The 71,458-nt window shown below is 45.6% G+C and overlaps 2 protein-coding genes and 2 pseudogenes across 9 annotated transcripts; 3 read left to right on the forward strand and 1 right to left on the reverse strand.

The window, feature by feature from the left end:
• Positions 1-239: 239 nt before the first annotated feature.
• LOC135232680 (cytoplasmic tRNA 2-thiolation protein 1-like) lies at positions 240-7,365 on the forward strand (annotated as a pseudogene).
• Positions 7,366-11,716: 4,351 nt separating this feature from the next.
• Positions 11,717-27,280, reverse strand: LOC100668897 (sialic acid-binding Ig-like lectin 5). 8 transcript variants are annotated; one of them, XR_010323380.1, is made up of 10 exons: positions 27,151-27,280; positions 26,692-27,075; positions 26,201-26,509; positions 25,761-25,832; positions 24,833-25,090; positions 24,464-24,748; positions 24,178-24,277; positions 23,221-23,302; positions 13,104-13,339; positions 12,021-12,131 (listed from the first exon to the last, which is right to left on the reverse strand). XR_010323380.1 is itself a non-coding variant. In XM_023543340.2 (9 exons), the coding sequence occupies exons 1-9, from the start codon at positions 27,188-27,190 to the stop codon at positions 11,952-11,954; spliced, it is 1,710 nt and encodes a 569-aa protein (XP_023399108.1). In that variant the 5' UTR covers positions 27,191-27,280; the 3' UTR covers positions 11,717-11,951. The 8 variants fall into 8 exon arrangements, 7 of the variants coding, with proteins under 7 accessions (XP_023399108.1, XP_010584858.1, XP_023399112.1 ...); XM_023543340.2 differs by lacking the exon at positions 13,104-13,339 and having other exon boundaries at positions 11,717-12,131; XM_010586556.3 differs by lacking the exon at positions 13,104-13,339 and having other exon boundaries at positions 11,717-12,131; positions 25,761-25,808; positions 26,201-26,479; positions 27,151-27,279.
• Positions 27,281-32,723: 5,443 nt separating this feature from the next.
• Positions 32,724-37,892, forward strand: LOC100667191 (sialic acid-binding Ig-like lectin 14; annotated as a pseudogene).
• A 25,827-nt stretch (positions 37,893-63,719) lies between these two features.
• On the forward strand, positions 63,720-68,737 carry LOC100669173 (sialic acid-binding Ig-like lectin 14). The gene is given in 9 exon segments (XM_023543348.2): positions 63,720-63,801; positions 63,877-64,260; positions 64,473-64,599; positions 64,601-64,749; positions 65,142-65,189; positions 65,901-66,158; positions 66,247-66,531; positions 67,977-68,112; positions 68,249-68,737. Coding segments are annotated over 9 exon segments (1,461 nt in total). The 5' UTR covers positions 63,720-63,761; the 3' UTR covers positions 68,283-68,737.
• The last annotated feature ends 2,721 nt before the right edge of the window (positions 68,738-71,458 follow it).

Here is a 71,458-nt window from a genome sequence, read left to right on the forward strand (position 1 = left end):
ATCCTTCCAGATGTTCTGGCCAAAACCTGAAGTTGTCCTGCATCTTCTGTTTTGCTCATCCACATCCCTCCCCCAAGTCTTTGTGAGCCTCATCGGCTCTACATGCAGAATATATCCAAATCCCACCACTTCTCACCACCTCCACTCTGGTTCACAAAAAAATCTTTGCCCTGGAGTTGATTTCGACTCACAGCAACCCTATAAGACAGTGCCACCAGGGCTCCCCACTCTAGTCCAAGCCACCATTTATTGTTCACCTGGTTCATTCCAAGGTCCCTGGCTGGCACAGACAGGAGCTCTGGTGGCATAGTGGTTAAGAGCTGGTCTGCTAACCAGAAGGTTGGCAGTTCGAATCGACCAGCTGCTCCTTGGAAACCCTATGGGGCAGTTCTGTTCTGCCCTATAGAGTCGCTATGAATTGGAATCGACTTGAAGGCACTGGGTATGTATAAACAAAATGTTTTTAAGTGGTTCTGTGGTGCAGCGGATAGCACATTGGACTTCTAGTGATGAAAAGAGCAATTCAAAGGTCATGGGTTGGAATCCCACCAGAGTGAGTTTTATTGGAGCCCTGGTGGCATAGTGGTTAAGAGCTCGGCTGCTAACCAAAGCTCGGCAGTTCAAATCCACCAGTGGCTCCTTGGAAACCCTATGGGGCAGTTCTACTTTGTCCTGTAGAGTCGCTATGAGTCGGAAGCGACTCAAGGGCACCTAACAACAGCTAACCTAAAGGTTGGCCATTTGAGCCCACTCAGCGGGGCTGCAGAAGAAAGCCCTGGCGATCTGTTTCCTTAAAGATTACAGCCAAGAAAAGCCTATGGGGCAGTTCTACTTTGTACCACATAAGGGCACCATGAGTTGGAATTGATTCAATAGCAACAGGTTTGATTTTGATTTACATCATTACAGCAGCTCCTCCCTGGTCTTTGAGGACTTCAAAGAGGTTATTTTTAGTTTGATCCCCTGCTGGGATTTGCTTTTGCACCCCAGATGTACTGAATCAGAATCTACATTTTAACAAGGTCTTGTTAAAATTTAAGATCCCCAGGTGATTATGTGAAGTGCAAATTCTCAGCAGGGAGTCAAACCAAAATATAACCAGTTCCAAGCCCTACAGTTTCTCTACCTTTGTGACCCCATGTGACAGTAGAACTGCCCCATAGAGTTTTCTAGCGTGTAAGTTTTAACAGGAGCAGATAGCCAGGTCTTTCTCCCATGGGGAGCCCCTTGGTGGGTTAGAACCACCAGTGTACCCGTTAGCAGCTGAGCGCTTATTTGTTGAGCCGCCAGTCATGTCACCTGGGATAATTCCTTCATATTATTCCTCATATTTGGAAACAATCTTGGTTATTTACTTATCATGGTTTCGCTCCTCCACTAGAATATTAGTGCCCTGAGGGCTGCAACCTTTCCTGTCTAGCTCACTGCTATGTCCACAGTGCCTAGAGAGGAGGTGTCTCAGTGGATTATTTGCTGAATGAATCAAGAGTCTAAGCTGAGACTTGAAGGTTAATAAGAGTCAGGCTTGCCCAATGTGGGGAGCAGTGTTCCAGGCAATGGCAACAGCTGGGCAAAGCTGTGAAGTGCTGGAAGACCTGCTGGAAGTCTACCCAAATGGTCTGGGTGGGGCCAGACCATGCAGGGCCTCAAACGCCCAAGGTCTTAGAGAGGGGAGCCAAGCTGGTTTTCTAGCAGGGGTGGCACTTGATCTGATGACCTCAAGAGGTGGACCCCAGTACTGGTTGGCTTTAGATCCAGGGAGTAGAGAGACGAGTCCAAAGTCACTATTTCTAGTCCTGTGGAGAAGCTGGGTATAAGGTGGACGTATAACCCTTCCTATCTCCAGAAGTCTGCTCCTCCCACACCCACCTCTCCAGGGTCTACTTAAGCCAGGGGCGCTATCTGGGCAGACTCTCCGGAGATGGCGAACCCAAAATCCGGAATCCAAGTGTTACTTGCCTCTCCTCTCCCTGTCCAGGAGAAGCGGAACCCTCCCAGTCCTTGGGGACCCCGGCGATGCCAGCTCCGCCGTGTGCCACTTGCCACCCACCGCCACCCGCATTCCACACAAGCGCTGTGTGGCGCCTGCTTCTGCGCCGCCTTTGAGGCCGAGGTGCTGCACACGGTGTTGGCAGGCCGCCTGCTGACCCCGGGGCCGTGGTGGCCGTGGGCGCCTCGGGCGGCAAGGACTCCACGGTGCTGGCACACGTGCTGTGGGAGCTCGCGCCGCGCCTGGACGTATCGCTGCGCCTCGTGGCGGTGGACTAGGGCATTGGCGGCTACCGGGACGCGGCCCTGGCGGCCGTACGGCGCCAAGCGGAGCGGTGGGAGCTCCTCGGGGGCTGGCCCATGGACGCGTTGCGCGCAGTACGGCAGGGTCGAGCCGAAGCCGCGCCTGTTGCACCTTCTGCGGGGTGCTAAAGCGCCGGGCACTGGAGGAAGGCGCGCGTTTCCTGGGAGCCACGCGCATCGTGACAGGTGAGCGCATGCGCAAGCAGGAGGGCGGGGTGGGGTGGGGGGAAATAGGATTCATATATGGGGAGGGGCCTGGCACAGTAAGGGGGTTGGGATGCATACGGGGTTGGCTTATTGGAGGGGAGTTGAGTGCATGCCCAACAAGTGGTAAAAGAAACCCTGGGCATCCTAAGGGGAGGAGCCCAATAAGAAGCCAGGGTTATACATCTGGGCCAGTATGGGGTTGGAACCCCCTAAATGTTTATGGGCGTAGGGTGTGCCCATCCCTGCGATGGGGTGGGGCAGGCGTTGCAAGCTTTTGAATGTCACTATCCTCATCTTGGTACACGCATACTGATAGAAAGGCTGCTCTCTAGGGACTGGGGATGTGGTTCTCTGCATCCTGCAAAAGATGTTCTTTGTGTCTCCTTTCATAAAGGGAGGGGTGTGAGGGCTGCCTCCCTTCAGAAGCCATTTCCAGTCAGAAATGCAACTGTGTCTCTTAACTCTTTTTTTTTTTTGATCAGCTTTTTCTCTGTGCTCTTTCTTATTTCGACGCTAATATACTCTCATATAAGGAGCCCGGGCGGCAGTGGTTAAAGTGCTTGGCTGCTAAGCAAAAGGCAGGCGGTTTGAGCCCACCAGCTGCTCCATGGGAGGAAGATGTGGCAGTGTGCTTCAGTAAAGACTACAGCCTTGGAAGCCCTGTGAGACAGTTCTCCTCTGTCCTATAGGGTCTCTAAGAGTCAGAATCTACTTGATGGCAACCGGTTTTGGTTTTATACCCTGATATACCAGTAGTTGATCAGGAACCGATGGTACTGAAGGAAGAAGTCCAAGCTGCTCTGAAGGCATTGGTGAAAAACAAGGATCCAGGAATTGATGGAATATTAATTGAGATGTTTCAACAAACAGATGCAGCGCTGGAGGTGCTCACTCGTATATGCCAAGAAATATGGAAGACAGCTTCCTGGTCAACTGATTGGAAGAGATCCATATTTATGCCTATTCCCAAGAAAGGTGATCCACCCGAATGTGGGAATTATAGAACAATATCATTAATATCACACGCAAGCAAAATTCTGCTGAAGATCATTCAAAAATGGCTACAGCAGTATATCGACAGGGAACTGACAGAAACTCAGGCCGGTTTCAGAAGAGGACGTGGAACCAGGGATATCATTGCTGATGTCAGATGGATCCTAGCTGAAAGCAGAGAATACCAGAAGGATGTTTACCTGTGTTTTATTGACTATGCAAAGGCATTTGACTGTGTGGTTCATAACAAACTATGGATAACACTGGGAAGAATGGGATTTCCAGAACACTTAATTGTGCTCATGAGGAACCTTTACATAAATCAAGAGGCAGTTGTTTGGACAGAACAGGGGGATGCTGATTGGTTTAAAGTCAGGAAAAGTGTGCATCAGGGTTGTATTCTTTCACCATACCTATTCAATCTGTATGCTGAGAAAATACAAGAAGCTGGACTATATGAAGAAGAACAAGGCATCAAGATTGGAGGAAGACTCATTAACAACCTGTGTTATGCAGATGACACAACCCTGCTTGCTGAAAGTGAAGAGGACTTGAGGCACTTACTAATGAAGATCAAAGACCACAGCCTTCAGTGTGGATTGCACCTCACAACATAAGGAAAACAAAAATCCTCACAACTGGACCAATGAGCGACATCATGATAAACGGAGAAAAGATTGAAGTTGTCAAGGATTTCATTTTACTTGGATCCACAATCAACAGCCATGGAAATAGCAGTTAAGAAATCAAAAGATGCATTGCATTTGGGTAGATTTGCAGCAAAGGACCTCTTTAAAGTGTTGAAGAGCAAAGATGTCACCTTGAAGACTAAGTTGCGCCTGACCCAAGCCATGGTATTTTTAATCACATTATCTGCATGTGAAAGCTGGACAATGAATAAGGAAGACTGAAGAAGAATTGACGCCTTTGAATTGTGGTGTTGGCAAAGAATATTGAATACACCATGGACTGCCAAAAGAACGGACAAATTTGTCTTAGAGGAAGTACAACCAGAATTCTCCTTAGAAGCAAGGATGGCAAGGCTGTGTCTTGCAAACTTTGGACATGTTGTCAGGAGGGATCAGTCCCTGGACAAGGACATGATGCTTGGCAGAGTACAGGGTCAGTGGAAAAGAGGAAGACCCTCAATGAGGTGGATTGACACAGTGGCTGCAACAATGAGCTCAAGCATAACAACGATTGTAAGGATGGCGCAGGACCAGGCAGTGTTTCGTTCTGTTGTGCATAGGGTTGCTATGAGTCGGAACTGACTCGACGGCACCTAACAACAACAACATACCAGTAGTGCTCTGGTGTGCACCCACCCACTGGTTCCAGAGGAGAAAATATCTGGCGATCTGCTCCCATAAAGATTGTTATTTGCCATTAAGTCAATTCCAACTCATTGGAAACCCTATGAGGCAATTCAGCTCTGTCCTATAGGGTCACTATGAATTGGAAGCGACTCAAGGGCACACAGTAGCAACACTTCGTACCACATACAAGCTGTGAGGCTTAGAGCAAATTACCTAAGCTCTCTGTGCCTCAGTTACCTTTTCTTTAAAATGGGGATATTAATCTCGAGCTCCTAGATTGTTGAGAGGTCGGTGGATTATCATGTATAAAGCACTTAGAGTCTGAAGAACAAGAAACACTACAGGCAGTCCCCAGATTACGAACAAATTTGTAGGTAAGTTGGAATGGGTACATAAGGTTCTGTATGTAGTATGTATTTTACTTTTCTATGCCTATAAAATACTTGAGAAACACTTTCAAACCACACAGTGTTTTCATGAGCATCACAATCACAACTATTGTATTTAACTCAAAATTTTAATATAATAGGCCTTATGGCAGCCCATTCTTAAGTACAAGTTGCTAGTTGTCTGCAAGTCAGACATTCGGAACCCAGGGATTGCCTGTATATAAATGTTCTTATAATGGTGCACAAGACAGATGCAATCTCTGCTCTTGCTCAGTTCTCACATACATTCAACTACTAGCCAAAAGGTTGGTGATTCGAACACACCCAGAGGCTCCTCAAAAGATAGACCTGTCAGTCTGCTTCTGAAAGGTCACAGCCATTGAAAACTCTATGGAGCACAGCTCTACTCTGCACACATAGGATCGCCATGAGTTGGAATCAACTTGATGACAATAAGTGCCACGAAGGGAAATGACACAGACTTTGTGAGCTTACAGCAGAAGCATACAGTGAAGGGAGAAAGGTGGAGATTAAAGACACCTTTCCTCAGTGTTGGAGCTCACACTTGAAGGCTGAGTGGGTAACTACATGAAGAATGAATAGGAGGTTGGGGGAGAGGGCATCCTGGGCAGAGGCAACAGCTGTGCCAAGGCCCCAAAGAGAGGGTGGATGGCCAATTTGAGAAGCTGTAAGAAGACCAGTGTCTTACTACGTAGGCTCAAGTACAAAATGAGAAAATTCAGAGTAACTGTCGATTTAGCTTAAATTTATGGTGATTGGTGTGTAAATACGGAGCCCTGGTGGCGCAGTGGTTAAGTGCTCGGCTGCTAACTGAAAGGTCAGTAGTTTGAAACCACTAGCTGCTCCGCAGGAGAGAAATGTGGCAGTCTGCTTCGGTGAAGATTAAAAAAATTTTTTTTTACCGCCTTGAAAACCCATGGGCAGTTCTACTCTGTCCTATAGGGGCGCTACAAGTCGGCATCGACTTGAGGGCAATGAGTTTTCGTTTGGGTTTGTAGGTATTCACTAATTTTCTCCCTGGTCTTTTAAAACACCGTGATCCACATTCTCACGGCACTTAGAACCTTCTTGAGACTCTCCATTAAAGACCATTGTGCCTTCTGCATAGTTGGAACTATAGTTTGAACTGAGCCTGAAATGATATTTGCAGCATAAAGCACCTCTACTCCCTACACCAAAGGGCATCTAGCACAGGGCAGCAGGATGAGGGCACCCGCAAGTTGGCTGTGTGTGTGCCCGCCTCTCATTTCTAGCCGAGCCCACATTCAGCCTCCACTTGGCTGCCCCACAGTGCTAGGGGGGTCTCCATGGGCTGCTCTCCCCCTCTGTGCCTCTCACCTGTTCCCTATCTCTGTCCTGGTTGTCCCACGGTGTCCACGGATCTCCCTGACCGGTGCCCCCCACCGCCACCTGCTCCCCATCTCTGTGTCTGGCCTCCTCATGGTGCCGGGGGGTCTCTCTTTGACCAGCAGCCGCCTCCTCCCGCACCCACCTCACGCGCTCCGGTCTCTCCCCGTAGGCCACAACGCCGACGACATGGCAGAGACCGTGCTCATGAACTTCCTGCGGGGCGACACTGGGCGGCTGGGGGGCGGCGGCACCTGGGCTCGCCCGGCGAGGGGGCCGCGCTACCCCGCTGCAGCCCTCTGCAGCTCGCCTCGGAGAAGGAGGTGGTGCTGTACGCGCACTTCCACCGCCTGAACTACTACTCCGAGGAGTGTGTGAACGCGCCCGAGGCCTTCCGCGGCCACGCTCGAGACCTGCCCAAGCCCCTGGAGGTGGTGTGGTCGTCAGTGGTGCTGGACCTCGTGCACTCGGCTGAGCACTTGACGCTGGCACCCACCGCGCAACCCGCACCGCCCGGTGCCTGCCCCCGCTGCGGGGGGCTGGCCAGCCGCCAGCTCTGCCAGGCCTGCGCGCTGCTTGACGGGCTGGACCGCGGCCGGCTGCGCCTGGCCATCTGCAAAGGCCGCAGGGGTTGCCACGGGCCGGACCCCGGCCCCCTCCCTCCGCGGTCCTCCCTGCCTTCTAGTGCCTGGTGTGCTCTGGCAGGGATCCCCACGCTTAGGAAGGCGAGGGCCGCCTGTGAACACTGCAAACTCGAGTTTCCTTTGCCAGATTTCCGTGTTGATAGTGTAACTCTATAGGAGCTGGGGACCCAGACGCCTGGTTGTCCGGGGAAACCCAAACCAAACCCAATGCCACCTAGTTGATTCCGATTCATAGCGACGCCATAGGACAGGGTAGAACTACCCCATAGGGTTTCCAAGGAGCAGCCGGTGGAATAGAATTGCTGAGCTTTTGGTTAGCAGCTGAGCTCTTAACCACTGTGCCACCAGGCTCTGGGTCTGAGAGAGGAGGGGGTTAAACATCCTTGGATTCCTGGGTGAGTGGGGACTAGGGAGCTGCTTGCCTAGTGCCTCTGCTGGGTTCCAGGTGCTCACAATGGTTCTCATTCTTCTTGAGCACTTCCGTGTGCCTGGTGTGTCTTATTTGCATGAAGTGGGATTAGCAAAATCACCTGAGTTAGTGGCCACCCCCCCCCCCCCCATGTACAGTAATCACCCTGAGGCGGCTTCTCAAAAGCTTCTCAGCCAGCAGGTGCTGAGTTGAGCTCTTCCCACACACCATCACTTTTCATCCTTATTGGCTGCAGCTGCAGTGAGTAAAATATGGCATAGACAGGTGCAGTAACCGGCCCAAGGTCACTCAGCTGGAGAGAGGCCAGTTAGAGTCTGCCTGACTCTAGAGCTCTGAGACTGGCATTACCCCCACTCCATCCCTGCTCTCTCCCACACCCCCCTGGCTCTCCTGGTGTCTCTTGTGAGGTGGGGAGCAGCTGGCTCCCCTGACCTTGGGCTCTGGAGACTGAACTGGTGAGCCTGGGTCAGTGACCTCTCTGATCTTCCATTTCCTCTTCTAGAAATAGACAAAACCTCCCAACAAAGTATCAAACAACTGGTAATAAAGTGTTCAATAAATTTTTTTTTTTACCTTGCTTGGTAAAGGGCCAGCAAAAAAGAGGAAGACCTTTAATGAGATAGACTGACACAGTGGCTGTAACAATGGGCTCAAACATACCAACAATTGTGAGGATGGCAAAGGACCGGGTAACATTTCATTCTGTTACAGGTAGGGTCCCTATGAGTGGGATGACACCTAACAAGCCTTGGTTGGTCATGTTAAAGTTTGGCCGCCAGGGGGCTCTGGGTTTCAGGGTTGCTGCTCTGTTGTTCCAGGAAGCTGTGAGGCCCAGAAGCTTCCCCTTTGACCCTTTGGGAGACTTGGTTTTCTCAATCCCACCTCCAAGCTCTTGCTCGGCTGCTTCCTTGTCAGTGACGCCCTCCCTCTCCCATCCTGCTCAAATCCTCCAAGGTCTTCCTAGAAGCCTTCCCTGGCTTTCCTGGCACCACCCCCACCACCCCCACCCCAGACCAGGCAGCCCTCTTGCCCTTACACACTCACAGAAGGGGCAGCAGCAGTATCTTGGGTTGGGAGGGGCTGGTCTGTGACCCCTTGGCATCATCAGCGTCTTGAGATCAGGGTGGCCTGGGGAGGAGCAGACAGACTCATTCTGCCTTGAGCTGCCCCAAACTCTTCTATTAGGAGCTTCGATTCTGTCTTAGTTTCCTAGTGCTGCTATAACAGAAATACCACAAGTGAGTGGCTTTAACACACAGAAATTTATTTCCTGACAGTTTATGAGGCTAGAATTCCAAATTCAGGGCACCAGCTCCAGGGGAAAGATTTCTTTCTCTGTGAGCTCTGGGGAAAGGTCCCTGTCTCTTTTCAGCTTCTGTTCCTTGGTTCCTTAGCAAGTTTTGTGTAGCCTGTATCTTCCTCCCCACCCACCGTTCCCCCCCCCATTTGCCTTTCCTTCTCTGTGGATGAGCTGCTCCTTCTATCTCAAAAGTGACTGACTTAAGACACACCCTCTACTGATACAACCTCATTAACATAACACAAACCTTATTCTCAGATGGAATTATTATCCACATGTATAAACCAAGCCCATTGCTGTTGAGTCAATTCTGACTCATAGTGACCCTACAGGACAGAGTAGAACTTGTCCCATAGGGCTTCCAAGGAGCGGCTGCTGGATTTGAACTGCCAACCTTTTGGTTAGCAGCTGAGCTCTTGACCATTGCACCACCAGGGCCCCCTGTCCACATGATTAGGGGTTAGGATTTATAACATGTTTTGAGGGGGACACAATTCCATCCATAACACCCTCCCCTTCATCTAAACAACTACCAGGAAAGTGAAAGGCTAACCCAGGCCTAGTGATAACCTGTCAGGACGGCCCCTCCCATCTCATTCCCCACAACTTTCTATCCCTCACCCCCCAGGAAATGAATAGAGTTGTGGTTTCTCTCTGTTCTGGTCCTTAGCCCAGACCTGGTTACACAAGAAGGGATGGCTGAACTTGAATTCATTTCCAAGGGGTTTGGGGGTCGGCCTTATGGTCAGAGGCTGGAACTGAGAACTGGGGCCCAACTTCAACTGCAGGTTCGGTGTGATATTTTTGGATTTCCAGTGTCAGTGTGGGTTCAGGAGGGGACATAACTCTCAGCCACTTCTTGGATTTCCCGTAAGCCCTAACTTTTGAACAGTTCATTCAGCCCCCACAAGACCTCCTCTCTTTAGGTTATCTTGCGAATCTCTCTCTCCTTACCCCACCACCACCTTTCCTTTACTTTGCCTGATCTGGTCTGCTCTACTTCTCATGACAACTCTATCTTGTGGTCCACTGAGGTCATAGGCTTCTTTTCCAATCTGAGTACTTACCCTTCGTGTGCAGGATAACTTAGAATTTATTTCTGCAACCCATCAGCTTCAAAGCTACCTCCTCAACCAGCCTCTTGATACTTTATTCCTTCATTTGTGCTGACTCAGGACATGGCATGTATAGCCAGGCACAGAAAAGAACCAAAAATCATGTTCTCTGATATCCAGAACTCCATGATAGTACAGGAATGGATTAAAAGCAAAAATGAAATTTCAGCATACAAGAAACTGAGGGGAGGAGTCTGATCCACATACAAGGTTTTCTGGAATGGGCAAGGGTGGAGACAGCTCTGAGGGGCAAAAAAACCAGAGGCCTGTGAGAAATGCCTTGTCTGTCTGAAACTAAGTCCCCTCTTGCCTAAGATACAGGTGCAGGCTTACAGGGGGAGCCTCGAAGAAGACCTTGGATGCCCCCTGAACAGCACAAGTCCTCCGGTCTTCTACCCTTTGCATTTGAGACAGAGCAGGACTCTGCCCCAGGGGGCGCTCCATCCAGAGGTTAGACCTGGGGAGACCCTCACAGCTGGGTTGACGCTGTCCGTGGTGCTGGAGCACAGCCCGGCTCTGAGTTCAGTAAACTCAACTCGATTTGCTATCAGTGGCCATACAGTCGATCCTGACTCATGGCGACCTCATGTGTTGTAGAGTAGAACTGCTCCATAGGATCTTCAAGGTTGTGGCCTTTCAGAAGCAGATCTCCAGGACTGTCTTTTGAGGTGCTTCCGGGTGAGTTCAAATTGCCAACCATTCAACTACCCTTTGGGACACCCAGGGACTCTCCAACTCAGCTGCAAATCTCAAATTCACAGGCATAGGCCAGCAGGACACCTAGTCAGAGGGGCTGTAGAAAGGCTGAGTTTCTCTTGGAAAGAAGGGGTCAGAGTAGGCTGGGCTCATCTCTGCTTTTTCTTTTATTCCTTTTGTTGGCCTAAGGATCATTCTTTTGAACTTGTTGTGCTATCCTGGCTAAGGGACAGAGATGGACAAGGTATTTGCTGAAGCTCCAGGTGATGCTAATGTTGCTGGTCCTTGGACTACACTTTGTGTAGCAAGTCCATGCCTGGATCTCCCCTCAGATAAGGGATTAGCAAAGAGATGGATGTTCACTGAAGCTCCCTGCATGCCAGATTGTGCATTTCTATACCTTGTCCCACTCAGTCCTCACAATCACTGTTATGCATTGAATTCTTGCCATCCTCTCTTCCAAGGAACATTCTGAGTGTACTTCTTCCAAGACAAATTTGTTCATTCTTCCATGGTATATTCAATATTCTTCACCAACACCATAATTTAAATGTGTCCATTCTTCTTTGGTGTTTCATATTCATTGTGCAGCTTTCATGTGCATACGTGGTAATTGAAAATACTGTGGCTTGGGTCAGGTGCACCTTAGTCCTCAAGGTGACACCTTTGCTTTTAACATTTTAAAGAGGTCTTTTGAGTGGATTTGCCCGATGTAATACTTCATTTGATTTCTTGACTGCTGCTTCCGTGGGCATTGATTGTGAAATGAAACCCTTGACAACTTCAGTATTTTCTCTGTTTATCATGATGTTGCTTATTGGTCCAGTTGTGAGGATTTTTGTTTTCTTTATACTGAGGTGTAATATGTAGATACCGGAAAATGTAAAACACATCTCCCTGTGGACTTACCTGTTATTATTATCAGGAATTTTAAAATTATCTTTTAATTATCTATAGGGTATGAACTCTCTCTTTTATTTGTTTCAAAAAATGTGTATTGCTTTCTTATCTCGTTGAGGGCCTCTCTTGCCTTTGCTGACCTTCCACTTTAACAACCGCGATGTCCTCATACACTAGTTATGTTAATATTGTCACAGGACTTTCCATTTTTCATCAATTAGTCCCTGACTTCTCCTTTCCCCAGACAGACCATGATTCTTTAGGCCAGGACTGAGCTCTGAGTGAGTCCTCATTTGCTTGTTTAGATCTCTGTGTACTCGGTGGTGCTGGTGGCCTCCTGGTCCTTAGACTCCTGCGGTTTCATTCCGTGAAAGCTGAGGGAGGCGTAGTGGAGATCCTGCTCCTCGCTTGAGGGAAGTGTATCCCCAGAGGGGGGTACTTGGTTAAGGGGACTGTCTGGCCAGGGCTTTTGCCTGCAACTCTGAGTAAGAAGAAGAAAAGAGAGTTAGAGCATGGTCTCCAAGGGGAAGTTGGGCTTTCTTTTATTCGCTCTTTTTTTTTTCCCACGCACATTTCCTGCAGACTCAAATATTCACTCTTTCATTTAAAAATATGTAATACTACCATTGATTAGATCTTATGGGGGGCATACTAATCATATTTAATTGTACCCAGTACAAATGGGGAATCCCTGGTGGCATAGTGGCTAAGAGCTACAGCTGCTAACCAAAAGGTCAGCAGGTCGAATTCACCAGGCGCTCCTTGGAAACTGTATGTGATAGTTCTACTCTGTCCTATAGGGTTGCTATGAGTTGGAATCAACTCGGTGGCACTGGGTTTTTTTTTTTTTTAGTACAAATGAGTCATAAAAGCACAAGAAACTTCCATTTTGTTAGGTGTAAGATAGAGAACTGGAGTTAAAAAAACCAAAAGGGAAGAGCATGTTCTGCATTTCTCAAGCTGAAAGAACTGAAGGAAAAATTCAAGCCTCGAGTTGCAATATTGAAGGATTCTATGGGCAAAGAGGAGCCCTGGTGGTGCAGTGTTCAAGCGGTTGGCTGCTAACCAAAAAGGTTGGTAGGTTGATCCACCAGCCACTCCTTGGAAACCCTATGAGGCAGTTCTACTCTGTCCTATAGGGTCACTATGAGTAAAATCAACTCGATGGCAATGGGTTTGGTTTTTGGGCAAAAAACTGAAGCATCAAAAGAAGATGGTAGGAATACACAGAGACACTGTATCAAAAAGAATTGGTCGACATTCAACCATTTCAGGAGGTAGCATATGATCAAGAATCAATATTACTGAAGGAAGAAGTCCAATCTGAACTGAAGGCATTGACAAAAAACAAGGCTTCAGGAACAGACAGAATACCAATTGAGATGCTTCAACAAATGGATGCAACACAGGAAGCACTCATTCATCTAAGCCAAGAAATTTGGAAGACAGCTACCTGGCCAACCAACTGGAAGAGATCCATATTCATGCCTATTCCAAAGAAAGATCATCCAACAGGATACAGAAATTATTGAACAATATCATTAATATCACATGCAAGTGAAATTTTGCTGAAGATAATTAAAAAACGGTTGCAGCAGTACATCAATGGGGAACTGCCAGGAATTCAAGCCGGATTCAGAAGAGGATGTGGAATCAGGGATATCCTTGCTGATGTCAGATGGATCCTGGCTGAAAGCAGAGAATAACAGAAAGATGTTTACCTGTATTTTATTGACTGTGCAAAGGCATTTGACTCTGTGGATCATAACAAATTATGGATAACACTGCAAAGAATGGGAATTCCAGAACACTTAATTGTGCTCATGAGGAACCTGTAAATAGACCAAGAGACAGTTGTTCAAACAGACCAAGGGGATACTGTATGGTTTAAAATCAGAAAAGGTGTGTCAAGGTTGTATCCTTTCACCATACCTATTCAATTTGTACGCTGAGCAAGTAATCTGAGAAGCTGGACTGTATAAAGAAATGCGGCATCAGGATTGGAGGAACACTCATTAACAAATTTCAATATGCAGATGATACAACCTTGTTTGCTCAAAGTGAAGAGGACTTGAAGCATTACTGATGAAGATCAAAGACTACAGCCTTCAGTATGGATTGCATCTTAACATAAAGAAAACAAAAATCCTAACAACTGGGCCAACAAGCAACATCACGATAAACAGAGAAAAGATTGAGCTTGTCAAGGATTTCATTTTACTTGGATCCACAATCAACACCCATGGAAGCAGTGGTCAAGAAATCAAACGACATATTGCATTGGGCAAATCTACTACAAAAGACCTCTTTAAAGTGTTAAAAAGCAAAGATGTCACCTTGAGGACTAAGGTGTGCTTGATCCAAGCCATGGTATTTTCAATCACCACATATGCTTGTGAAACGTGGACAATGAACTAGAAAGACTGAAGAAGAACTGATGCATTTAAATTATGTTGTAGGCGAAGAATATTGAATATGCCGTGGACTTCCAGAAGAACTAACAAATCTGTCTTGGGTGAAATACTGCCAAAGTGCTCCTTAGAAGCAAGGGTGGGGAGACTGTGTCTCACATACTTTGGACATGCTATTAGGAAGGACCAACCCCTGGAGAAGGACATCATGCTTGGTAAAGTAGAGGGTCAGCAAAAAAGAGAAAGACCCTTGTCATGGACTGAATTATGTCCCCCCAAAAAATGTGTGTATCAACTTGGTTAGGCCATGATTCCCAATATCTTGTGGTTATCCTCCATTTTGTGATTGTGATTTTATGTTAAAGAAGATTAAAGTAGGATTGTAACACCCTTACCAGGTCACATCCCTGATCCAATGTAAAGGGAGCTTCCCTGGTGTGTGGCCTACACCGCCTTTTATCTCTCAAGAGATTAAAGGAAAAGGAAGCTAGCAGAGAGGGGGGATGTCATACCACCAAGAAAGCAGGAGCAGAGCATGTCCTTTGGACCTGGGGTCCCTGTACCTGAGAAGCTCCCTGGCCATGGGAAGATTGAGGACAAGGACCTTCCTCCAGAGCTGACAGAGAGAGAAAGCCTTCCCCTGGAGCTGACACCCTGAATTTGGACTTTTAGCCTACTTTACTGTGCAGAAATAAATTTCTCTTTGTTAAAGCCATCCATTTGTGGTATTTCTGTTATAGCAGCACTAGATGACTGATACAACCCTCAACAAGATGGATTGACACAGTGGCTGCAACAATGGGCTGAAACATAGCAACAATTGTGAGGATGGTGCAGGACTGGACAGTATTTCATTCTGTTGTACATAGATCGCAATGAGTCAGAACAGACTCAACAGTACCTAATAATAACAAGATAGAAATACTGATTTTTTAAGCAAGAAAGGAGAAAAATGAAATATTGGAAAAGTGAGACCAAATGAAAGTAAAAGGTAAAATGGTAGGAACAAGTCCACGTATACCAATAATCACAATAAACACAAATAGGTAAAAGACAGAGGTTGTCAAATTGAAATTTTGAAAACCTGGTTATAGAGTGTTTATAAAAATCACTGCTAAAGCACAGGGTGTGAAAACTTGAAAAAAGAAAGGATGGAAAAATACCAAGCATCTGCTGCCTTTGTTGTTTGCCATTGAGTCCATTACAGCTCATGGTTACCCCATGTATTACAGAGTAGAACTAAGCTCCATAGGGTTTTCTTGGTTATAATCTCTATGGAAGCAGATTGCCAGGCTTTTCATTAATGGAGCAGCTGGGTGGGTTTGAACCACCAACCTTTAGGTTAGCAGCTGATCACAAATCACTCATGCCACCAGGGCTCCTTAGGCATCTACTGCTGTTGGGTGCCATCAAGTTGGTTCCAACTCATAGCTACCCCATGTGACAAGAGTAGAACTGCCCCATAGGATTTGCAAGTGTGGTGCAATGGATTGCTTTTATGTGGCCTTTCTCGCCACGGTCTTGTAACTCGCTTGTGTGGGACTGTGCAAATAAGGTAACTGTGGCCCACCAAGGGGAATGGTCAGACTTGCCATTCTGCTAGGCTTAAAACTAGCCATCCCAGAGGCCTAATAGGAGGATCTCACCACCACCAAGGAAGTACAGCCAGGAGTAGAGCATGTCCTTTGGACCCGGGACCCCTGTGCTGAAACCCTTCTAGACCCAGGAGACAGAGAGCTGTAACGCTGAAGATGGCAAGACACAAGAAGCAGAAGCAGAGAAACAGCAGCAGCAAAGGCAACAGAATTAGGAGACAGGCAGGAGATTGTGTGGTGGGCTTCCCAGCCCACAGAACAAGAAAGCTAAGTGCCTTCAGGCAGGAGGCTTGCTGGCAGAGTAAGATGCCTCCAGGCACTTGGTAGAGCTAGGCTTTCCATCCCACAGAGCTAAGCTGAGTGCCTTTGAGCACCTTTGCTGGCAGAGTGGAGTGCCCTGGGGCACTTATCAGCAGAGCTAAAAGAGCTTTGTAACATTTGCCTGAGCAGGGCACAGACGGAGGGCCAAAGAGAAGCCTGCCTGTGGGCAGAGCTGAGTAGAGGCTGTCCTGATGGAAAAACTGTATCCTGAGCATTCATGAACCTGAATTGTAACCTGTTACTTCCCTAATAAACTCCATAATCATATTGTCTATGAGTTCTGTGTGGCCATTACTACAAATTATCGAACTTAACAGAGAAGTGCTGTGGGAGAGACAGCTTCTGTCAGAACTGGTAAAAAAAGCTGGCAAGAGGAAGCGTATCTGACCATTGTCTCATATGAACCAGCATCAGGCTGTTTATCTTAATTCTCCTTCACCCTTGTGAAGTTAGAGGTCAGATGCTGTCACCGTGCCATTTTTAGACCTAGGTTGTAACCTTTACGGAAGCAGATAGCCAAGTCTTTCTCCCAAGGAGGAACTGGTGGGTTTGAAATGCCAACTTCTGGGTTATCAGCTGAGAGCTTAACGAGTGTACCACCAGAGCTCCAAAGTGTCTACTAACCAATAGCAAATCAGTGTAGCTGTTTTGAGATATAAATAGACTTTAAAACAAAAAGTATCAATAGGGATAGAGAGGATCGCTATGTGTGATAAATGTTCAATTCACTGAAAAATTATTTATTGCTAAAATATGCAGTTCTAATTTAAAAACACATGTGAAATATAAGAAACATGTTTTATAGAACTACAGAGTGAAATTGACAAATACATAGTTAAAGATTTCAACCCACCTCTCTTCCATAGGTCAGGAAGTCTATCAGTAAAGATATAAATTTGAACAATACAATTAACACACTGGCCTGCTGATTTTATATCTAAAGAATAGAAAATCTACCTGCTTCTTTAGCACGAAGGAAACGTTTATAAACATTTATGACTTATTGGACCACAGATCAAGTCTCAACAATTTTTTAAAAAAGACATAATAAAAATCATGTATTTTGACCAAAACACAATCAAGTTAGAATTTAATTATGGAAAGATTTTTTTAAGCTCCATAAGTTTTGGAAGTTAAAAAAATTCCCAAATAATATAAGACTCAAAGAAGAAATCACAATGAGGGTTTAACAATATTAAGAACTGAATAATATTAAAACAATACATATCAAAATTTGTAGGATGGAGTGAAAGTGACATTTTCAGAGAAATTGATGCGTAAATATTTTTATAAAGAAAGACAAGTGCTGTCAATTAATAACCTAAGTATCCAGCTTAACAAGTTAGTCCAAGAACATCAGAATAAACCAAAGCAAATAGAAGAAAGGTGCTAATAAAATGAGAGAGAGAAAAAAAAAGATAAAACAAGAAGCCCGACAATCCCAAAAGTTAGTTCTTTGAAACTAATTATGAAATAGATAATTAGCAAGATTTATCTACAAATAGGAAGGAGCCCTGGTAGTGCAAATGGTTAAACACTTGGCTGCTAACTAAAAGGTTGGCAGGTCAAACTTATCCAGTGGCCACTCAGAAGAAAGGCCTGGCAATCTGCTTCCACAAAGATTACATCCAAGAAAATCCTATGGGGCAGTTCTACTGTATCACATGGGGTTGCTATAAGCCGGGATTAATTCAATGTCACCCAACAACCACAACACAACAACTAGAAATAGGAGTCCCTAAGTGGTGCAGGGGTTAAAGCACACAGCTGCTAACCAAAAGGTAGGTGATTCAAACCCACCAGCTGCTCCAAGGGATAAAGACGTGGCAGTCTGCTTCCATAAAGATTTACAGCCTTGGAAACCCGATGGTACAATTCTATTCCGTCCCATAGGGTCACTATGAGTTGGAATTGACTTGACAGCAGTGGATTTGGGTTTTGGGTGGTGTAAACAGTTAACATGCTTGGCTGCTAACTGAAAGACTAGAGGTTTGAGTCCACCCAGAGGCACTTTGGGAGAGAGGTGTAATAGGAGAGCTTGGAAAGAAGGATATATGATCAACTAAAAATGAACTTCATTTCACTCTTTGTTGCATCTACTGAGAGAAAAAAGACCATTCACAGCACCCAGAGAGTTGACACCCCAAAAGAGGTGGGTGTCACTATAAAGTGAAGCAGTTATTGTGAGGACCATAGAAGAACCCAGCAGAGGATTCAACCCCATCAATGCAGGAAAGAAAAAGGAGAAGCTCTGGGTTGGCACATGGTGGGGAAATAAAAAGGAACTGGCTACAGTTCAATCTGTAATCACACGTTACACACAATAAGGCGTTACACAGACTTCGGTTACAAGAGGAAGTCTGTGTGTACTTACTTCCCCCATCAACGGGATTATTCAAGAAAGTGGGTCATTTGATTCCAACTCATAGTGACCCTGTAGAACAGGGCAGAACTGCCTCATAGGGTTTCCAAAGCTGTAAATATTTATGGAAGCAGACTACCACATCTTTCTCCCAAGACATAGCTGGTGGGTTAGGACCACCCATGGCTTAGCCACTGTGCAACCAGGACTCCACTCCTTTGGCTTATGCATAAGAACTAGGAATTCTCCAGTCGCTTTAACAAGAAGATTCTAATGACACCCAAGACCAATTTGTGATTTTTTTTAATTGGAAAAAAACTATAAAAATACTTCAATTTCCATGTACCAGCGATAAGCAATCAGAAAGTGCACTTTAAAAAAAGATGGCATTTACAGTAGTAACCAAGAGTCCCTGGGTGGTGCAAATATTTAAGCCCTCAATGACTAGCTGAAAGGTTGGCGGTTCAAACCCATCCAGAGGTACCTTGGAAGACAGCCCTAGCATTCTGCTTTTGAAAGGTCACAGACTTGAAAACCCTATGGAGCAGTTCTACTCTGCATACATATAGGGTCACCATGAGTCAGAATCAACTCGATGGCAAGTAACAACACCAACAACAATGAATACAGTAAGACAAATAAAAATGTTCATAATAGCAAAATTTGGAAACAACTCAAATGCTCATTGATATAAGCTGGCCTGATTATACAATCAAATATGTTGTTGTTGTTAGGTGCCGTCGAGTCGGTTCCGACTCAGAGTGACCGTATGCACAACAGAACGAAACACTGCCCGGTGCTGCTCCATCCTTACAATTGTTGTTTTGCTTGAGCTCATTATTGCAGCCACTGTGTCAATCCACCTCATTGAGGGTCTTCCTCTTTTCCGCTGACCCTGTACTCTGCCAAGCATGATGTCCTTCTGCAGGGACTGATCCCTCCTGACAACATGTCCAAAGTATGTAAGACGCAGTCTCGCCACCCTTGCCTCTAAGGAGCATTCTGGCCGCACTTCTTCCAAGACAGGTTTGTTTGTTCTTTTGGCAGTCCGTGGTATATTCAATATTCTTCGCCAACACCACAATTCAAAGGATTTTCGTTTTCTTTATGTTGAGGCGTAATCCTTACTGAAGGCTGTGGTCTTTGATCTTCACTAGTAAGTGCTGCAAGTCCTCTTCACTTTCAGCAAGCAAGGTTGTGTCATCTGCATAACGCAGGTTGTTAATGAGTCTTCCTCCAATCCTGATGCCCCGTTCTTCTTCATATAGTCCAGCTTCTCGTTCAGCATACAGATTAAATAGGTATGGTGAAAGAATACAACCCCGATGCACACTTTTCCTGACTTTAAACCAATCAGCATCCCCTTGTTCTCTCCGAACAACTGCCTCTTGATCTATGTAAAGGTTCCTCACGAGCACAATTAAGTGTTCTGGAATTCCCATTCTTTGCAACGTTATCCTTAGTTTGTTATGATCCACACAGTCGAATCCCTTTGCATAGTCAATAAAACACAGGCAAACATCCTTCTAGTATTCTCTGCTTTCAACTAGGATCCATCGACATCAGCAATGATATCCCTAGTTCCACGTCCTCTTTTGAAACCAGCCTGAATTTCTGACAGTTCCCTGTCAGTATACTGCTGCAGCGGCTTTTGGATGATCTTCAGTAAAATTTTGCTTACATGTGATATTAATGATATTGTTCTATAATTTCCACATTTGGTTGGATCACCTTTCTTGGGAATAGGCATAAATATGGATCTCTTCCAGTCAGGTGGCCAGGAAGCTGTCTTCCATATTTCCTGGCATAGATGCGTGAGCACCTCCAGCACTGCATCTGTTTGTTGAAACATCTCAATTGATATTCCATCAATTCCTGGAGCCTTGTTTTTCGCCAGTGCCTTCAGAGCAGCTTGGACTTCTTCCTTCAGTACCATCGGTTCCTGATCATATGCCACCTCTTGAAATGGTTGAATATCGACTAATTCTTTTTGATATGATGACTCTGTGTATTCCTTCCATCTTCTTTTGATGCTTCCTGATTCATTTAATATTTTCCCCGTGGAATCCTTCACAATGGCAACTCAAGGCTTGAATTTTTTCTTCAATTCTTTCAGCTTGAGAAACGCTGAGTGTGTTCTTCCCTTTTGGTTTTCCATCTCCAGCTCTTTGCACATGTCATTATAATACTTTACTTTGTCTTCTGGAGATACCCTTTGAAATCTTCTGTTCAGTTCTTTTACTTCCTCAATTCTTCCTTTTGCTTTAGCTGCTCAATGCTCAAGAGCAAGTTTCAGAGTCTCCTCTGACATCCATCTTGGTCTTTTCTTTCTCTTCTGTCTTTTCAGTGACCTCTTGCTTTCTTCATGGATGATGTCCTTGATGTCATTCCACAAATCATCTGGTCTGCGGTCACTAGTGTTCAATGCATCAAATCTACTCTTGAGATGGTCTCTAAATTCAGGTGGGATGTAGTCAAGGTCATATTTTGGCTCTCGTGGACTTGCTCTGATTTTCTTCAGTTTCAGCTTGAACTTGCATATGAGTAATTGACAGTCTGTTCCACAGTCGACCCCTGCCCTTGTTCTGACTGATGATATTGAGCTTTTCCATCATCTCTTTCCACAGGTGTAGTCAATTTGATTTCTGTGTGTTCCATCTGGCGAGGTCCATGTGTAGAGTCACAGTTTATGTTGGTGAAAGAAGGTATTTGCAATGAAGAAGTCTTTGGTCCTGCAAAATTCTATCATTCCATCTCCGGCATTGTTTCTATCACCAAGGCCCTATTTCCCAACTACTGGTCCTTTTTCGTTTCCAACTTTCGCATCCCAATCACCAGTAATTATCAATGCGTCTTGATTGTATGTTCGATCAATTTCAGACTGTAGCAGCTGATAAAAATCTTCTATTTCTTCATCTTTGGCCCTAGTGGTTGGTACATAAATTTGAATAATAGTCGTGTTATCTGGTCTTCCTTGTAGGCGTATGGATATTATCCTATCACTGACAGTGTTGTACTTCAGGATAGATCTTGAAACGTTCTTTTTGATGATGAATGCAACACCATTCCTCTTCGACTTGTCATTCTCAGCGTAGTATATGATTGTCTGATTCAAAATTGTCCGATCTGCTTTTGAAAGGTCACAGCCTTGAAAACCCTATGGAGCAGTTCTACTCTACATACATAGGGTCACCATGAGTCAGAATCAACTCGATGGCAAGTAACAACAGCAACAACAATGAATACAGTAAGACAAATAAAGATGTTCATAATAGCAAAATTCGGAAACTCAGATGCTCATTAATATAAGGTGGTCTGATTATGCAATGAAATATTATACAGTGGAGAAAATGAATGAACTACAATTTTGGGCAACAACATGGGTGAATCTTCACAAGATAAGGTTAAGGGCAAAAAGCAAGTCCAAGAAGAGTGCACGGAGCATGATACCATTTGTAAGTGCAGAAGCAATTAGAACTAAATACTGTGTATTTTGTTGTTGTTGTTAGCTTCCGTAGAGTCAATTTTGACTCATAGTGACCCCATGTGACAGAGTAGGACAGCTCCCATAGAGTTTTCTAGGCTGTAATCTTTACTGGAGCAGATTGCCCGGTCTTTTCTCCCACAGAGTTGCTGGATGGGTTTGAATTGCCAACTTTTCAGTTAGCAGCTGAGCACTTTAACCATTGTGTCACCAGGGCTTCTTAATGTATATTTTAGGTATACATATATGTGATAATGCTAGCAACACAAGATTCAGAGAAGTGGCTACTGGGAAGCAGCACATGGGTAGATGTTAGTTATCATCAGAGTTCTAGGCCTTAGGTTGGATAATGGATTCACAGTTGCTAATCATATTATGAATTTTTAAAAAATGAGTAAGTTAAATAAAAGTCAGCAATGCTTGTTTCAGTGATAACAGCTTGCTCATGAACCAAGTATTTTGAATAATTTCATTCAGGCCAACACAAGCCTAATTTTATAAGAGGAGAGAGGGAATATGCTCGACAGGAGTGCAGTAAGACACAATAACAGGCTGAAATAGACCCAACCTTGATCATCGAGGATTTCACAAGCATAATGAGAGGAAATAGGTAAATGCAATGACATTGTGTAATGTGCCCCTCAGGGACAGGGATGCACATGGAGCCGTGGGGAAACAGACAGAGGGAAGGATAAACGTCAGAAGGAAAGAAGATGACAGAGAAGGGAATATTGAATTTGGTGCTAGAAGAATGTGAAGTTGTGGTCTAGTGGGAATGCAGAAGGTAGGGCATTTCAGGCAGAAGGAATTACACATCCACTCAGAGTCACAAGGGGGCAGGTCTGTATGGAGATAGTGAGAAGGCCAGAGTGATCGTGCACCAGTGAGGCAGGCAGGGCAGGAAACAGGCTGGAGAGCCACCAAGACAGACTCAAATGTTGAGCCAAGGAATGTGGCCTTAATTCTCCAAGCAATGGGAGCAAGCAACAATGAAACTCCAGACTGGCTGTAAAGTAATTTTGGAGTTATGGTTCTGGCACCCAGTGTCAGGGATAAGAGATAGAGAAAATGAGGTGAGCTTAGTGGTCAGTGGTCAAACCACTTTAGAGTCAGTACAGGGAGGCAAGCAGACGGTCAGTGTTAGCTTTATGTAGGAAGAAGGTTGGAAGGAACTGAGTGGTTCATTGGTTTTGGGGGATGAAGGGAGAACAGAAATGAGGACAACTCACAGATGTCTGCCCAGGTGACTAGAGAGGTGACAATGCCGACAGGAAGATGGGAAACCAGCAAGAGGAGAAGATTTGCAGAAACATGGAGGAGCTCAGTCTGAATTTGCCAAGTGGATATGCTCAGGTTGCCCCCCTCCCTTTGCAGGAAAACACACCCATGTCACTCACCCAGGTGACTGTACCCATGACAGGGTCTTCATCATCCATGTCCCCTGGTCTCTTGGCTGCTTGCTTCCTGCGGGCTTTTACTCTAAGGAAAGAAACCAGCACATTGCAGCTGAGCTGGCTCAGGCACAGGTAGGCAAGCTGCCCCCTATTCCCTATAAAGATACTGAAAATGACAACTGAAGCACCAAGCCCTGGAGCTGGACTGGGAGACCTTCCTGACATGGAATGAGTGCTCCTCCCTTCTGGATGACTAGGGTTTGGGAAAGACCACACTCCTCGCTAAGGTAGCCAAAGACTGTATTTCCATTACTGCAGACCGTTCTTATGTACAAAAACTTGTACACAGTGTTCATAGCAGCATTATTCACAATAGCCAAAAACTGAAAACAATACAAATGTCCATCAACAGATGAATGGATACACAAAATGTTGTATATTCATACAATGGAATGTTACTCAGAAATAAAAAGAAATGATGCCCTGATACATGGTACAACGTGGTTGAACCTTGAAAACATTATGCTAAGAGAAAGAAGTCAGACACAAAAGGCCACATATTGTGTGATTTCATTTACATGAAATGTTCAGAATAGGCAAATCCATAGAGACAGTAGATTAGTGGTTACCTATGGCTTTGAAGGATGGAAGCACAAAGAGGTGACCATTAAGGGGTATAGGTTTTTTGTTTTTTTTGTTTTTGAGGTTAATGAAAAAGTTCTAAAATTGATTGTGGTGATAGTTGTGCAACTCTGTGAATATACTGAAAGCCATAGAATTATATGTACACTTTAAAGGAATTAATTGTATGGTATGGGAATTATTTCTCAATAAATCTGTTACCAGAAAACCAAAAAGACCCTCCTGGATCTCCTCAGCTCTGTGTCTCTAAGATTCAATGACTTCTCTCCCCACTCCATACCACACACTTCCCTGTACTTCCCCGGGACCAAGACTTACATGCAGAAGAAAATGAGGCACACACACAGGGAGAGCAGGGCCATGGCACCAGCACCTCCAAGGGCTCCCAGAGCCACTTCTGCCCTGGACGCTGATTTCCCTGCAGAGAAGAGGGGTGTGAGTAGACTCACGCAAGGACTCAGTTTCTTATCCTTTCACCTCCTTGAAGAACTTGCTCCAGGTGGCTGCTTAGCCATGACATGGAACACCCTTTCCTCGCAATGACTTTATGACCAAGCCCCACCACCTTTCCCCTTAGGCCTCCCCCAACAAGAGACCCCCTGACCTGCCAACAGCAGAACAGTGACACTCTGGTTCCCGTGGTCGTTCTGGGCCTCACAGTGGATCCTGAGGCCAGAGCTGAGCCCCATGTGGAGGCTCAGGGAGCTGTTGGCCCAGGGCCCAGCAGAGCTGGAGGTGACCATGATGGAGGCGTTGCTACTGTTCCCCTCCACCAGACCCTCCCAAACCCGCCAGCGCAGGGAGGGGGCCGGCCTGGCTCGGGCAGAGCAGCTGCAGTGCAGACCCTCAGCCTCCCAGGAGCAAGAGGGGCCCAGCATCTGGGGGGCGTCTGTGGGGAAGGAAGAGAGGGCTCAGCAGAAACCCCTCACACCCAAGACCTGGATATCCTGCCCCCAGGGACCCTCACACTCACAGAACACAGAGAGGCACAGAGAGATGTGCTGGGAGCCCAGGGGGTTCTGAGCTCCACAGGTGAATTCTCCTTCATTTCCAATTCTTACTTGAGGCAGCTCCAGCTCCCCCATGTTGAAGATGGGGGAGGTGTTCAGAGCTTGGAATCTCTGGAACCAGCTCAGCTCTGCAGGGGGGTTGCTGTCAGCAAGACAGACCAGACGCAGTGACTGGCCCTCCAGGATGGGAAGGGATATGTTGTTTCCCATGACCTTGAGGACTTTGGCAGCAAGATGGAGAGATGAAAGATGGAGAAAGATGGAGAGAGTGAGAGAGAGATATGGAAAGAGAAAGAGAGTTGGAGGGAGGGAGAGAGAGAGAGATGGAAAGAGAGAGAGAGAATGTGAACTGTGGAAGGAGGAAGACTGACAGTACCCATCCCTTCCTCCTTCCCGGGATCCTTTGGCCTCTCCTTCTCAGTATGGGTTCAAAGGCTGGAGCCTTTACAGCCCAAGGAGGCTGACCAAAAGTGTTGGGCCTCATATGTTCACAAAAGGCTGGATATCTCACTGGGACATGCCTGTACTCTTTGGTAGAGAGAGAACACATTGCCCCAGATGGCTTTGGGAACTACACTCAATTTGTGTAGCAGGAAATGGAGCTTGGAAGGATAGGAGGAGAATCACAGGACACTGTCATGGTTAAATGGAATTGGCATGGATCATCCTTTGGATTTGGCAACAAAAAGGTCTTTGGTGACTGTGGTAAGATCTGGACCACAGGAGGGATGGGGGCATGGGAGGGTCCAAAGTCTGACTCACAGTTTTTAATAGGGTGTGTGTGCAGTCTGTGGTGGAGGGTGGGTGATGATTCTCACCCTTGCTCTTCCCAAGTCATTCCCCACCTCTGCTCAGAGTTCCCAGGCCTGGAGAGGAGAGGTTCTATCCTACCTGTGCCATTTTGGAAAAAGATGTTGACGGTGAGGTTCTCTGGAGCATCTGGAATAGAAAGATAAGGCCCTGCTTCAGAGGGCAGGAGTGGGATCAGTTTTGGTTCTGAAGCCAAGGAGCCAAGGAAACAGGGAAGGTGGTCACTGCTGTCCTTCTTGTCCACTCTTCACCGAGACTCCCAAGGCTCAGATCCATGAACAAGTTTTCTAAGGTTAGCGCACTCACTCTCTCTCTCCTTCTCCCTCCCACCTTCCTTTCCTTCCTTCAATCTTTTCTCCCTCCCTTCCTTGCTTCTTTTCTTCCTCCCAACCTCCTTCCCTCTCCCCCTCTTTCTCTCCCTCTCCCCCAGCCCCCCTCTCTCTGTGTGTCTAGCACACACATGCACACATACACCCCACTCCCACTGCTTTCAGGGACCCAGCCATCCCACCCACACTCACAGGTGACATTAAGCAGAATGGTAATCTTCGTGGTCACCTGAGACTCTTGGTAGTTCACCTGACAGGTGAGGTAGGTGCCATGGTCCTGGGGCCTTGGGATGAGGGTGAGCACCGAGGACTGGAGAGTACTAGGGCCCAGCATGTTAAGGGCATCCCCTGTCCAGGAGAAGGTGAGCAGTCTCCCCCCCTCACAGGATCCTGGCAGGCTGCAGGTCAGGTTTGTGGGGCGGCCAGACTCCAGAGGTTCCAGAATGTGGATGTTGGGTTTCTCTGTCAGGTCTGAGGAGGAGACACAGAGGTGTCTTGGCCCTGGGAGTGTGGAGACCCAGAGTGTGGCCCTGAGAGTGGTCAGTGCCTCAGGGTCTGAGCTCACCCCAGGTCCTGTACCTCCTCTGACCACTCCGGCCCATGACCAGGAGTAGGGTGTCCTGTCCCTGCACAATCACTGGGTGCCCCCATCCTAGGATCCTCTCCTGGGGCCCCTGCTGTACCTGTCACCTGCAAATTCAGCTTCTCTTTGTAGGTATGTTGTATATTTTGTCCTCTCTCCACTCGGAACATGTAGGTCCCTATGTCACTCTTCCTGGCATCTCTGATGCTCAGGGAGCAGTTGTGGGCCTTGGGGTCCCCAAGGAGGTGGAATCGGCCCTGGGTCTCTGTCTTCACTACTCGGCCTTGGTGGTTTGTGGCCACAAGACTTCTTCGATACATGCTGTCTGAAGCGTAGTACCAGTAGATGTAGAGTGGGTCAGTGGAAGGTGACATATCCTGGGGGTAGGAGAATTTGCAGGGTACAAGGACACACAGGCCCTCCTGCACCGTCACCAACTCTGGCACTTGTAGCTTGAACCACAGATACTCCTTCTGCAGGGACCCTGGAGGGACATAAGCCTCAGATGCGGCTCCATTCCCACCCCCCATCCCCTTCCCTCACCCCTCAGCCCACTCACCCCCCCACAGCAGGGGCAGCAGCAGCAGCAGTGGCAGCATGTCTGGGTCTGCAGGGCCTGGAGCCAGCTCCTGGTCCCTCTGTCAGAGAAGGAAATGCCCTGAATGTTGGGAGGAGCCAAGGAAGCCCCAGCAGGAAGCACGTGGGTAAGACAGAGCTGTGGCCACCACTGAAGGGGAACTTGGGAACCTCAGCTATGGGGGTGGGTGAGGCTGATAGATCCTCCAGTCCCAGCCCCCATGTTACAGGTGGGGACACTGAGGTGCTGAGCTGGTAAGGGGCTCTCCAGACCTGAATGTGGAAGTCATCAGCACACAAATGATGTTGAAACCCAAGAGCCAGAGTGAGATCAACAAGGGAATGAGTGCAGAGAGCAAAGAGAAACCATGGCTCTTTCTGGTCATTTGGTGGACTGTGTGTCAGACCCACCCTTCTGCTGAAAAATACTAACCTTGTGGAAAAAAATTATTTTCTATTTTCATAAAACCTTGGGAGAACATTACTGAATTGTACAGGGAGAAATTGTTGAGAGCATGTATGTTTTGTTATATATCGTTTTGCCATAATGAACAACTGCAATGACAAAAACTATTGAAGAGCTATCAGGAAAGAAATTTCCAGAACAAAATCTAGGGTAAGGTGGGAACCCAGAGAGGGGAGTTGACCCCTCAAACACCTTTGACTTGAAAGGATTTACTGACCATGGCAAACTCAAATTTTGGTTTTCATAAATCGAAACCATGGTCTTGTGGTACAAAGACGACGCACAGGCCCATCTAAGACAGGACATCTTATGGGAGAATCTCGCCCCATTATGTGGGGTTCCAAAAGGGTAAACGCAGACCCAGATTTGCAGAACAGGCACTAAAGAATGAAAGCAGTTCTGACCACAAACCAGGCTTTGCACATATGTACAGCACAAATTGACATCTCCTGGGAAGTCCAGCAAACCTCAAGCTGTGCAGATGGTTTGAAGGCTTAAATAACCAAATCCATTTCTGTTGAGTTGATTCTGACTCTAGTGACCCTACAGGATGGAGAAGAACTGGCCCATGGGGTTTCCAAGGCTGTAATCTTTACAGAAGCAGACTGCCACATCTATCTCCCAAGAAGCAGTTGGTGGATTCAAACTGCTGACCTTTCGGTTAGCAGCCCAGCACTTAACCACTGTGCCACTAATACTCCTTGAAGACTTAAATATGAGAGAAAAGCTAGTAGTGCTCTCAGAAGATAATGTAGAAAGTTATCACCATGAACTTGAGGTAAGGAACTTCCGAGGTGCTTCGGGATGGACTCACACCTGCAATCCTTTGCTTATTAGCTGAGTCCATTAACTGCTTATACCACTCAGGACTCCAATGAGGTATTGGTTGTTCAGTGGTAGAATTCTCGACTTCGATGCAGGAGACCCAGGTTTGATTCCTGGCCAATGCACCTCAAGTATAACCACCGCCCATCTATCAAAGGACACTTACATGTTGCTGTCATGTTGAACAGGTTTCAGCAGAGCTTCCAGACTAAGATGGACTAGGAAGAAAGGCCTGGTGATCTACTTCCAAAAATCAGCCAATGAAAACTCTGTGGATCACAACTCATGGGGATGGTGCAGCATTTTGTTCTGTTGCACATGAGGTCACTATGAGGCATGGCCAACAGCAACAAATAGCAACAAAATACTTGTTCTAAATCAGCAAATATTACTGTATCTGACAAAAACAGCAAATGCTGGTGAAGGCGTGGAACATTGGTTGCTGGAACATTAGTTGGTACAGCCATTTTGGGGGAAAATAACACTATCTAATAAACTGAGGATGTGTTTACACTATAAACCAGCAATTCCACTCCTAGTTTAATGTCCTAGAGTAAAAGTAGCATTGTCCAATATGGTAGCCACCCATGTGGCTTTTGATGACTTGAAATGTGGCTATAAGAGTATGTACTATAAGATACATAAGGGTAAAGCACATACCACATTTCAAAGACTTACTACAAAACAAATCAATGCAAACAATACTATCTCATTAACAATTTTTATGATTGTTGCTGTTGTTGAGTCTATTCTGACTCATAGCAACCCCAGATAACAGAGCAGAATTGTCCCTGTAGGATTTTCTAGGCTGTAATCTTCACGGGAGCAGATTGCCTGGTCTTTCTTCCAAGGAGCCTCTGGGTGGGTTCAAACCACTGACCTTTCAGTTAGCAGCCTAGTGCGTAACCATTTGGGCCACCAGGGCCCCTTTTTTATAATGCATGTGTATTGAAATAATAACATTTGTATACATTGAGTTAAATATACTATTGAAACTAACTTCACTTTTCTTTTTTTACTTTTTAATGTGGCAATTAGAAAACTAAAAATAACACATATGTTTCACATATGTGTCTCCCATTTTGTGTCTATCTGGCAATGCCAGTGAAGAGAATCTCTTGCTCAAGTGTCCAGGATACATAATCAAGGCTCTTTACAACAACATTGTTCCTAATAACCCCATGGGAAACATAATAAACGTCTGTCAATAGTAGAATGAATTACAGTCATTCATCACTTAGCATCCACGATACATTCTGTGAAACAGGATGTTATGTGATTGGATGTTGTGCAAACACCATATTATTTGTTGGAGCAAATAAACTTCCTCTATCACCCTCTGTCACCTTGAATACTAAGGTGCACCTGACCCAAGCCATAGTGTTTTCAGTTGTCTCATATGCATGTGGAAGCCGGACAATGAATAAGGAAGACAGAAGAAGAATTGATGCCTTTGAGTTGTGGTATTGGAGAATATTGATAAACCATGGAATGCTGGAAGAATGAACAGATTTGTCTTCGAAGAAGTACAACCAGAATGCTCCTTAGAAGCAAGGATGGCAAAACTATGACTCACATACTTCGGACATATTATCATCAAGGATCAGTCCCTGGAGAAGGACTTCATGCTGGTAAAGCAGAGGGTCGTTGAAAAAGAGGAAGACTGTCAACGAGATGGATTGACACAGTGGTTACAACAATAAGCTTAAGCATCGCAACGACTGTGAGGATGGTGCAGGACCCAGCAGTGTTTCGTTCTTTCGTACACAGAGTCGCTATGAGTCGGAACCGACTCAGCACCTAACAGCGACAACATAATTTCTTATACCATTACATGTCTGGCAGCACAATCGCTTTGTATATAAGCAACATGAGATACCCATGTTGCAAGAGGGAAGCTGTTGCATTAGCTATGCCCAGAAATGTCTGGTAAGTCCCATTCTCCAACCGGGATTTCTGAACGCTATTAAAACCTTGGAAACCCTGGTAGTGTAGTGGCTAAGTGCTACCTCTGCTAACCAAAAGTTGGTGGTTCGAAACTACCAGGCACTCCAAAACCACAGGGCACTCCTTGGAAACCCCTTGGGGCAGTTCTACCCTGTCCTACAGGGTCGCCGTGAGTCAGAATCGACTTGACAGCAATGGGGTTTTTTAACCTTATGGGACATTGCCCAAATAGACATTATTGGCACATGACTGTAATTGGGTTGTCTTTGAACTATATGGTTGACTATATGACAATAAAAACAAAGAAACATTGTCCTGTTGAGTGAAAGACATAAAATCATACATCAGTATGATTCCATTAATATAAAGTTTGAAAACAGGAAAAACCAAACTCTGTTTCTTGGTGATACAGCCATAAAGATAAAATTATAAAGAAAAAAAGAAAAAAGGAACAGAAGGGACAGTGGAAGGGTGTTGGGTTGGAGAATGGCCCAGAGGGGGTGTTGGGGACTACCTGGAATGTTCCTTTTCTTAGCATGAGTGGGGATCCGTGGTGGTCCACTTTATAATTATTCCTTAAACAGAACACATACAGATCAGACATTCCTTTGGATGTTTGCTATATCTCCAAATAGAAATGAAAAATAAACTCATAATCAAAAAGTTGGGAAGACACTACCAAAGAGATAAAATAACTACCTCTGGCTTAAAATAAACTTTAAGTATAAAAATGAATAATTTAAAATTCAGAGGAATTACCTTACAAGTGTTTAAAATGACTGTGAAATTCTCTTAGTGTACTAAAAAATATATCGATTCTGTGAACTGCTAATGAGGCCACTAATATTTTACCAGTCTGCTTGCTGAGAACTTAGCTACACTGGAAACACAAATTTAAGCCTTCTAAAAATATTGGTGTTGTTACTTGCCATGGAGTTTATTCTGACTCATGGCGACCCCATGCGTGCATAGTAGAATTGCTCCATACGGTTTTCAAGGCTGTGACGTTTAGGAAGTAGAGCGCCAAGCCTGTCTTCTGAGGAGCCTGTGGGTGGGTTTGAACTGCCAGCATTTCGGCTAGTAGTTAAGTGCATCACCTAGGGACTCCTCTTCTAAAAATATGTGTTGCTTAATAAATACAGCGGGAACGAGGGACTCAAAAAGTTGTAGAAATAAGCTACAAGATGCATGAAATATTTTTTGAAAATAAGATGAAAGTACAAAAGAGGTGGCTCTCCAAAAGAAAGGAGACAATGATGACCATGAGGGTTACATTTTGTACCTTTTTCTCCTGCTTGTTTTGGCCACTGAAGCATAGTAACCATGTGCCTAGATGCAGGGAATCGTAGGATTCAGGGATCCCAAGCCTAGGAGGAGGTACAGTGCATCAAGTCACACAAGCTGTCCTGATGCATCACAGACTTTGTGTTCGTTCCCTGGGGGGAGAGACAGAGACACCCGCAGTGCCGGCCTCATTCTCCACCTGGGCCGCCTCTGGCTTCATCCTACTCAACACAAGAGGCATCTCTAGAGCTGGAGAGTCCAGATCTTGCCTTGGGACAGCCTCATCCCCTAACCCCCATGCACCGCCCCATCTGTTAGGAGTGAGAAAAAGACAGGCGAGTGAGTGGAAAGGATGTCGCAACTGGAAGCCACAATGTACGGACAGAAGGGCAGAAGAGGAAATTTCCCCATAATCTCTGCCAGGAAAGCTAGGCCCCAAGGGCAGGGGAAAGGCCAAGCTGGCCCATCTCAAGGGCACACTGTTCAAGGTAATAGAAGTAAAATAACCCAAACTGCTGAAGTGGGGGAAAGAAGCAACCATTTCCACGTTCAAGAAGAGCTATAAAATGGTGGTGGAATGATTTGGACAAGGATAGTGAGAATGGTTGCACAACTTGAAGAATGTAATCAATGTCACTGAATTGCACAGGTAGAAATTGCTGAGATGGCATAGGTTTTGTTATGCAGATTTTCACCACAATAAAATAAGAAGAGCTACAGAAATCATCTCAAAGAGAGGAATATATATATATATATTCCTCTGTGTAGTCACACACCCACACACGCAAATGTTAAAACAAACTAATGATAATTTTTATTTTATTTTATTGTGCTTTAAGTGAAAGTTTACAGAGCAAATTAGTTTTTCATTCAAAAATTTATACACAAATTGTTTTGTGACGTCAACCGCAATGCCCGCAGTTTGTCAGCACTCTACCACTTTCCCTTTTCACCCTGGGTTTCCCGTGTCCATTCCTCTAGTTTTTCTGTCCCTTCCTCCCTTTTTGTCATTGTTTTTGGGCAGGTGTTGCCCATTTGGTCTCATATACTTGATTGAACTAAGAAGAACCTTTCTCATTTGTGTTATTGTTTGTTTTATAGACCTGTCCAATCTTTGGCTCAAGGGTGCACTTTAGGAGTGGCTTCAGTTCAGACCTAGCAGGATGTCCAGGGACCATAGTCTCGAGGGTTCCTCCAGTCTTGTTAGACAAGTAAGTCTGGTCTTTTTTTGTGTGTATGTGAATGTTTTAATTTTGTTCTGCATTTTTCTCCTGCTCTGTCCGGGGCCACCTATTGTGATCTCTATCCGAGCAGTCTAGGATCAGGCTGGTAGAGGCTGTGGTTCATGTGGTCCATTAGTCCTTGGGACAAATATTCTCCTTGTGTCTTTGGTTTTCTTCATTTTCCTTTGCTCCAGACAGGATGGGATCCATAGGTGTGCCTTAGATGGCCACTCACAAGCTTTTAAGACCCCAGACACTACTCCCAAACTAGGATGTAGAACATTTTTTTATGAACTATGTTATGCCAATTGACCTAGATGTCCCCTGAGATCATGGTCCCCAGCCCTCAGCCCCAGTAACTCAGTCCCTCAAGGTGTTTGGATGTGTCTAGGAAGCTTCTGTGACTTTGCGTTGGTCAAGTTGTACTGACTTCCCCTATATTGTGTGTTGTCTTTCCCCTCACCAAAGTTAACACTTGTCTACTATCTAGTTAGTGATTTCTCCTCCCCACCTCTCCCTTCCGTCGTAACCATCAAAGATTGTTTTCTTCTGTGTGTTAACATTTTCTTGGGTTTTTATGATAATGATCTCATGTAATATTTGTCCTTTTGTGATTGACTTATTTCACTCACCGTAATACCCTCCAGGTTCATCCATGTTGTGAGATGTTTCAAAAATTCATCATTGTTCTTTATCTTTGCATAATATTCATGGAGGTGAAGTGGTTAAGAGCTTGGTTGCTAACCAAAAGGTCAGCAGTTCGAATCCACCAGACGTTCCTTGGAAACTCTATAGGGCAGTTCTACGGTCCCATAGGGTTGCTATGAGTCGGAATCGACTCGACAGCAGTGGCTTTGGTTTTTTGGTTTGGTGTGCACCATAATTTGTTTATCCATTCATCTGTTGATGGGTACTTAGGTTGTTTTGATTTTTTGCTATTATGAATAATGCTTCCATGAACATGAATGTGTGTATGCCTATTCATGTGATGGCTCTTATTTCTCTAGGATATATTCCTAGGAGTGAGGTTGCTGGATTGTATGGTATTTCTATTTCTAGATTTTTAAAAAGGCACCATATCAGTTTCCACAGTGGTTATACCATTTTACATTCCCACCAGCTGTCCATAAGAGTTCTAATCTCCCCACAACCTCTTCAACATTTCCTATTTTCTGTTTTTTTTTTATTAGTGCCAGTAATGTCGGAATGAGACCGTATCTCATTGTAGTTTTGATTTGCATTTCTTTAATCGCTGTGACTGTGAGCAATTCCTTATGTGTCTGTTAGCTGCCTGAATGTCTTCTATGGTGAAGTGTCTGTTCATATCATTCACCCATTTTTTAAATTGGATTATTTCTTTTTGTTGTTGAGGTGTTGAAGTATTCTATATATTTTAGAGATTAGACCCTTGTCGGATATGTCATAGCCAAAATTTTTTTCCTAGTCTGCAGGTTCTCCTTTTACTCTTTTGCTGGAGTCTTTTGATAAGCATAAGTAAGCTGGAAGAGATAAGGAAGAATTCTCCCCTAGCACTTTCAGAGAGAACATGGCCTTGGTGAAACTCTGAATTCAGACTTCCAGCCCCTAGAACCATGACAGAATAAAATTATGTTGTTTTAAACCAATCACTTTGCGGTAATTTGTTAGGGCAGCAGAAGAATTTCCATAAGACCACAACCTGCCCTCTTGGGTGAGCCTGTATTTCATCTTTGTACCACAAGATCCTGTGGTTGTTGTTGTTGTTAGCTGCCATCAAGTCGATTCTGACTCATGGCAACTCCACATGTTACAGAGTAAAACTCCTTTCCATAGCTTTTTCTTGGCTGTCATCTTTGTGGAAGCAGATCGCCAGGCCTTTTTTCTCAGGTCCTGCTGAATGGGTTTGAACCACCTAGCTTTCCATTAGTGGTAGAGCACAAACTGTTTGTGCCACCCAGGGACCTATTCCACAATACCCTAAAAACCAACAAAACCAAATGCATTTCCATCGAGTCAATTTGAACTCATAGCAATCCTATAGGACAGAGGAGAACTGCCCCAAATAGTTTCCAATGCTGTGATCTTTCCAAAAGCAGACTGCCACATCTTTCTCTCACAAAACAGCTCGTGGTTTTGAACTGCCAACCTATTGGTCAGGAGCTAGGCACTTGACCCCTGCACCACCAGGGCTCATTCCACAAGACCCTAAGGTCCATAAAAACCAAAATTGAGTATATGGGAGAGTGGATCTGATAAGCAGCCCAACACATAACCAGGAAGAGCCCTGGTTTCTCTTTGATTTCTGCACTCCCTTGGAGATCTCACTCTGGCTCTTGGATTTCAACATTATTTGTGTGGTATTGACTTCCACATTCAGGCCTGGAAAACCCCTCACCAGCTCAGCACCTCAGTGTCCCCACATGGGAGTTGGGGCTGGATGATCTATCAGTCCCACCCACCCCCATGGCTGAGGGTCCAAAGTTCCCCCTCAGTGGAAACCACAGATCTCTCTCACCCACATGCTTCCGTTTGGGGCTTCCTTGGCCCCTCCCCCCACTGGGGCATTTCTTTCCCTGACAGAGGGACCAGGACCTGGCTCCTGGACCTGCAGATCTAAACATGCTGCCCCTGCTGGGGCGGGGGCGGGGATGGTGAGTGGGCCGGGGTGAGGGAAGGGTATGGGGGCAGCAATGGAGCTGCAGCTGAGCCTTTATGTCCCTTCAGGGTGCCTGCTGGAGGATGGAGGGTACGAGCTGCAGGTGCTGGAGTCAGTGACAGTGCAGGCAGGCCTGTGTGTCCTTGTGCCCTGCAAATTCTCCTACCCCTGGAATAGATGGCTTTCACCATGGCCCATTATGTCTTCTGGTTTGGGTATGGGGACAGAATATTCTATGACCCTCCAGTGGCCACAAACAACCCAGACCTAGAACTGAAGACAGAGACTGAGGGCCGATTCCACCTATTGACTACAGGATCAATAACTTCTCCTTCAGCATCAGAGACACTAAGAAGAATGACACAAGGACCTACTTTTTCTGAGTGGAGAGAGGACGGGGTGTGCAATACAGCTTCGAAGATGAGAAGCGGAATTTGCAGGTGACAGGTACGGCAGGGGCCCCAGAAGAGGACCCTAAGATGAGGGCACCCAGTGTTTATGCAGGGACAGGACACCCTGCTCCTGGTCATGGGCCAGAGTGGTCAGAGGAGGTACAGGACCTGGGGCCAGCTCAGACCCTGAGGCACTGACCACTCTCAGGGCCACACTCTGGGTCTCCATACTCCCAGGGCCAAGACACCTCCCTCTCTCCTCCTCAGACCTGGCAGAGAAACCCAACATCCACATTTCTGAAACTTCTGGAGTCTGGCCGCCCCACGAGCCTGACCTGCAGCCTGCCAGAATCCTGTGAGGGGAGGAGACTGCTCACCTTCTCCTGGACGGGGGATGCCCTTAGCGTGCTGGACCCTCCAGTCCTTGGTGCTCACCCTCACCCCCAGGCCCCAAGACCACAGCACTTACGTGTCAGGTGAATTGCCAAGGATCTCAGGTGGCCACAGAAACAGCCATCCAGCTCCATGTCTCCTGTGATTGTGAGTGGGATGGCTGAGGCCCTGAGAGCAGTAGAGGCAGGATGGGGCCATGCCCTGGGATCTTTTACTACAAGCTCTCAGGAAAGTTTCCCAAATCCCACCCCTTCCCATTCCAGTGACTCTTTAGGCAAAGGGCAAAAGGCCACCCTGCCCCTCACCACAACTTCCCTTCCAGATACCCCACAGTCTATGGCCACCACCATTTTCCAGAGAAACTCCACAGTTGGAAAGATTCTTTCCTCTCTGGGGCTGCCTTGGAGCCAGGTGTCAGCTCAGGACTCAGCTGTGTCTCAGAGCTCAAAAGAGGCGAGGGCTGAGCTTGAAGAGGAGCCCCTCCCTCAGCCCTAGGCCCCTGGGTGAAGTCCGACACTACCCATCCTCTCTCACCAGTCTCCCACTGATGGACCCAGTATTACATTTGGCGACTCAACTTATCTGAATTTCTGATAGGACGTGTGCCCTGCTTCATCTCTGGCCTGATCATCTTTTCCAGGAACCTCAAATCCGCACACTCCCCATAGCTCAGTCCTGGACCATGTTTTTCTCTACACTTTCCTGGGTGACCTCGTTCTATCCCCTGGCTCCATCTTCGATCCCATCCCTGTGCTCATTCCTCTCACCAGCTTAGATACAGCCCTTTTCCCTGAACCCCAAATCTGCTTTGAGTCCCCTCTTGACAATACCCCCTTAACACCCCCTTTCTGCCAGACTTCACTCTAGACAACTCCCCTTCTCACCAGCTGGACCCCATGAGTCACCGAGTTTTTCAAACTTCACTCCCAAATCACTTCTGTCTTCCTTTTCTCTTGGGCCCCAGACCCAGCTCAGGTCTGTCCTCTTCCCCAGATCGTTGCCTCAGCCTCCTCCCTGGCCTCCCTGCTTCCTTCCTGTCTAATGGCTCCAGCAGGGTCCTTCTACACCCAGAGCTTAATCCGTCTGTCCCCTGCTCACAGCCCCCTACAGCCCCCCAGTACTCCCAGAACAAAGCCCAGGGCCCTCGGCCTTGTCCTGCAGTCTCCGCACGACGTGACCCTGCCTTCCTTTCCGCCATCCTTGTGTGTGTCTTGAGTGCTCCAGGTTCTCCCTGCCAAGTTGCAGAATTGGGTACATTTCCCGCATCTTTCAGGGTGACTCAGTGCTTTGCACAGCTCTACCTGATATGCCTGCCCGCTACCCCTCTTTCAGTCACTGCTCAGCCTCCCCTCTTTTCCACACTGACTCAACCACCAAGTTCCTTGCAGCACCACCCTCTCCCCTGTCTCTCTGTCTCTGTCTGCCTCCCACTCTCTGTGCGTCTCTCTCTGCTCTGCTGCCCAGTAGTTAGTTCATTCCACCCTCCTCACAGCTGTTACTCCTGGCCCCTCCTACTCCCTGCCCCAACTTCTGGCCCCGCCCCATCACTGCGGTCAACCAACCCCTCCCCTCCCCATCCTCCGGGGCCCTCCCCTCACCGCCCTCCCTTTTGGCCTCGCCCACTCGCCGCGTTCGCTGCTGGCCCCGCCCCCTCATGAATTAAACCCGCCCCACCCTTGCAGGCCGCTCCAGGATCCACGTCTTATCTCTGCCTTGCCCTCTTTGGCTCCCCAGCTTTCTCTTGCTCTCCCAGCTAAGACCCTAAGCGATTGTGTGTCGCTGCCTGTGCTTGAGCGTCAGTCACTGCTCCTGGTCTGCGTGGCTCACAGTAACTCCTCTGCCACGCTGAGCTGTGCCCTGGAGGAAAAACACAGATCCCCTTCCAACCCTCATTTACTCCTCGTACTGGAGCTGACCCCTAATATTAGGGGCTGGAGATGGAGGGGAATTCATCTGTTGAATTCAGTCCCCACTGGGCTCCCAACACGTTTCCTGGAGGCCTGGGTGCGGAGTGAGTTGCAGGAGAGCTCCTGGGTTCAGAGGGCCTCCTCAGGTGTTGGCTTTGGGAGGGTGGAGGCCTGGGAAGAGAACCTCACCACTTTTCTCCCTCCTGCAGAGAGCCCCCTTTGCTGCCCCTGTTTCACTAAGGTGACAGAAGAATCAGGAGCCCTGATATTCACCCTGATCAGGAGGGCTGTCATGGGGACTGTCTTCCTCCTCACCTATGGCCTCACCTGGATCTACTACACCAGGTGAGCACACCTGCCCTTCTCCTGGGAAGCCCAGTGATTGTCCCCAAATTCCAGGCTGGAGCTGAGCTGTCCTGCCCCTTTAGAATTAAAGTGACTGACTCTGGTTGAGACCTTGATTTGCTCTGCAGGTGTGGAGGCCCCCAGAAAAGCAGGGCTGACAGCCCCCTTCCTTCTGAAGACAGGACTGAGGTGTGGACATGGAGCTCAGAGTGACAGATATGGGAACATCACTGTCATCATCTCCCACACTTGGCCCAAGCCCCCACCCACTGCCCCTTTGATTTCTGCCTGCCCCACTGCCCTTGTACTGCCCCATTTTTTCTTGTCCCCCCCCACCACCACACACACTCTCCCTATCTACTGGAGCCACCTGTCCCAATTCCCACCTGATCCCAGCCCCCAGTTCTGTGGTTGAAGGAATAAATTTTGGGAACTTGTCCTCCCACCTCTCAAATACTGCCTTTGTTAGAACTGGGCTTCTGTTTGTCCAAACCTTCCTGTCAAGCTTACACGCAGAAGAACTTGTTTCATTGTAATTATTATAAAATGTTACAAAATATAATTATTGTGGAAAGTTTTATTAAACACAATACAGTATGAAAGAAAATTAATAAAACTCTTGTTATTTAAGACCTCTGTGGTACTTTCTAAGGCAATTTTTTTTGATGTTTTACTTTATGCATGTTTCCGCTAACTCCATTGTACTTATTCCCTTTGACTGAAGCTTAACTTAACACAGGTTAAAGTGCACAAATCTTAAGTGAGTTGCTAGACGAATTTTTAAATATGTCTACACCCATGAAGCCACCACCTAAATCAAGATAGAGTATAATTCCAGCACCCCGAAGACCTCCTTGAGCCCCTTCCAGGCAGCATACCCACATGTGTAACTGTGACACTTCCCCTGTCAACATAGACCAGATGTGCTGATTTTTTATTATTTTTCATAAGTCAATGATTATTGTTTTAACTTAAACAGCTAAGTCTATAAGCCATTTTCAATTTATGTATGTATAGTGAGAGGTAGGGACTAAGGTTATTTTTTTTTCAGAGATATATCCAATTGACCCAGAACCGTTTGTTGAGAAGATCATCTATTCCATTCTGAATTAATGTGGCACCTTTGTCATAAATTAACTGATGGTATATTTGTGGGTCTGCTTCTGGTCTCTCTGTTCTGTTGTCTATCCTTGCACCAATACCATCACTTTCATTATTCTAACTTTATAAGTCATGATAGTAGGTAGCATATGTCCTCCTACATTATTTTTCTTCAAGGTTGCTTTGGCTAATTTAGGTCCTTTGCATTTCCATATACACTTGAAAATCAGCTTGCACAAAAAAACTTCTTGGAATTTCAGTTGGGTTTATGTAGCACCCATAGGTCAATTTGGGGAAGGATTCTTTTTTTTTTTTTTTTTTGAAATATTGAGTATTCTAATTCACCAACATGTTATATCACTCCATTATCTAGGGCATTCTTTAATTTTTCTCAGCAACATATTCTAGTTTTCAGTGTAGAGATCTTGAACTTATTTTGATAGCTTTACTTTTAAGAATATTATTAATTTCGGAGAAGTCCCAGGAAGGCCTGGCAAGAGCTGAGTATGAGAGAACAATCCAGACCATTCTTTGGGATTCGGTATGGGAGGAGATATTTCCAGAGCGATAGCCATTTTGAAGCAAAATTCCAGGAGGTGGAGCCAACATGACACTACAGACAGAAGCGCCATGCTGTCCCACTGCAGCAAAGACCTGAAAAACTAAGTAAAACAGATACGAACGTCAATCCTGGAAGCCTAAGCTCCAAATGAAGGAATAGAAATGGAGTAAGAAACTGACAGAGAACAGAGAACCGGAGAGTTACAGAGTGGAGGTCCCCTACCAGCTAAAGCGGCATGGATTCACCATCTTGGACTACAGTCACCAAAAAACACAGACAGGGAGTACAGAAAGGCAACTTCACAGAGCAATCAACAGGAGACAGAGCATGTGGTAACCAGGAATACACGCTTTCCCACCCCCCACTTTTCTTCCCTGTATGAGGCCTCTGCCACTTCCCAACAGGCCCGGTTACTCCCCCAGAGAGACAGCAGCTCACTGCTGCTGGGGTCCAGCCCACCCCTGCTGGCCAACCCCTTCAGCACCATTTTTTCATTTGCTTGTGTTTTTTCATTTGTATTTTTTGTTTGTTTTATCTTTGGTTTTGGCAAGTTTGATTATATGTCTTGGTGACTTTCTTTTAAGATCTATCTTATGTAGAGTTCGATGAGCATCTTGGATTGATATCTTCTCATCTTTCACAATATCAGCAAAGTTTGGTGCCAACAAATCTTCAACAATTCTCTCTGTATTTTCTGTTATCACTCCCTGTTCTGGTACTCCAATCCCTCGTAGGTTATTTCTCTTGATAGAGTCCCACATGATTCTTAGGGTTTCTTCATTTTTTAAAATTATTTTATCTGATTTTTCTTCGAATGTATTGGTGTCAAGTGCTTTATCTTCAATCTTACCAATTCTGCCTTCCACTTGCTCAATTCTGCTCCTCTGACTTTCTATTGACCTAATTCTGTAATTTTATTGTTAATGTTCTGAACTTCTAAAAAAAAAAAAATTTTTTATCTCTTTATGGATCCTTACAGCTTATTGAATTTTTCATTATGTTCTTGAGTAACCTTTTTTAATTTCTTTGACTGCTTTATCTGTGTGTTCCTTGTCTTGTTCCGTGTATTGCCTGATCTCCTTCCTGATCTTGTCCCTGATGTCTTGAAGAGTTCCATATATTAATCTTTTGTACTCTGCATCTGGTAATTCCAGGAATGCACCTTCATCCAGAAGATCCCTTGATTCTTTGTTTCGAGAGCTTGTTGAAGTGATCATGGTCTGCTTCTTTATGTGACTTGATATTGACTGTAGTCTCCATGCCATCTGTAGGTTATTGTATTAGTTTATTTTATGTTTGCTTACTGTATCCTAACTTCTTGCTTTGTTTTGTTTTGATATGCCCAAATAGGCTGCTTGAGTGAGCTAGCTTGATTATTTTCACCTTTGTAGCTCTAGCATCCTGTCACCAGATGGCTAGAGCCATTATCAGGTATATCAGACTAGGAGTCCATTCACTTTTCTTGTATGGATTCAGCTCAGGTGTTCAAGTAGTTGGTCATCAAGTGTGTGCTACAGGCTCCAACCTACAGTCTTAGAGGGACAGGGGTGATTGGCGTAGGTATCAGTATCTGGTTGCAGCAGGGGGTCATGCTCTGAACAAGGCAGGGGGCTGACAACCATCCCCCAAGTGACTGTGACAAAAGTGTGTCCCTGTTCCCTAGAGTGCACAGGTGGATGTGTTCTGCAGATGGACCATGGGCACCCATTGCTTTTGGTTGTAAGGACTGGGAGGTACCAGTTATCCTTAGACCCCTGTCACAGGTGGCTGGGTGACTTGAGTAGAGCCACCAGTCCTTAGGCCCCTGATGTGGGTAGGGGAGGACTCTGTTTAATAGGCCAAGCGGTGTCAAACATCAAACACTCACCTCTCCAACACACAGCTGAAACTGTTGCAGCCTGCAAACAAGAGCCTATCTCCTAAAATAGGCCCACACAGGTCCATGTGGGGGGCAAGTTATTCAAAGTCCACAGACCATTTATGCCTGGACAGGAGCTGCTTCTGTCCAGCTCCCTAGGTTAGTGGAGCTGGCAGATTTTCTTTTCCTGCAATTGTGAATTTATTCCTTCTCCAAGGCTGGGAGAATGGCTCAGAGCACTCAGCAAGACCTATCTGAGGCCCAGGAAAATCAACAGCCACTGAAGCCGGCTTGCAGGCCTGGGGCGCAGTAAAATATACACAAGTACTTAGTTTTTGCCAAGAGCACCGTTCTTCTCTAGTTCCGGAGATGTGAGTAGGCTGTGCGGCTGGCTGTTTCTCCCTGAGGAAGCTGAGGCCAAACGTTACCACCAGCCTGCAGTAGTCGCTCCTGGGAATGGTGCCTTAGGGTTCAGCAATTCAAGTCCATCAGCTCCTCTCCGCTTCTGAACCATCTCTTCCTCTCCTTGCCAATCAGTCCATTTTCTAACTTTGATGTTCAGGGCTCCTAACTTGTCATAAATATAATCATTTCACTTTTTTTTTTTTGGAAGTCTTTGTTGTAAGAGGGATCACCAGAAGTGTCTGACTACTCTGCCATCTCAGCCCCACCTCCCTGTTTTTTTTTTTTTTTTTTGGTTCCTTCTCTCTCCCTTCCTTCCTTTCCTTTCTCCCACCCAGTTGGCCCTGTGTGCCATCCCCTCCCCTTCTTGATGGCCTGTGGTTTTTTGGTTTGTTTGCTTTGTTCTTTTTTCTTTTTCTTTTTTTCTGTTTCTTTTGTCTCTCTCCTTTCCTTCTTAACCTTTCTCCCACCCACCCAGCCCTTTCTGGAGGGGCCGTGCTGCATAGCTTGATTGGAGAGCCACTGTACATGGCCTCCTTGGGTTTGCACCACTGTCACTGACCGGCTCCGTCAGCACTATATATTTATTTATTGTTTGCTTTTTGTTCCTTTCTTCTCTCTCTCTCTCCCTTCCTTCCTTCTTTTTCTTTCTCCCATCCACCCAGCCCTGTGCAACACCCCCTCTCCTTCTTGGCAGGCTGTGCTGCATTGCTTGCCTGGAGAGCTGCCAGTACATGGCCTCTCTGGTCTGCTCCACCCCCACAGGCTGGATCCTTCAACACCGCATTTTTTCTTTGTCTTTCCCCATCTCCCTTTTCCTCCTCCTTCCCACCTAGGCCCTATGCTGCCTCTGTCCCTTTCTGGGGGGCCATGCCATGTCCCATGGCGAGAGAGACATCATCTCATCACCACCCCAATTCTACCCCATCCCCAACAGTCAGCTCCCCCACCACCATATTTTTGTTGTTGGTTTTATTTTGTTATTATTATTATTTGTTTATTTTTAATTTGTTTTTTGGTTGTTGGTTTCTTCTCCCTCTTTCACCTCTTTCCTTTCTCCCACCCATCTAGACCTGTGCACCACCCACACCTCTTCTCGACAGGCTGAGCCACACTGCTCATCTAGAGACCACCGGCACACAGCCTCACTGAGTCTGCCCTACCTCCATCTGCTGAATCCTACTATGCCACCATTTTATTTACTTTTATTATTAGTAGTATTATTTTTAACTTCATTTTTTGTCTTGTTCTCTCTCTTTCTCTTCTTTCACCCACCGACTTAGCTCCACACATCATATCCTCTCCTTTACCTCCTGCCTATCTGCACCATTCGTGGCGTGCCATGCCCCCAAGCAGTACCAATGAGGACCTCTGGACTCTGCCCTGCACTGCCTCCTAGGCCTGCTTTGTTGCCCCAGTTTATGCCATAAGCTACCCACCCCACCACTCTACCCTGCTGGACCCACCCTGCTGCTCCATAGCTGAGTGACTGGCCCTGCCCACCTGGACAAGGTGGTGAGAAGTATCATGCCCACAGGCAGGCAAGCAACAAAACACACCCAGTCCGCCTGCCCAGGCATAACCAAATTAAAAAAACAGGATGAAACAACCAAATTTACAATCAATAAACCAAGAAAATAAATCACGAATGTCCCCAAGACAGCAGACAATATCAAAACATATTTTTTAAAAAAAGGAGAGCATGGTTCCAGAAAGCGACCAAAATAAAACACCAGGTGACCTTCACTGGAACTACCGGATAGTGAATTCAGAACTCTAATATTAACAGTTCTTGAACAGATGAAGGAAAACGCAGACAAAAATAAGGAAAAAATAGAAAAAGTCATGAAAAAGACAGGCAAAATAATGGAAGAATTCAGGAAAATAATACAGGAACAAAATGTCAAAATAAATAAACACCTAGAAATCATTGTTAAAAAACACAGTAATTAGAAATTTGAAAGATAAACAACAAGATTTCAGAAATGGACAGTGCTAGAGAAGATTTTAGGAGTAAATTTGGAACAATGAAAGACCGGGTCAGCAAAACTGAAGACAAATCCATGGATACCACTTTGTTTGAGAAAAAAATCAGAGGAAAGATGAAGAAAAATGAATAAACACTGAGAGAGATGTGGGATACAATCAAAAGCAAAAATTTTTGTGTGATCAGAGTTCCAGAACAGGGGGAGAAAACAGAAAACACAGAAAGGATCATTGAAGATTTGCTGACAGAAAACCTCCTTAATATCATGAGAGACAAAAAGTGGACCATTCAAGAAGCTCAACAAACCCCATATAGGATAGACCCCAAAAGAAAAACACCAGGACGTATCATAATCACACTCACTAAGACCAACGAAAAAGAAAGAATCCTGTGAGCAGCTCAAGAAAAGCAAGTCACAAATAAAGGGGAAACAAGACTAAGCTCTGATTACTTGGCAGAAACCATGTAGGCAAGAGGGCAATGGAATGCCATATATAAAATCTTGAAAGAAAAAAAACTGCCAACCAAGAATAGTATATCCTGCAAAACTTGCTCAAATATGATGGTGAAATTAGGACACTTCCAGATAAAAAAAAATTTAAGGGAATATGTAAAAACGAAACCAAACTTACAAGAATAATTGAAGGGAGTCCTTCAGTTAGAGAGCCAAGAACATCAGACAACAACCTGACTCTAAGACATAAGCCAGATATCAACCTAGACAATGAACTCTCAATGATAAAACTAAATTAAACAATTTTACAACCGGGAACCAGAGCAGTCAATCTGTAAATGACAACAATGTCAGAACAATAAAAGAGGGACTAAAAGGCGTAGCTATAGAACTTTCAAATGGAGAGGAAGTCAAGGCATTATCAAGTATGAAAAGACTGGTTTAAACTTAGAAAGATATGGGTAAATTTCAAAGTAACCACAAAGAAAGTTAACAAACCTACTCATCAAAATAAAAATAAAGAAGAAAAACATAAAGTCTCAGCAACCACAAAGTCTACAAAAATGAAAGAAATGGAAAAAAAAAATCCACAAACAAAATGAATTCAGCACAGGAGAGTAAGAGAAACAAAGAAAGCGTCAGCACCACAAAAAAAAAGAAAATTACAGACCAACATTTCTCATGAATATAGATGCAAAAATCCTCAACAAAATTCTAGCCAATAGAATTCAACATCATATCAAAAAAATAACACACCAAGACCAAGTGGGATTCATTCCAGGTGTGCAAGGATGGTTCAACATTAGAAAATCAATCAGTGTAACCCAAAACATAAATAAAATAAAATAATCACGTGATTATCTCAATCAACAAAGAAAAGGCATTCGACAAAGTCCAACATCCACTCCTGATAAAAACTCTTAATAAAATAGGTGTAGAAAGGAAATTCCTCAATATAATAAAGGACGTCTATACAAAACCAATAGCCAACATCATTCTTAATGGAGAGAGGCTGAAAACATTCCTCTTGAGAACAGGAACAAGACAAGGAAGCACTTTATCACCACTACTACATAACATTGAGCTGGAAGTCCTAGCCACAGCAATAAGGCAAGAAAAAGAAATAAAGAACATCAAAACTAGCAAGGAAGAAGTAAAACTGTTCCTATTTGCAGATGATATGATACAATACATAGAAAACCCAAAAGACTCCACAAGAAAACTACTGGAACTAATAGAAAGATTCAGCAGAGTAGCAGGGTACAAGATCAACATACAAAAGTCAGTTTGATTCCTATACACCAGTAAAGAGAACAATGAAAAGGAAATCAAGAAAACTATATCGTTTACAATAGCCCCTAAAAAAGTAAAATACTTAGGAATAAATCTAACCAGGGATGTAAAAGACCTATACAAAGAAAACTACAAAACACTACTGCAAGAAACTAATACAGACCTACACAAATGGAAAAAAAAAAAAATACCATGCTCATGGATCGGTAGACTCAATGTTGTGAAAATGTCAATTCTATCCAAAGCAATCTAAAATACAATGCAATCCTGATCCAAATACCAACAGCATTCTTTATAGAGATAGAAAAACTAATCATTAACTTTATATGGAAAGGGAAGAGGTCCCAGATAAGTAAAGCACTATTGAAGAAGAAGAATAAAGTAGGAAGACTCGCATTACCTGACCTCAGAACCTATGGTAGTCAAAACAACTTGCTACTGGTACAACGACAGACACATTGACTCATGGAACAGAATTGAGAACTCACACGTAAATCCATCCACCTACAGTCACCTGATCTTCGACAAAGGCCTAAAGTTCATCAAATGGGGGGAAAAAAGTCTTTTTAACAAAAGGTGCTGGCAAAACTGGATGTCTATCTGCAAAAAATGAAACAGGACCCATACCTCATACCATACCCAAAAACTAATTCAAAATGGATCAAAGACCTAAATATAAAGTGAAAAAGCATAAAGATCATAGAAGAGAAAACAGGGTCAATGTTAGAGGTCCTAACACACAGGATACAAACCATGACTAACAATACACAAACACCAGAAGATAAGCTAGATAACTGGGATATTCTAAAAATTAAACACTTATGTTCTTCAAAAGACTTCACCAAAAGAGTAAAAGGAAAACCTACACACTGAGAAAAAATGTTTGGTTATGATAAATTCAATAAAGGTCTAATCTCTAAAATCTACAGGAAAATCCAATACTTCTATAACAAAAAGAAATAATCCAATTAAAAAATGGGCAAAGGCTTTGAACTGTGGCGTCTGGGGTCTTATATGCTAACAAGCGGCCATCTAAGATGCATCAATTGGTCTCAACCCACCTGGATCAAAGGAGAATGAAGAACACCAAGGTCACACAATAATTATGAGCCCAAGAGACAGAAAGGGCCATATGAACTAGAGACTTACATTATCCTGAGACCAGAAGAACTAGATGGTGCCCAGCCACAACCAATGACTGCCCTGACAGGGAGCACAACAGAGAATTCCTGAGGGAGCAGGAGAACAGTGGGATGCAGACCCCAAATTCTCATAAAAAGACCAGACTTAATGGTCTGACTGAGACTAGAAGAATCCCGGCAGTCATGGTCCCCAAACCTTCTGTTGGCCCAGGACAGGAACCATTCCTGAAGACTACTCATCAGACATGGAAGGGACTGGACAGCGGGTAGGAGAGAGATGCTGATGAAGAGTGAGCTACTTGTATCAGGTGGACACTTGAGACTGTATTGGCATCTCCTGTCTGGAGGGGCAATGGGATGGTAGAGAGGGTTAGAAACTGGCAAAACAGTCACGAAAGGAGAGACTGGAAGAAGGGAGCGGGCTTACTCATTAGGGGGAGAGTAAATGGGAGTATGTAGTAAGGTGTATATAAGCTTATATGTGACAGACTGACTTGATTTGTAAACTTTCACTTAAAGCACAATAAAAATTATTTTTAAAAAATGGGCAAAGGAATATGAATAGACACTTTAAAGAAGACATTCAGGCAGCTAACAGATACATGCCCCCACCTGTCTGTCACTTTGTCGTACTATTATTCAAATTTACGCACCAACCACTAGGGCCAAAGATGAAGAAATAGAAGATTTTTATCAGCTACTGCAGTCTGAAATTGATCGAACATGCAATCAAGATACATTGATAATTACTGGCGATTGGAATGCGAAAGTTGGAAACAAAGAAGAAGGATCAGTAGTTGGAAAATATGGCCTTGGTGATAGAAACAATGCCAGAGATCGAATGATAGAATTTTGCAAGACCAACGACTTCTCATTGCAAATACCTTCTTTCAACAACATAAACGGTGACTATACACATGGACCTTGCCAAATGGAACACACAGGAATCAAATTGACTACATCTGTGGAAAGAGATGATGGAAAAGCTCAATATCATCAGTCAGAACAAGGCCAGGGGCCAACTGTGGAACAGACCATCAATTACTCATATGCAAGTTCAAGCTGAAACTGAAGAAAATCAGAGCAAGTCTACGAGAGCCAAAATATGACCTTGACTACATCCCACCTGAATTTAGAGACCATCTCAAGATAGATTTGATGCATCGAACACTAGTGACCGCAGACCAGACGATTTGTGGAATGACATCAAGGACATCATCCATGAAGAAAGCAAGAGGTCACTGAAAAGACAGGAAAGAAAGAAAAGACCAAGATGGATGTCAGAGGAGACTCTGAAACTTGCTCTTGAGCGTCAAGGAGCTAAAGCAAAAGGAAGAATTGAGAAAGTAAAAGAACTGAAGATTTCAAAGGGTCTCTCGAGAAGACAAAGTAAAGTATTATAATGACATGTGCAAAGAGCTGGAGATGGAAAACCAAAAGGGAAGAACATGCATGGCGTTTCTCAAGCTGAAAGAACTGAAGAAAAAATTCAAGCCTCAAGATGCAATAGTGAAGGATTCCATGGGGAAAATATTAAACAACGCAGGAAGCATCAAAAGAAGATGGAAGGAATACGCAGAGTCATTGTACGAAAAAGAATTAGTTGATATTCAACCATTTCAAGAGGTGGCATATGATCAGGAACCGATGGTACTGAAGGAAGAAGACCAAGCTGCTCTGAAGGCATTGGCAAAAAACAAGGCTCCAGGAATTGATGGAATGTCAATTGAGATGTTTCAACAAACGGATGCAGAGCTGGAGGTGCTCACTCATCTATGCCAAGAAATATAGAAGACAGCTTCCTGGCCAACTAACTGGAAGAGATCCATATTTATGCCTATTCCCAAGAAAGGTGATCCAACCGAATGTGGAAATTATAGAACAATATCATTAATATCACAGGTAAGCAAAATTTTGCTGAAGATCATTATTCAAAAACCACTGCAGCAGTATACCGACAGGGAACTGCCAGAAATTCAGGCCAGTTTCAGAAGAGGACATGGAACCAGAGATATCACTGCTGATGTCAGATGGATCCTAGCTGAAAGCAGAGAATACCAGAAGGACGTTTACCTGTGTTTTATTGACTACGCAAAGGCATTCGACTGTGTGGATCATAACAAACTATGGATAACACTGCAAAGAATGGGAATTCCAGACCACTTAATTGTGCTCATGAGGAACCTTTACATAGATCAAGAGGCAGTTGTTTGGAGAGAACAAGGGGATGCTGATTGGTTTAAAGTCAGGAAAGGTGTGCATCAGGGTTGTATTCTTTCATCATACCTATTTAATCTGTATGCTGAACAAATAATATGAGAAGCTGGACTATATGAAGAAGAACGGGGCATCAGGTTTGGAGGAAGACTCATTAACAACCTGCGTTATGCAGATGACACAACCTCGCTTGATGAAAGTGAGGAGGACAAGAAGCACTTACTAATGAAGATCAAAGACCACAGCCTTCAGTATGGATTACACCTCAACATAAAGAAAACAAAAATCCTCACAACTGGACCAATGAGCAACATCATGATAAACGGAGAAAAGATTGAAGTTGTCAAGGATTTCATTTGACTTGGATCCACAATCAACAGCCATGGAAGCAGCAGTCAAGAAATCAAAAGACGCATTGCATTGGACAAATCTGCTGCAAAGGACCTCTTCAAAGTGTTGAAGAGCAAAGATGTCACCTTGAAGACTAAGGTGCGCCTGACCCAAGCCGTGGTATTTTCAATCGTATCATATGCATGTGAAAGCTGGACAATGAATAAGGAAGACCGAAGAAGAGTTGATGCCTTTGAATTGTGGTGTTGGCGAAGAATATTGAATGTACCATGGACTGCCAAAAGAACAAACAAATCTGTTGTGGAAGAGGTGCAGCCAGAATGCTCCTTAGAGGCAAGGATGGCGAGACTGCGTCTTACATACTTTAGACATGTTGTCAGAAGGGATCAGTCCCTGGAGAAGGACATCATGCTTGGCAGAGTACAGGGTCAGCAGAAAACAGGAAGACCCTCAACAAGGTGGATGGACACAGTGGCTGCAACAATGAGCTCAAGCATAATGATTTTAAGGATGGCGCAGGACCAGGCAGTGTTTCGTTCTGTTGTGCATAGGGTCGCTATGAGTTGGAACCGACTCAACGGCACCTAACAACAACAACAACAGATACATGAGGAAATTCTCGAGATTACTAGCAGTAAGAGAAATGCAAATCAAAACCACAATGAGATATCATCTCACCCGCCATTACTGGCAGGAATTAAAAAAACAAACAAAGAGAAATAGCGAATGTTGGAGAGGTTGCAGGGAGATGGAACTCTTATGCACTGCTGGTGGGAATGCAAAACAGTACAACCACTTTGGAAGACGATATGGTGCTTCCTTAAAAAGCTAGAAATAGAAATACCATATGATCCAGCAATCCCGCTCCTAGGAATATATCCTAGAGAAATAAGTGTCATCACACATACATAGGCACACCCATGTTCGTTGCAGCATTATTCACAATAGCAAAAAGATGGAAACAACCTAGTGCCCATCAACAGATGAATGGATAATAAAGCATGGTACATACATGCAATGGAACATTACACAATGATAAAGAATAATGATGAATCTTTGAAACATCTCACAACATAGATGAATCTGGAGGGCATTATGCTGAGTGAAATGTCAATCACAAAAGGACACACTATTATAAAAACTCATGAAAAGGTTTACACACAAAAAGAAACAATCCTTGATGGTTACAAGGGGAGGGAAGGAATGGGGAGGAAAAAACACTAAATAGACAATAAATAAGTGGTAACTTTGGTGAAGGATAAGACAGTACACAATACTGGGGAAGCCAGCACACACTTGACCAAGGCCAGGTGGTGGAAGCTCCATAGACACATCCAAACTCCCTGAGGGACCAAACTACTGGGCTGAGGGTTGGGGACCAGGGTCCCGGGGAACACCTAGCTCAATTGGCATAACATTGTTTACACAGAAAATATTCTACATTCTACTTTGTTGAGTAGCGTCTGGGGTCTTAAAAGCTTGTGAGCAGCCATCTAATATACTCCACAGGTCTCATTCCATCTGGAGCGAGGGAGAATGAAGAAAACCAAAGACACAAGGGAAAAATTAGTCCAGAGAACTAATGAACCACAACGACCACAGCCTCCATCAGACTGAGGCCAACACAACTACATGGTGCCCAGCTGCCATCACCACCTGCTCTGACAGGAATCACATTAGAGGGTCTCGGACAGAGCTGGAGAAAAATGTAGAACAAAATTCTAACTCACACACACACACAAAGACCAGGCTTACTAGTCTGACAGAGACTGGAGAAACCCCGAGAGTATGGCCCCAGACACACTTTTAACTCAGTACTGAACTTACTCCTGAGGATCACCCTTCAGCCAAAGATTAGACAGGCCCGTAAAACAAAATGAAACTAAATGGGCACATCAGCCCAGGGGCAGGATGAGAAGGCACGAGGGGACAGGAAAGCTGAAAATGGGGTACCCAGGGTCGAGAAGGGGAGAGTGTTGACATGTCCCAGGGTTGGTAACCAATGTCACAAAACCATATGTGTATTAATTGCTTAATGAGAAACTAATTTACTCTGTAAACCTTCATCTAAAGCACAATAAAAAAAGAACATTATGAATTTGTGTGTATTTTAAAGGATATTATACTTTCAATTTCCTTGTCCAGTAGTTGCTGATACAGATATAGTTTCCATGTGATGACTTTAGCTCCAGATACTCTGCTAAACCCACATACTAATCACAATAGTTTGCTTGTAGAAAGTTTTGGATTTTCTATGTACATTGAAAACAATATTGTATCACTGAAAACAATAATTCTTACTTTTTCTTTCCATTCATTACGTCTTTTATCATTGTCCTGCTTCATTGCCCCTTCGAGTAATCTCATGACAGTGCTGAATAGAAGTGGTGGTAGTGGACATCGTTTTTTTCTAAACCTTTCAGAGGTAAAAAAATTAATCCATTGCCTTCAAGTTGATTCTCACTCATGGCGATTTCATGTGTCACAGAGTAGAACTGCTCCATAGAATTTTCTATGCTGCAATTTGTCTAGGCTATAGTTTTTACAGAAGCAAGTAACAAGGCCTTTTTTTCTGTGGCATCACTGGGTGGATTTGAACCTCCAACCTTTAGGTTAGATGTTGAGTGCAAACCATTTCCAACTCCCAGGAATCTTTTTAGGGGTAAAATATTCAGTATTTCACTACTGTTGTTGTTAGGTGCCATCGAGTTGGTTCCGACTCATAGCGACCCTATGCACAACAGAACGAAACACTGCCCGGTCCTGCGCCATCCTTACAATCGTTGTTATGCTTGAGCTCATTGTTGCAGCCACTGTGTCAATCCACCTCGTTGAGGGTCTTCCTGTTTTCCACTGACCCTGTACTCTGCCAAGCATGATGTCCTTCTCCAGGGGCTGATCCTTCCTGACAACATGTCCAAAGTATGTAAGACACAGTCTTGCCATCCTTGTCTCTAAGGAGCATCCTAGCTGCACTTCTTCCAAGACAGGTTTGTTCGTTCTTTTGGCAGTCCAATATTCTTTGCCAACACCACAATTCAAAGGCGTCAACTCTTCTTCAGTCTTCCTTATTCATTGTCCACTACTAAGTATGAGAATTGGAAGCCCATGCAATGTATCCAGTGCCATCACACCACAATAATTCTAGCTCACAGTTGTATTTACATTCAAGTTTTAGAAATATTTTTAATTTGTCACGGTTTAAAATTTGGAGATATCTCACAATAATTCAATGTCTAACTTCTGAAATATTGAAATGTCTGAAATTCCCACATGACAGCGATCTCCCTTACTTTGCTGTATTTCTCACCATGGTCTATGGTGTCCCCTGCACTGAGGGCAAAGCTCAAGTACCATTTGTGAGTACATGTGCCCTTATTGGTTTTGTTTTGTTTTTTTAATCTCAGGCCTACTACACTTACTTTCTATACCTGCCTCATTCTTGTAGGGAGTTAATTTTTTAACTCCTTGAAAAATAGATGCACTAACCCATTGGGGTGCGATGGATCGCTTTTGTGCAGCCTTTTTTTTCGTGGTCTTCTAACACCCACAGAAGTGATTGGGTGGGACTGTGCAGATAGGGTAATTGTGGCCAACCAAGAGCAGAGAGAGGATTCCACCAAGGAAGAACAGCCAGAAGCATAGAGTGAATCCTTTGGACCCAGGATCCCTGCACTGAGAAGCTGCTAGAACCAGGAGACAGAGAGAGAGCTCAAGAAGTGGTGGCAGGTGGCTGCTCTGATGAGGAACATGTGGGAGGGTCCCTGATGGAGTGGGGAAGAGGTGGGATCTGGACCTCAAGCTCTGGCAGAAGGGCCAGGCTTAGTGGTCTGACTGAGACTGGAGGGACCTCAGAGGTCATGGCCCCCTGGACGCTCTGTTAGCCCAAATCTAAAACCATTCCCAAAGCCAACACTTCAGACAAAGATTAGACTGGACTATTAGACATAAAATGATACTGGTGAGGAGTGTGCTTCTTAGCTCAAGTAGACACATGAGACTATGTGGGCAGCTCCTGTCTGGAGGTGAGATGAGAAGGCACAGGGGCACAGGAGCTGGTTGAATGGACACAGGAAAAACAAGTTGGAGAGAAGGAGCGTGCTGTCTCATTATAAGGAGAGCAGCTAGGGTCACATAACAATGTGTGTATAACTTTTTGTATGAGAAACTGACTTGAATCGTAAACTTTCACTTAAAGCACAATTAAAAAAAAAAAGAAGTGGTGGCAGAGAAACAATGGCAGGAGACAGCATGGTGGGCTGCCTGGCCCACAGAGCAAGAAAGCTGAGTGCCTTTGGGCAGGGGGCTTGCTGGCAGAGTACAGTACCCCTGGGCACTTATTGGCAGAGACTGACGGCCAGAGAGGCATGCCTGAGAGCACGGCTGGCCAGCGGGGAAGAGACTGTCCTGATGCAAGAACCGTATCCCAAGCATTCTTGAATCCGAATTGTAACCTGTTCCTTCCCTAATAAACTCCATAATCATAAGTATTGTCTTTGAGTTCTGTGTGACCATTGCAATGAATTATGGAACTCAGCAGAGAAGCAGAGAGTGCTGTGGGAGGGACAGCTGGTGTCAGAATTGGTAAAGACAGTGGAGAGAGGAGGCATGCCTGACCTTCGTCTCGTAGGAATCAGCCTTGGGCTGTTGATCTTGATTCTCCTTCCCGCTTGTGAAATTAGAGGAGGTCAGACACTGCCAACACGCCATTTTTGCACACATCAAGCAAAAATGCCAATAGCTAGAGGGTTATTGTCCAACTTGATATCTCAGCAGTGGATGCTGCTCAACCTGAGACAGGTAGGCCAATCGAAGCCCAAGGTTGCCATCTGCTGGCCAAGATACACTCAGCATCTTGATATGTTCAGCGGTAAATCATGGAGAAAGTTCTCCAATTTAGATGCCGCCACTTCAGCTTCCTCTTCCAAAAACAATTATAGTAAAATATAAAAAGAACATAGCATGAAAAACTAATTGTAAATATTATTTTACTTGATTAATTGTATGAAACAAGAAAACGATAGAATATAGAAGCTTCCTACTCGTAAATAAAGAAAACTCGCTTATAGAATATAAATAGCACTAAGACAACAGAATTAAACTGGAGCTGGAAAATTCAGGGAAAATTATTAAGTAGGAAATCCCGACTCCATTGCCATCTAGTTGAATCCAACTCATAGTGACCCTATAGGACAGGGTAGAACAGCCACATAGGGTTTCCAAGGCTGTAACCTTTACGGAAACGGATGGCCACATCCTCCTCCTGTGCAGCACCTGGCTGGTTCGAACCTCCAACCTTTCTATTAGTAGCCGAATGCTTAAAAATTACAATTGAATTAAAAGTATAAAATACAGACAGAAAACAAAAACCAGTGGCTTGGCGCCCAGGTTTAGGAAACTTAAACAGGATGCAGGGGAAAGGATGAAAATGATGAGAGGGAAGGCGATAACTCCAAAGAATGTTTGTTCTATTCCTTCCAATAACTAGAAAACTGGGGATAAATGGATGATTTCCCAGATAAATACAAATTTTAAAAATATTCTCAAGAAGAGATGGACATGTTAAATAGATTGGTAACTATGATATAAATTGATAGAATCTATAAAATTCTTTTAATGTAAACTCTGGGAAAAATAAAGAGCTGCCCAATTATTTGTACAAAGCCAATTACTTGTAAACATGGTATAAAAACCTTATGCAGTAACACAAAAAGGGAAACCTACAGATGAATCTCCCTTAGGAATATTGATAGGAAAATCCCAAATAGAATATTAGCAACAGAAATTCCAGTATGTTAGAAGAACATATCATGGCCATATGAGTATTATCTAGGGATACAGAAATGATCAAACATTAGAAAATTTATTAAAATAAAGCATCAGATAGATAGATCAAAGGAGACTACATATACCACTTTGTTAGATTCTGAAAGGACATTTTTAAAAAATTTATCCAACAAAATTCCCCTATATAAGTTTATTTCCTTAACCTAGGATTCCATCTAGCCACATACAACCCAAACCAACTTAAAGGCTTCTTTGTAAAGCACTACATTGGCCTGACCCAGGCCTCTGTCTTTGGGCCTCTTCTCTTCATCATCTTTATTCACTTTCAAAGGGATCTCATCCAGTCCAAGGGCTTTGTTGTTGTTTTTAGTTGCCATCGAGTTGGCAACAATGTTCTGCTCTGTTTTGTGTAACAGGACAAAACCTTGTCCTGTCCTTCGCCATCTTCCTGAGTTGAGTCCATTGGTGTGGCTGTTGGGTCTATCCAGCTTACTGAGGGTTTCCTTAGTTTTCCCTGTCTCTCTGCCAAACATGATGACTCAGTTTGTAGTCAGCCAGTGAGGATTGCCTTTTATGTGGCCTTACTTGGCATGGTCTTGCAACTCCCACCCAAGTGATTGGTCATGACTGTACAAATAAGATAATTGTGGCCTACCAAGGGATTGGTCAGTTTCACCATCCTGCTAGATTTAAAAGAGAGCCAATTCCAGAGCAGAGAGAATCCCACCACCAACAACAACAAAGAACAGCAAGGAGCCAGAGAGCTTGCCCTTTGAGCCCAGGATCCTTGTGCTGAGAAGCTCCTGGAACCAGGAGACAGAGACCTCCAGGAGTGGGGTCAGAGAAACAACTGCAGGAGATGGCGTGGTGGGATTCCTGGTCAATGGAGTGAGAAAGCTGAGTACCTTTGGGCACGGGGCTTGCTGGTGCAGTAGGGTGCCTCTGGGCACTTATTGGCAGAGTTAAAAGAGCTTTGTAAGAGTTCCCCAAGCAGGGCAGAGGCTGAAAGCCAGAGAGAGGCGTGCCTATGAGCACAGCTGAAGAGGCTGTCTTGATGGGAGAACTGTATCCTGTGCATTCCTGAACCTGAACTGTAACCTGCTATTTCCCTAACAAACCCCATAATCGACAGCATTATCTGTGAGTTCTGCTTGGCCATTGCAATGAATTGTCAAACCCAGCAGAGTAGAGAGTTCTGCGGCAGGGATGGTTAGAGTCAGAATTGGTAAAGATGGTGGAAAGGGAAGGCATGTCTAACATTCTCCTCATAGGAATCAGGCTTGGGCTGTTGATCTTGATTCTCCTTCCCCCTTATGAAGTTAGAGGAGGTCAGACCTGCCTTCCCACGCCATTTTTACAGGTCATTTATGACAGTAGCGGAAGAATTTCCGTAAGACCATAAGATCTCCCATCTTGGTGGGCCTGTGCTTCATCTTTGCACCACAGGACCCTAGGGTCCAAGAAAGCCAAAACTTGAGTTTGCGAGAGGCTGGGCTGGACACATGGCTCACCAAATTATCACAAAGGGCCTTCAGTTTTCTCTGCTCTCTGCACTCACTCCTTGGTGATCCCACTCTGGCTCTTGGATTTCAACAACGTTTTTGTGGTGATGACTTCAGATTCAGGGCTGAAAAGCCCCTCTCCTTCCCTCTCAGAGGCACAGTGTTCACACCTACAGTGTGGGAGGTGGGGCAAGAGGATCATTCAGCCCCACCCACCCCAACAGCTCAAGTTCCCATGTTCCCTTTCAGTGGTGGCCACAGCTCTCTCTCACTCACTTACAATAGGCTTTGGGTGTAGAAAGACCCTGCTGGAGCCATTAGACAGGAAGGAGGCAGGGAGGCCAGGGAGGAGGCTGAGGCAATGACCTGGGGAAGAGGACAGACCTGAGTTGGGCCTGGGCCCCAAGGGAAGTGATTTGAGAGTGAAGTTTGAAAAACTCGGTGACTCATGGGGTTCAACTGGTGTGATGTCTGGGGGAAAAGGAGTTTTAAGGAGGAATCCCCAAAAGAGGACTCAAAGCAGGTCTGGGGCTCAGGGAAAGGGCTATATTTAAGGAGGTGAAGGAATAAGCACAGCGACGGGATGGGAGATGGAGCCATGGGATAGATGAGGTCACCCAGGAAAGCAGAAGGAAACAGGGCCCAGGGCTGAGCTATGGGTCGTGTGCACATTTCAGGTTTCTGGAAAAGAGGACCAGACCAGAGACGAAGCAGAGCACGCACTCTATCAGAAATTCAGGTAAGCAGAGCCACAAAATGTAATACGGATCCATCAGTGGGAGACTAGTGAGAGGGGATGGGCGGGGTCAGACTCTACCCAGGGGCTGAGGACTGAGGGATGGGGCTTTTCTGCAAACTCAGCCCTCCCTTCTTTTGAGCTCTGAGACACAGCTGAGTCCTGAGCTGACACCTGGCTCCATAGCAGCCCCAGAGAGGACGGGGTCTTTCCTGCCTGTGGAGCTGCTCTGGAAAATGGTTGTAGCCACAGACTGTGGGGTATCTAGAAGGGAAGATGTGGTGAAGAGCAGGGTGGACTTTTGCCCTTTGTCCAAAGAGACATCAAAATGAGAAGGGGTGTGGTTTGGGGTACTTTCCCAAGTACCTCTGGGAAAAGTATCACATGGCATGGTGCCCTCCTGTCTCTACTGCTCTCAGGGCCCCAGCCATCCCACCCACACTCACAGGAGACATGAAGCTCAATGGTCCTTTCCATGATCACCTGAGATCCTTGTCAGTTTACCTGACAGGTGAGGTAGGTGCCTTGGTCCTGGGGCCTAGGGGTGAGGGTGAGCACCAAGGACTGGAAGGTCCAGCACATTAAGGGCATCCCCCATCCAGGAGAAGGTGAGTGGTCTCCCCCATCACAGGATTCTGGCGGGCTGTAGGTCAGGTTCATGGGGGCAGCCAGACTCCAGAGATTCTGGAATACAGATTTCAGGTTTCTCTGTTAGGTCTAATGATGAGAGAGGAAGATCTCTGATCCCCAGGGGGATGGGGGTCAGGGCACAGAGTGTGGCACTGAGAGCTTGTCCCAGGTCCAGTACCTCCCCCAACCACCTTGGCTCCACAACCAGGAGCAGGGATTGTTTCTCGTTACAAAATACTGGGGTCCCCTCATCCCAAGGTCCTCTCCTGGGGCCCCTGCTGTGCCTGTCACCTGCAGATTCAGATTCTTATCTCAGTACTTATATTTTACATCCCATCCTCTCTCCACTGAGAAAATGTAGGTCCCATGATCCTCTTCCTGGCATCTCTGATGCTCAAGGTGCAATTGTTGGTCTTGGGGTCCCCAAGGAGTTGGAATCTGTCCTGGATCTCTGTCATCACTGCTTGGTTTTGGTTAGTTGTGGCCACAGGATGACGTTGGTATACCTTGTCTCCAGTCTGGAACTAGAAGATGTAAAGTGGGTCAGTGAGAATCCATAAATTCAAGAGGTCGGAGAATTTCCATGGCACCAGGACAGACAGGTCTTCCTGCACCATCACCAACTCTGGCACCAACAGCTGGTACCATGGATCCTCCTGCAGGGACCATGGAGGGACATAGAGACTCAGCTGCAGCTCCAGAACCCTTCCTTCCATGCCCTTCCCTCACCTCTCAGCCCCCTCATTCCACCCCCCCGCCCCCACCCCCCCCACACACAGCAGGGGCAGCAGCAGCAAAGATTGCTTCAGCTAATTTAAGTCCTTCGCATTTCCATATACACTTGAAAATCAGCTTCCGCAAAAAAAAAAAAAAAAACTTTTTGGAATTTCAATTGGGTTTATGTAGAACCCATAAGTCAATTTAGGGGAAGAATTGTTTAAAAAAAAAAAAATTAGTATTCTAATTCACAAACATCTAAACTGATAGATCCTCCGGTCCCACTCACCTTGCAGTAGATGAAGACACTGAGGTGCTGAGAGGATGAGGAGTTCTGGAGACTTGAATGTGGGAGTCACCATCACACAAATAATGTTGGAATCCACGAGCCAGAGTGAGATCACCAAGCCAGTGAGTGCAGAGAGCAAAGAGAAGGCAGGGTTCTTGCTAGTCAAGCAGTGGGCTGCGTACCAGATCCACCCTCCCATAAACTCAAGTTTTGGCTTTTAGGGACCCTAGGGTCTTGTGGGAAACCCTATGAGTCAGGATCAACTCAATGGCAACAGGCGATGGGTTAGGGTCTTGTGGAAGGAGCGCTGGTGGTGCAGTGGCTCAGTGTTCAGCTGCTAACCAAAAGGTCAGCAGTTTGAACCCAACAGCTGCTCTGGCAGAGAAAGATGTGGCAGTTGGCCTCCCTAAAGATTACAGCCTTGGAAACCTCATGGGGCAGTTCTATTCTGAATTGATTCAACAGTGAATGGGTTTGGTTATTTAGGTCTTCATCTGCACAGCTTGAAGTTTGCTGGACCACCCAAAAGAAAAAACCAAAAACCAAACCCATTGCCATAGAGTTGATTCCAAATCATAGCGACCCTATGGGACAGAGTAGAACCACCACATAAGGTTTCCAAGGAACAGCTAGTAGATTCAAACTGCCAACCTTTTGGTTAGCAGCCAAACTCCTAACCACCGTACCACCAGGGCTCTGCTGGACCACCTAGGTGACGTCAATTTGTGCTGCACAATCCATTGGTCTCAACCCACCTGGAGCAAAGGAGAATGAAAAACACCAAAGACACAAGGTAATTACAAGCCCAAGAGACAGAAAGGGCCACATAAATCATTGTGTGAATATACCATAATTTATTTATCCATTCGTCCGTTGATGGGCACCTTGGTTGCTTCCATCTTTTTGCTATTGTAAACAGTGATGCAATGAACATGGGTGTGCATATATCTGTGCATATAATGGCTCTTATTTCTCTAGGATATATTCCAAGGAGTGGGATTGCTGGATCGTATGGTATTTCTAGCTTTTTAAGAAAGCACCAAATCAATTTCCAAAGTGGTTGTACCATTTTACATTCCCACCAGCAGTGTAGAAGTGTTCCAATCTCTCCACAGCCTCTCCAACATTGATTATTTTGTGTTTTTTTGATTAACGCCAGCCTTGTTGGAGTGAGATGAAGTCTCATTGTAGTTTTGATCTGCATTTCTCTAATGGCTAATGATTATGAACATTTCCTCATATATCTGTTAGCTACCTGAATGTCTTCTTTAATGAAGTATCTATTCATATCTTTTGCCCATTTTTTAATTGGGTTATTTGTCTTTTTGCAGTTGAGTTTTTCCAGTATCATGTAGATTTTAGAGATCAGGTGCTGATCAGAAATGTCATAGCTAAAAACTTTTTCCCAGTCTGTAGGTAGTCTTTTTACTTTTTGGTGAAGTCTTTGGATGAGCATAGGTGCTTGATTTTTAGGAGCTCCCAGTTATCTAGTTTTTCTTCCACATTCTTTATAATGTTTTGTATACTCTTTATGCCATGTATTAGGGCTCCCAACATTGTCCCTATTTCTTCTTCCTAATCTTTATCGTTTTAGATTTTATATTTAGGTCTTTGATCCATTTTGAGTTAGTTTTTGTGCATGGAGTGAGATATGGGTCTTGTCTCATTTTTTTGCAGATGGATATCCAGTTATGCCAACACCATTTGTTAAAAAGACTATCTTTTCCCCACTTAATTGTTTTGGGGCCTTTGTCAAATATCAGCTGCTCATATGTGGATGGATTTATGTCTGGATTCTCAATTCTGTTCCATTGGTCCATGTATCTGTTGTTGTACCAGTACGAGGCTGTTTTGACTACTGTGGCGGTATAATAGGTTCTAAAATCAGGTAAAGTAAGGCCTCCCACTTTGTTCTTCTTTTTCAGTAATGTCTTATTTATCCGGGGCCTTTTTCCTTTCCTTATGAAGTTGGTGATTTGTTTCTCCATCTCATTAAGGAATGTCCTTGGGATTTGGATCGGAATTGCATTAAATGTATAGATTGCTTTTGGTAGAATAGACATTTTTATAATGTTAAGGCTTCCTATCCATGGGCAAGGTATGTTCTTCCACTTATGTAAGTCTCTTTTGGTTTCTTGCAGAAGTGTACTGTAGTTTGCTTTGTATAAGTCTTTTACATCTCTGGTAAGATTTATTCCTAAGTATTTTATCTTCTTGGGGGCTACTGTAAATGGCATTGACTTGGTGATTTCCTCTTCGATGTTCTTTTTGTTGGTGTAGAGGAATCCAACTGATTTTTGTGTGTTTATCTTGTATCCCAATACTCTGCTGAACTCTTCTATTAGTTTCAGTAGTTTTCTGGAGGATTCCTTAGGGTTTTCTGTGTACAAGATCATGTCATCTGCAAACAGAGGTACTTTTACTTCTTCCTTGCCAATCTGGATGCCCTTTATTTCTTTATCTAGCCTATTGCTCTGGCTAGGACTTCCAGCACAACTTTGAATAAGATTGATGATAAAGGGCATCCTTGTCTGGCTCCCAATCTCAATGGGAATGTTTTCAGGCTCTCTCCATTTAGGGTGATGTTGGCTGTTGGCTTTGTATAAATGCCCTTTATTATGTTGAGGAATTTTCCTTCTATTCCTATTTTGCTGAGATTTTTTATCATGAATGAGTGTTGAACTTTGTCAAATGCTTTTTCTGCATCAGTTAATAAAATCATGTGATTCTTGTCTTTTGTTTTATTTAAGGGCCACATAAATCAGAGACTACATCAGCCTGACCTGAGACCAGAAGAACTAGACGGTGCCTGGCTACAACTGATGACTGCCCTGACAGGAAACACAACAGAGAATTCCTGATGCAGTAGGAGAGCAGTGGGACGCAGACCTCAAATTTTTGTAAAAAGACCAGACTTAATGGTCTGACTGAGACTAGAAGGACCCTGGAGGTCATGGTCCCCAGTCCTTCTGTTAGCCCAAGACTGGAACCATTCCCAAAGCCAACTCTTCAGACAAGGATTGGACGGGACTTTAAGATAGAAAATGATACTGGAGAGGAGTGGGCAGCTCCTGTCTGGAAGGGAGATGAGAAGGCAGAGGGGGATGGAAGCTGGCTGAATGGACACAGGGAATACAGGGTGGAGAGAAGGAGTGTGCTGTCTCATTAGGGGGAGAGCAACGAGGAGTACATAGCAAGGTGTATATAAATTTTTGTAGGAGAAACTGACTTGATTTGTAAACTTTTCGCTTAAAGCACAATAAAAGTTAAAAAATAATAAATAAATAAATAAATAATTTGAGCTGCACATCCATGCAAAGCCTGGTTTGTGGCCAGAGCTGCTTTCATTCTTGAGTTCCTACTCCGCAAATCTGAGTCTGTATTTACCATTTTGGGACCTCACTTAATGGGGTGAGATTCTGCCATAAGACGTCCTGTCTTGGGTGGGCCTGTACTTTATCTTTGTACCACAAGACCATGGTTTTGGTCCACGAAAACCAGAATTCAAGTTTGCTATGGCCAGTAAATCTCTTCAAGTCGAAGGTACTTCAGGGCTCAGCTCCCCTCGCTGAGTTCCTGCCCTACCTAGATTTTGGTCTGGAAATTTCTTTCTTGACAGTTCTTCAATGGTTTTTGTTGTTCTTTCTTTATTGAGGTGAAAACATACATAATAAAACATATACTACCTCAACAATTTCTCCACGTACAATTCAGTGACGTTCTCGATGGTTTCATGAAAGTTAGTGTTTTTCAGCAGAAGGGTGGGTCTGACACACAGTCCACCGAATGACCAGAGAGAGCCATGGTTTCTCTTTGCTCTCTGCACTCATTCCCTTGTTGATCTCACTCTGGCTCTTGGGTTTCAACATCATTTGTGTGCTGATGACTTCCGCATTCAGGTCTGGAGAGCTCCTCACCAGCTCAGCACCTCAGTGTCGCCACCTGTAACATGGGGGCTGGGACTGGAGGATCTATCAGCCTCACCCACCCCTATAGCTGAGGTTCCCAAGTTCCCCTTCAGTGGTGGCCACAGCTCTGTCTTACCCACGTGCTTCCTGCTGGGGCTTCCTTGGCTCCTCCCAACATTCAGGGCATTTCCTTCTCTGACAGAGGGACCAGGAGCTGGCTCCAGGCCCTGCAGTCCCAGACATGCTGCCACTGCTGCTGCTGCTGCCCCTGCTGTGGGGGGGTGAGTGGGCTGAGGGCTGAGGGAAGGGCATGGGGGGTGGGAATGGAGCCGCATCTGAGGCTTATGTCCCTCCAGGGTCCCTGCAGAAGGAGTATCTGTGGTTCAAGCTACAAGTGCCAGAGTTGGTGACGGTGCAGGAGGGCCTGTGTGTCCTTGTACCCTGCAAATTCTCCTACCCCCAGGATATGTCACCTTCCACTGACCCACTCTACATCTACTGGTACTACGCTTCAGACAACATATATCGAAGAAGTCCTGTGGCCACAAACCACCAAGACCAAGTAGTGAAGACAGAGACCCAGGGCCGATTCCACCTCCTTGGGGACCCCAAGACCAACAACTGCTCCCTGAGCATCAGAGATGCCAGGAAGAGTGACACAAGGACCTACATGTTCCGAGTGGAGAGAGGACAAAATATACAACATACCTACAAAGAGAAGCTGAATTTGCAGGTGACAGGTACAGCAGGGGCCCCAGGAGAGGATCCTAGGATGGGGGCACCCAGTGTTTGTGCAGGGACAGGACACCCTACTCCTGGTCATGGGCCAGAGTGGTCAGAGGAGGTACAGAACCTGGGGCCAGCTCAGACCCTGAGGCACTGACCACTCTCAGGGCCACACTCTGGGTCCCCATACTCCCAGGGCCAAGACACCTCTGCCTCTCCTCCTCAGACCTGACAGAGAAACCCAACATCCACATTCTGGAACCTCTGGAGTCTGGCCACCCTATAAACCTGACCTGCAGCCTGCCAGGATCCTGTGAGGGGGGGAGACTGCTCACCTTCTCCTGGACAGGGGATGCTTAACATGCTGGGCCCTAGCACTCTCCAGTCCTCGGTGCTCACCCTCATCCCAAGGCCCCAGGACCATGGCACCTACCTCACCTGTCAGGTGAACTACCAAGAGTCTCAGGTGACCACGAAGATTACCATCCCGCTTAATGTCACCTGTGAGTGTGGGTGGGATGGCTGGGTTCCTGAAAGTAGTGGGAATGGGGTGTATGTGTGCATGTGTGTGCTAGACACACAGAGAGAGGGAGGCGGGGGGAGAGGGAGAGAAGGAGGGGGAGAGAAGGAGGTTGGGAGGAAGAAAAGAAGCAAGGAAGGTAGGGAGGGAGAAAAGATGGAAGAAAGGAAAGGAAGGTGGGAGGGAGAAGGAGAGAGAGAGTGAGTGCGCTAACCTTAGAAAACTCATGCATGGATCTGAGCCTTGGGGGTCTTGGTGCAGAGTAGACAAGAAGGACGGCAGTGACCACCTTCCCTGTTTCCTTGACTCTTGCCTTCAGAGCCAAAACTGATCCCACTCCTGCCCTCTGAAGCAGAGCCTTATCTTTCTTCCCAGATGCACCAGAGAACCTCGCCATCAACATCTTCTTCCAAAATGGCACAGGTAGGATAGAGCCTCTCCTCTCCGGGGCTGGGAGCTGGGAGCAGAGGTGGGGAATGACATGCGAAGAACAAAGATAAGAATCATCACCCACCCTCCACCACCCACCGCACACACACGCTAGTCAAAGCTGTGAGTCAGACTTTGAACCCTCCCATGCCTCCATCCCTCCTGTGGTCCAGATCTTACCACAGTCACCAAAGACCTTTTTGTTGCCAAATCCAAAGGATGGTCCATGCCAATTCCATTAACTATGACAGTGATCTGTGGTTCTCCTCCTACCCCTCCAACCTGGCCCCTAAGCCCTATTTCCTGCTGCATAAATTGAGTCTATTTCCCAAAGCCATCTGGGGCAATCTGTTCTCTACCAAAAAGTACAGGCATGTCCCCGTGAGATATCCAGTCTCTTGTGAACATATGAAGCCCAACACTTTTGGTCAGCCTCCTTGGGCTGTAAAGGCTCCAGCCTTTGAACCCATACTGAACCCAATGTGGACCAGGGTAGAAGGAGAGGCCCCTGGATCCCAGATCCCAGGAAGGAGGAAGGGATAGGTACTGTCAGTCTTCCTCCTTCCACAGCTCACAATCTGTCTCTCTCTCTTTCCCTCCCTCTATGTCTGTCTCTCCCTCCCTCCATCTCTCTCTTCATCTTTCTCTCTCCATCTCTCTCCCTCCCTCCACCTCTCTCTATCTCTCATCTCTCTCTCCCCTAAGTCCTCAAGGTCATGGAAAATACCATATCCCTTACCATTCTGGAGGGCCAGTCCCTGCGTCTGGTCTGTCTTGCTGACAGCAACCCCCCTGCAGAGCTGAGCTGGTTCCAAGGATCCCAAGCCCCGAGCCCCTCCTCCGTCTTCACAACGGGGGAGCTGGAGCTGCCTCAAGTGAGAATTGGAAATGAAGGACAGTTCACCTGCCGAGCTCAGAACCCGCTGGGCTCCCAGCGCATCTCTCTGCGTCTCTCTGTGCTCTGTGAGTGTGGGAGCCCGTAGGGGCAGGACGCCCAGGTCCTGGGTGGGAGTGGCCGTCGCTGAGCCCTCCCCTCCCTCTCTCTGCACAGACACCCTCCAGCTGCTCCGCCCCTCCTGCTCCTGGGAGGCCGAGGGTCTGCACTGCAGCTGCTCAGCCCGATCCCAGCAGGCCCCCTCCCTGCGCTGGCGGGTTGGGGATGGGCTGGTGGAGGGGAACAGCAGCAACGCCTCCGTCACGGTCACCTCCAGCTCCGCCGGGCCCTGGGCCAACAGCTCCCTGAGCCTCCGCGGGGGGCTCATCCCTGGCCTTGGGATCCACTGCGAGGCCCAGAACGACCATGGGAACCAGAGTGTCACCGTCCTGCTGCTGCCAGGTCAGGGGGTCTTTTGTGGGGGGAAGGCCTAAGGGGAGAGGTGATGGGTGAGAGGACAGGGTGCTCCACCTCATGGCTAAGCAGCCACCTGCAGCAAGTTCCCCCAAAGAGGTGAGAGAATAAGAAACTGAGCCCTTAGTGATCCCCTTAGCGATGCCCCCTTAACATTTCCTTTCTTCCAGATGTCCCTCTAGACAATTCCCCTCCTCAACTGTACTCCATGACTCAGAAGGTTTTGCAAACTTCACTCTCAACTCACTTGCCTCTTCCTCTTCCCTCGAGCTGCAGCCACAGCTCAGATCTGTCCTCTTGCTCAAGATATTGCCTCAGTCTCCTCCCTGGCCTCCCTGCCACCTTCCCATCTGGGTCCTTCTACACCCAGAGTTTATTCCGTCAGTCCGCTGCTCACAGCCCCGTATAGCCACCCAGTACTCCCAAGACAAAGCCCAGGGCTCTCGGCCTGGTCCTGGAGTCTTCGCACGACCTGACCCTGCCTTCCTTTCCACCAGCATTGCGTCTCCAGTGCTTCAGGTTCTCCCTGCCAGGATGCAGAATTGGGCACATTTCTTGCATCTGCCAGGCTGGCTCAGTGCTTTGCACAGCTCCACCTGAGATGCCCGCCCACTACTTCTGAATACAGAGCTCGCCCTCTTACTTCCAATCTCTGCTCAGCGCCCCCTTCTTTGCCACACTCAACCACCAGATTCCTTGCAGCTCCACCCTCCAACTCCTGTCTCCCTCTCAGTCTCTCTCTCTCAGCCTTGCTCCCCCAGTTGTTTGCTCACCCCCGCCTCCTCACCGCCCGCACTCCTGGCCCCACCCCCTCACTAACCTCCCCATCCTCCGCCCTGACCCTCTTGTTCGCTCCAGGCCCCGCCCCCTCAGTGGATTTCAGACCTGCCCCTCCGCGCCCCATCCCTGAACTCAAGGACACCCAGCCGAACCCGGTCTCTCCAGGTCCCGCCCCCTTACTGAGCTCGCCGACGCCACGCCCCTCCGGTCGCTCCAGGCTCCGCCCCTCACCGCTCCCACGCGGTATCCAGCTATCTTGCTCTCTCACTCGCTCTCTCAGCTCCTGAGGCCCAGAGCAAATGGCATGACGCTGCCACTTCTGGAGGGCCAGTCCCTCCTCCTGGTCTGCTTGTCTGACAGCAACCCCCTGCCATGCTGAGTTGTGCACGGGAGGGAAAAGCCCTGAGCGCTTTTAAGCGCTCAGAGTTCGGCGTACTGGAGCTGACCCTAAATATCTGGGCCTGGAGATGGAAGTGAAGTCACCTGTCAAGTTCAACCCCCACCGGGCTCCCAGCAGGTTTCCTTTTCCTGGAAACTCGGGTGCTTAGTGAGTTGCAGGAGAGGCGCTAGGGGCAGGCAATCTGGTCAGGTGTTGGCTGTGGGAGGGAGGAGGCCTGGGGACAGAGCCTCACCACCTTGTCTCCCTCCCGCAGAAGGCCGCCTTTCCTGCCCCTGTTTCACTAAGGTGAAAGAGGGCTTCGGGCCCCTGATCCTCATCCTGATCAGGGGGGCTCTCATGGGCGCTGGCTTCCTCCTCACCTATGGCCTCACCTGGATCTACTATACTCGGTGAGCACACCTGCCCTTCTCCAGGGAAGCCCAGGGATTGACCCTGAATTCCAGGCTGGGGCTGAGCTGTTCTGCCCTGCCTGGTATTAGAATTAAAGTGATCAACTTTGATCTAAGACCTGGATTTGCTCTGCAGGTGCGGAGGCCCCCAGAGGAGCAGGTCTGAATGAGCCTCCTTCTTTCTCAAGACAGGACTGAGGTGTGGTCATGGAGCCCAGAGTAACAGGCATGGGGACGTCACTGTCACTGTCTCCCTGGAAACTCTTGGTCCACACCCCCACCCACTGTCCCTTTGCTTTGTGCCAATCCCACTTCCCATGTACTGTCCTCATCTGTCCCTGTCCCCCCACTCCACTCTCTCCCTATCTACTAGACCCACCTGTCCCTGTTCCCTCCTGACCCCAGCCCCCAGTTCTGTGGTTGAAGGAATAACGGGAACTTGCCCTCCCACCACCCCAATATTGCCTTTGTTAGGACTGGGCTTCCGTTCATCCAAACATTCCTTCCTGTCAAGTTTATGTGTAGAAGACCACTGTCTCATTATAATTGTTTTGAAATGTTACAAAATATAATTATAGTGAAAAGTTTTATTAAATACAATATAAAAGACAATCAATAAAAGTTATTTTTTCAGATCTCTGTGGCCCTTCTTAGAGCAAATTTTTTGTTTTGTTTGCATGTCTTAGCCAAATCTTTTGTATATATTCACTTTTATTGAAATTTAACTTACGTGCTTTTTATTGAAATTTAACTTACATAGATTGAAGTGCACAAATCTTAAGTGAATAGCTAGATGAATTTTTAAATATGTCTACACCCATGAAGACACCACCCAAATCAACAGTGTAATTCTTTCACCTTAAAGGCTCCTTTAAGCCCCTCCTAGTCAACACACCCCCATGTGTAACCACCACCCTCCCCCCATCAACATACACCAGAAGCACCAATTTTTTTTAAGTCAATTATTATTGTTTTACCTTAAACATTCAGGTCTATAAGCCATTTCCAATTTCATTTTATGTATAGTGTGAGGTAGGGATCCAGGTTCTTTTTTTTTTTTTTTTTTTTTTTGCATCGATATATCTAGCTGACCAGAACCATTTGTTGAGAAGATCATCTTCCATTCTGAATTAACGTGGCACCTTTGTCATAAATTACTTGACACTATATTTGTGAGTCTGCTTCTGGACTCTGTATTCTGTTCCATTACCTTTGTCTATCCTTGCACCAGTACCACTACTTTCATTAATCTAGCTTTGTAAGTCATGATAACCAAAACCAAACCCATTGCCTTCAAGTCGATTCTGACTTGTAGTGCCCCTATAGGACAGAGTAGAACTGCCTCATAGAGTTTCCAAGGAATGTCTGGTGGATTCAAACTGCTGACTTTTTGGTTAACAGCTGTAGCACTTAACCACTATGCCACCAGGGTTTCCTAAGTTGTGATAAAAAGGTATTATATGTCCTCCCACATTATTTTTCTCCAAGATGGCTTTGGATATTTTAGGACCTTTGCATTTCCATATACATTTGAAAATCAGCTTTAAAAACAAGAAAAAAAAATTGGGAGATTTCAATTTGGATTGTGTATAATCTATAGGTCAATTGGTGATGTAGTATTTAAGAGTTCAGCTGCTAACCACAAGGTTGGCAGTTGAATCCACCAGCCGCTCCTTGAAAACCCTATGGGGCAGTTCTACTCTGTCCTCTGGGGCCGCCATGAGTCGGAATTGACAGCAACGGGTTGGTTTTATAGGTCAGTTTGGGGAACAACTGATTTCTTTAAAATATTGATTCTTCTAATTCATGAGCATGATATAGTACTCCAATATTTACGGCTTCTTTATTTTTTCTCGGAAACCCTAGTGGCTAGTGGTTAAGTGCTATGGCTGCTAGCCAAAGGATTGGCAGTTCAAATCCGCCAGGCGCTCCTTGAAAACTCTATAAGGGCAGTCCTACTCTGTCCTATAGGGTCGCTATGAGTTGGAATCAACTCGACGGCAATGGGTTTGTTTTTGGGTTATTTTTTCTCAACAATATTTACTAATTTTTAGTGTAGAGATCTTGAGCTTATCCTGTTAGTTTTACTTTTAAGAATATGAATTTGGGTGCTATTTTCAAAAATATTATACTTCTAATTTCATTGTCTGATTTTTGTCAGTACAGATATATACTGTATTTTTAAGGAAATAACGCAAGCCTTCTGCGTTTGTTTGCCATCCACACCCTCCCCTGGTGAGGTATTTTCATAAGCACACTACGCTAACTTTTTCACAACAACGTAAAAAAATTGGCACAGCTGTGCATTTGAAAATACCCGGGGGATGGGGAGGGAGAAGGACATGGCTGACAAATGTAGACGGCACTTGTTATTTGTGTAAAAATGTGGTAAACACTTTCTCTATGGGGACTTGGTATCCAGCGACTCTGCTAAATCCACATACTAATAGTTCGCTTGTAGAAGAATCTTTTGAATTTTCTTTGCACACTATCTTGCCATTCAAAACAGTATTTTACTTCTTCCTTTCCAATCATGATTGCACCCTCTAGTAATTTCATACAATGCTGAGTAGTAGTGGCAGTAGTAAACATCTTTGCTTTTTTCTTGTCCTTTTAGGAGTTTAAAAAAAAAAAAAAAAGCATATTGCCATCAAGTCAATCCCAACTCATGTTGACACGAGGTGTTAGAGCAGAACTACTACGTGAGATTTTCTTGGCTATAATCTTTATGGAAGCAGATCACCAGCCCTTTCTTCTGTGGCACCACTGCATGGGTTTGACCCTCCAACCTTTAGATCAGTCGTTCAGCACAAATCATTTGCACCACCCACCCAGGGACCTTTTTAGGGATAAAGTGTTCAATATTTCACTACTAATTATGATAACTGGAAGCCCACCCAGTGAATCCAGTGCCACCACGCCAAAACAATTCTAGTTGACGGTTGTATTTAGTTTACATACAGGTTTTAGAAACATTTTTGTTTGTCAGAGTTCAAAATCTGGAGATATCTCACACTAATGAATGTCTAATTTCTCATGAACAATTGGAATATCTGGAGTCAGCTGGGTGCGCAGGCGCTGTCCCACTCCCCACCCCCACCCCCCACGCCCCTTAACCTCGCTGTATGTCTCATCTTGGTCAATGGCCTCCCCTGTATGAAGGCAAAGCTCAGGTACCATTTGTCAGTACACTTGCCCCATTTTTTTTTTTTTAATCCCAGGCCTACAACACTTAGTTTCTATTTCTGCCTCGCTCTTGTAGGGAGCTAATTTTTTTAACCCCTGGAAAAACAGATGTACTGACCCATCAAACAAAGATTCCTGTAGCTGGAGAGTTATTATCCAA

This window comes from Loxodonta africana, chromosome 11, assembly GCF_030014295.1.
Source record: "Loxodonta africana isolate mLoxAfr1 chromosome 11, mLoxAfr1.hap2, whole genome shotgun sequence".
Taxonomy (NCBI): Eukaryota; Metazoa; Chordata; class Mammalia; order Proboscidea; family Elephantidae; genus Loxodonta; species Loxodonta africana.

Bases quoted from the DNA above. Each gene is read 5' to 3' on its own strand.
- LOC100668897 (XM_023543340.2), bottom strand. From the start codon at position 27,190: ATGCTGCCACTGCTGCTGCTGCTGCCCCTGCTGTGGGGGG. The intron at 26,510-26,691 runs GTACAGCAGGGG...CCACACTCCCAG, and splicing joins GCTGAATTTGCAGGTGACAG to GGCCAAGACACCTCTGTGTC. The intron at 12,132-23,220 runs GTGAGTGACATG...CTTCTTACTCAG, and splicing joins TCATGGGTACAGTCACCTGG to AGTTGCAGGCAAAAGCCCTG.